Here is a 72,089-nt window from a genome sequence, read left to right on the forward strand (position 1 = left end):
ACTTCTCAAACAAAAAAAATTGGGTTACGAGATTCATTGTGAATTTGTGATTTCTTTCTCCCAATCGGTCAAATAATGTTGATGCCCTAGTTTTCTGTAATGAAATGAAATTTAACTGGTATTGGTATTGGAATCATTATGGCTAATCTATTATTTTCACCTCATGTAATGCAATTGATATTGTTATTGAATGAAATTAGTATTTGTATTAAATGTAGTTGATGTTGTACTATAACAGTTACTAATATCAAAAGTACAACGTTATTAATGACACATGATTCCACTACCTAGGCGAGCCACATACGAAAACACATCATTAATGATTGTCCGGATGTCACATAAGTAAAACATGAAGAAATCGGTTATAAGGATTGAATGTGTACAAAAACAACAATGACTTATTTTGCAAAGAAAAAAATATTAAAAACTAAATATATATATACAAATTGAAAACTTAACATGGAGTAGTTGGTTGTAAGAAATGAATTTACATAGAAACAACAAGTTCAAGAGATTATTTTATAAGAAAAAACAATTATGATTAAATGTGTGCAAAATGATAATTATATTACCCTTTTAGGTCGTTTTCCTTAATAAAATTAAAAAAAATTTAAAAAAAAATAAAAAAAATTAAAAAAATTAAAAAAAAAAAAAAACTTAATCTTCTACATGTCATATTACACATTTCAGCTAGCTAATCAACTAGTTTTATCAAACGTCATTTTTTTTATCGGTTAACAGCTAAATTTTCAACTATTATTTAACTTTTAACTATTTACAAAACAAAACCTAAAGATCTAATTTAATAAAATATATAAAATTATTTTGCTTGATACATGTATCCAAACATACATGTGATTAGTTTCATGAAAGAACTAAAAAACAATGAACCAATGGTCATTATTGTATTCAAAATATCAATGGTCATTATTGTATTCAAAATAGACTAATCGGTCAATGACACTAATAAGAATAGTGTCTAACCCTTTATTTTAGTTAAAAGAGTTTAATTTTTTTAACAAATAACTAGAGGTACACAAATAGGAAATTTGATATGATTCAATTTGGATGACGTCATATTAAATTTTATCCGGATCCTATCCAATTTCGAGTGGATTTAGGTAGATTGTTGGCTTTTAGTTCAAAATTAGTTTCATAAAACTCATAAATATGGCAAACAAGAGTCTTTAAATTTCGAACTTAATCAGCTAGTTACAACCTAACAAGGATCATCTTGCAAGATATAGAAAGTTAAACATCAACCAAAGAAGAAAATGAATAAATAACAACCTTTTGTAATTCTTTGGGTCCTCTTGGGAGGCTTGGAAGTTGATGAAGAATGATGAACTTTATAGACACTAACAATAACTCAACTTGTCGTACAATGTTAGTTCTTTTGCATAAAACTTTTAAGCTTTGAACCAAACCCAATTATGGTTCAAAGAGAGCGTAGGCAAGTGGTAATTCTTCAAGTGCTCAAAGCAAAAGAAGATAGGCGAGGAGTGAAGAGATGCTCTCGACCTAATACCAGAAGAAGCATCACAAATGAAAGCCTTCTCACTAGTTAAAGCAAAAACTTAGTCTAAAGGTCCTTAACCATTAAGACCTTTAGACAACCTTATCCCCATGCATGCACCCATGCTTAATACTCTACATTAAACAAATTAGAAACCCATTCTCCTCCTACACCAAACTTTCAACCTTATGATGAAAGAAGAAAAGAATTGTTTATATTTATTAAACTCTAAGTTTATAAAATACAAACTTTGTTTTTAGGTAAAAGACAAAAGGATTTAACTAGTCCAATATGTTGTATATGATTTATTAATACATACCATATGAAATAATATGTTACTTGTAATTGTAAAATAATTATTTTTATGAAATAAATATTTTCTCAATTAGTTATAAGAGTTTATTGAATATTTATTAAAATGAATTTCTAATAAATAATCAATTATATCAAGTTGTTGTTAGTATGACTCAATAATATCATATGTTAATTAGCAATATCACTTTAATATGATTCTTGAGCATACTATTTCATAGATTTTGATTTAAATTTAGGCAAAATCTAGTTGTTTATCATGGGTAAATCCAATTCAGGGATCAGGACTCGGTGTGGTCCAGTTTTTGTGCACCCCTGCATATAACTGAAGGACGCCACTCAAAAAAAGAGGTTTACACTATGACACCACAAAAATTAAGTTGAAGCGTGTTTAACGAAGACAAAAGTTAACTGACACACATTTACTTTTTATGTTTATCCAAATGTTATCTTTCATTGTTTCCTTCATATAAAGCTAGCTGTAGGAATCCATATTTCCACCTTAATGCAATTTAGGAATATTTTGTTCATTTATTGTGACATTTGGTACTAATTATGGAAAGAACCAATCCAACATATGTACCAAAATGGTTAAAAATACTATAGGCTTTAACACATCTCACCAATCATCTTAATTACATCAATGATAATATTTATATCCATCTTCAATTTTAAACAAGATTGTCTTAAGATATCAAATTAATGATACTTTTCTTAATGGAGATGAACAAGGTGATCAAAAATCATGAGAAATAAGTCATTAGAGAATGATTTAGGATGTGCATTACATTCAAATTAAACAACTTCTACTTATGTAAGAGTTATTCTATTATCAGTTATCTATCTCTTTCAATATCTTATAATAATCTGGTCAATGTAGTTGTGCTATGAATTGAGACAAGTACATTGTAATTGTTGGTGACAATGGTAACAATATTGATATTTAATTATTTTCAGTTTTTTTTCCTTCTTTTTATACAATTTGGTGTTTTTGTTTTAGACAGTGTGTAATATATGGTTCTTATATCATCTTATTGAGTCATTGTATGTTAAGAAAACTTAAAAAGACTCAAATTACCTTCATGTATGGTGCTTAGAACGACCCTTAAACGTATTGTATATGCGTGTATGTATATGTATATATGTATAACATTACATTAAAGTTTTGCAGTGTTATTTTAAATCATGAATTGGATGTGACTATTTATGTTATATATATATATATATATATATATATATATATATATATATATATATATATATATATATATATATATATATATGTGTGTGTGTGTGTGTTAAAATAATATCTTCTTCTCATACAAAAACTATAAGACCAACTTATATAAAGAATTGAAGCTTATAGTATAAAAAACAGGTTCTCAAATAATTCAATTGTAAAAGCTTTAATATATATATATATATATATATATATATATATATATATATATATATATATATAATGGTTTTTATGAAAAAATGATAACTTTTAAAATAAAAGATTGAAAACATAATGGCATGAAAATTTTCCAATATTTAAAAAGTAACAATATAATTTATATAAAAATAGATAAAATTACGCTAATCGTCCATGTGGTTTGACTCAATCTATGCATTTTGTCCCTATGTTTTATTTTCACACTCATTGTTCCTTGCTATTTTGAAATACACATTATTCATCTATGTTTGACATGAAATGACTATATCATCCTTACTTGTTATTATTTTGATTTATTTATTATTATTTTATAGTTTATAATTAAAAAATAGACTCATTTATAAATTCACGATTAAAACACCCTTCGCTATGCTTGTTTTTAAAAAAGATTATAAAATCATTGATTTTATATCAAAAAAAATTGATCTCAACTTATGCAGAAAAAATGATCTCATTATGTTTTAAAATATTTTTATGCGGAATTAAGTCCCAAAGTACAAACAAATATAGAGTTTTGGTTATAAATGCAAGCTAGTAATCAATTTAAAAATCACCACAAGTTCAAATGCAACCTCAAAAAGCGAGGCCTTCAAAATATTCTTAATAATTCATAAACAACTCTTAAGTCTGTAATATAAATATTCTTAATAATTCATAAACAACCCTTAAGTCTCTAATATGAGCACACTTCAAAACTAGTTTGACAATGAAATGCTTAATGAAAACACGTTGATTCATTTTTATTAAGATGATATTGTTATAACTTACTCGAATCAAACCCCCCAAAATCAACATAAAATCATCAAATACCATAAATATTAATAAACCAAAAGGATAGAGTACTAAGATTCAAATGACCAAGGACAAAAGGGTATGTGTACCCGTATTTGAATCTTAGGATATAAATCCTAAATCAAATCAAGAGTTTAATAACTTAAAAATTATATCAAAAGAAAGAAAGTAATAACCAAATTAAGTTATTAGGGGCTTACTAACCCATATTCTATAACAATGGAAATGATATTTCATAATCCAAAACAAAAGGGATTAAATAATAAGTATCCCATACCAAATCAAACTAGAGTTCCAAAGACCCAACTAAACTAAAAACTTATTATATGGCGCATAGTTCCAAACATATCAAAAAGGTTAATCATTAATTAGAGCAATGGTTTGACTACACAACTAGGGGCTTCCTTGGTGGGTGTAAGTCTAAACATCATTTATACGTCTCAGTTTAAAAACTTACGCAAGATTACAATCCTTGTAATCAACTTCAAATACTAACCATGATTAACACAAACACACATTGTAACGTCCCAAATTTCAAACCAAAATTTTCATTTAAAAATAGAAGCATTTGTTCAATTTACAACTTCAAAGATCTAGATAAAACCATTTGATTCAAAAACATTTATCAGAGTGTCATCAAAAGTTATTATGTGCGGAAATCTCCAATGGATGAGATGTAATCGAGTCACACCCTTCCTTTAATATAAGAAAACCTGAAAAAATTTAAACCACAAACCGTAAACACAAAGCTTAGTGAGTTCCCCAAAATACCACATACCATACATATCAATAAAGAACATGTGAATGTTATGGTCCTCCCACAGCCTTACAGTCACCCGTTGTTGCAGTCCTCCTGCAATCTTATTTGTTATAGTCTTTCCATAGTCTTTTATACAGTTGTCATGGTCCTCCCGATCTTTTATACAAGTGTCATGATCCTCCCATGGTCTTTCATACAAATGCCATGGTCCTCCAATGGTCTTCCATTCAAGAGTCACAAAGACATCTATCATCCTACATAATAAGTGAGAAAACTCACCTCACTCCCACAATTGAACAACCATAGCTCAAAGACTCTAGAACCCGGTGCTACAACCCACCTATCAAATTATCCAATATCAAACTTTCACCCACACTTAAATACTAGCAATTTCCCAAAAGTCAACAATGTCAAAAGTCAACGGTCAAGGTCAAAGTCAACAGTCAAAAATATCATCGGCTGACTTCCACGTCGTGGCCAATCCATGGTCACATCATGGCTAACAAACTCAATCCCCATCTATATATGGCAAAAAAACCCATACCCAATGGACACCCGAAACCCTAACCTAAGTTGACCGGGTAAATCACCGATTTAATCAGGGATGGGGATAGGGATGGTTCTACATGTCAGGTACCTATACCCGTACCCAAAACCGACTCCGATGGGTACCCGATATATATATATATATATATATATATATATATATATATATATATATATATATATATATATATATAGTATTATTTGTGTTTTTTAGTCAATCCATAAATCACAATGCATAAGCGAAAGTAAGTTGGTAGTCATAGTAAGGTTTTTCAACAATCAACCATGTAATTTTCGGAAAACTTTTTTTTTGCAAAAAAATGATTTAGTTTGTAAACTTGAATGTTATTGTTCATGCTTGAATAGATTTGGTGACTATAGTGTTTTATATTATTTCTATTAGTTTTTGTTTTGTTGGTTAATATATGACTATGCGTTATTTTTCATAAAAGTTCAAAACTTTGTAATGGGGAAAAATACATGATTACCCATTGGGGATCTCCGTTCCCCGTTGAGGACGAGGATATGTATAGATTTGTAATCCCCGATGGGGAAAGGGTCGGGTATGGGTATGGGGATGGGGAACACGAAACCCGGTATACCCGTACCCGTTGCCATCCTTATCCTCATCCAAAACTCCAATCGAGAACAACTCAGACACAACAAATATATCATGACATTGTGATGGTCATGTCACCACATCGTGATAGAGTCCATCCAAAACAGTCGGGCAACCCCCCCCCCCCCTAATCGCCACATCGTGGTGAGCAGACTACCACGTCGTGTAAGCCATGCTTTCTTAACTTAATGGGTTCAACTCTCAATCCATTAAGCCCTCCACCAATTCCTTCCAGAAGGCTTCCTGTCATCCAATACCATATAAAGATTGATGTTTTTCATTCATGCATGTCCAATGCAAGTCTAGAGCACAAGCTAGGTCAAAAATGGTGAAATAACACCAAAATCTTATGCTTGGGGCTCAAAACACCAACAAACTTCAGATCTGAAACTTATGTTCATCAAGGGACCATAAGGACGCATAAAGTTGCTAACTTTATGGAATTCCACCATTCCAACTAGTTCATCCTTAAAGAAAAGGGACAAAAAACTAGATCTAGAGACATAGAACAATAAAGCTTGGATCTCGAACACTTACAAAGGTCCAGAATATAAGATCAACGATTGATGATAAGTCTTGCAAGCTAGATCTATACACCAAGTGTGCTTCATTCTCTTTTAAAACACCAAAACACCAACAAAGCTCAAGATATTCAAGAATAGATGTTAGAGTTTCCTTAACTCGACATTTACCCGCCAAAGTTTCTAATATTGCAAATTAACATCATGTTGATTTGGAAGCTAACTAACACATTAATATTTCCCTAATAACCATTCCTAATATAATTCATGACATTCAATTCTTATATGGTCAATAATAGTCAAATCTCAACTTTCATAAATTGACAATTTTGTTCCCTCTAACGTAATTTCCTCAATTTTACTCTATTAAACTTTTGCTATACTTCTATCCAAGGTTCTAAAAGGCGTGAGGCGTGGCGTGGCGGCAAGGCCAAGCCTCAAGCTTAACGAGTTATGGCGAGCCATGACGTTTTTCAAGGCGTGATGTAAGGCGACGATTTTGTATTAATTTATAATTATATTACCACATAAATATAAAATTATATCAAATATACCTAGTTTTTAGAAGTGTTATATCAACAACTAATTACAGAAAGTTAATAAAAAACACAATACTTGTATTTTCGATTAGAAAAGGTATAAAAAAGAGCAAAAAAACGTGTCTCAAACGAAAAAACACGCGCCATAACACGCCATATCACGTCTTGCCACGCGCCACGCCTAACAGCAACATTATGAAGCTTTTCGTAACGGTGACGTCACGCCTCACGCCATGGTGCGCCTTTTAGAACACTGCTTCTATCAATATTTATATCATATACTTTTTTATTAACTTTTAATTATTTACATTATTTTTCTTTTTATTTAATTTTACTTTCACTAAAAACCTCAAAAGCTTTTAGGCTCATTTTGAAGATGTTACAACCATCACCCTGACAATATTCTTCCTTTTTCGTTCAAATATATACTCTAATAACTCTCAGCTTCATCCAACACCACCATATCCACGATTTAAGTTTCCCCATTGATCACCACCACCACCACCTACATCAATTCATTTACCACCACCACAACCACCACTATACATATTTCCGTCCACCACTCATATCCCTCCCCCCCTCCTCCCCCCCCCCCCCCCCCCTTAAAAAAACTTGCATCAATCTAAAATCAAACCTATAACATTCAAATTAAACCTACATCTGATAAAAACACAAACCTATTGAAATCAAATCTAAAAAAAAACGTGGAATCCATATTGTGAAAACACATCACCACTCCAATTTGCTTCACCATAAGCTTTTCAAACTAAAATCATTGTTGCTCCTATTTCTTTTACCACAAGCTTAATGAACTGAAATCAATCATATGGTGAAGTAGAGAGAGAGATGGTGAAATTTACTTTCGTGAACCAAATCCAAATATGGTGGGGAAGAAGAAAGGTGGTGCGGGTAGCGGGTGTTGGATTGGGTTCCAATAACAACATGAAGGAGGGTCATCGTAGACAATGTCGACGAAGGAGTTGTTAGGATGGTGTATTCTCAGGATGCATGGATGACAAATATTGAGATGGGGAGCGTCAAGCCGTCAACAACCATCCGGTGGTTTCCGATGTGAATTTAGAAGTGTCTATAGAGTGATGGATGCCTAACCTTTCAAAGTGGTGGGTAGGTTCGATGAGGTGGAATGTAGATGGTGGGGCAATATATATATATATATATATATATATATATATATATATATATATATATATATATATATATATACCGATAAAAATAATGTAGTCATTCGTCAAGAATTAATCATACAAGTTTCAAAATCTCCATCTCCATATACTAATAAAAGAATAGTTCTTTTGTCATGTGTCACCATGTTAGACATTGTAATAAATATCATGACACTTGTCAACCTATTGACACTTATAATTAATATCATGACACTTATCAATCTATTAATTCTCCATTTCAAATTTCAAAATTTAAATCACATTTTAATTAAATTAATTTAATAATATTAGAATAAAAATAAAATAAAATTTATACAAATTATAATAAAATAAAAAATTTATACAAATTATAAGATGATATATTTTATGTATTTATTTGAATCATCGATTATAATTTTATATATAACTAAAAAATATCTTTTAATTAATAAGTAATTTAAAATTATTAATTAATAGTTTTGAGTTTTTACTTAGGAAGTTTAATTAATTTTCTAGCCGTGATTCCCACGGGTAATAAACTAGTAACTAGGAATAATCTAAACACAAAATAAAACATATGAATAAAAAAGTGAATATTGAATTAAGATTGTAAGTAAATCGAACGATCATCGAATTGTTCGTGAACCATTTGGTGAAAAATTCGTTTATATTTATTTATTTAATAAATGAACAAACAAAACATAAATTTTTGTTCATTTAACTAGTAACCGAAAAATAACCGAAAAGTAGAAGAATATTTAATTTCTCTTCATGAAATTTGCCTAAAAAAATTTAGGGAAAAAAAAAAATTAGACATACATTATGATAAGGAAATTTAATGGGGGAGTGGAAAGCTAACATGCACATACGTTCGGAAAATAAGTAATGATTACAATACGTGGGGACCAGTTGGAGGCGCGTTTACTGTGCCGGTGATGCCTTTACTTCCCATACTTCGTTCGTGAGCATTGCCAAGTGCCAACGTCACAAACCCAAAAAAGACTATCCATTTGTTAAATACCATAACATCAAATAAAACATTCCTAAATACATTGAAAATCATCTAAATATATTTAAACCTCAACAAATTTTAACGTCTTTATAAAAATAGCTGGTAATTGAAAAATAAAAATTAAAAGGTAGTTTTTATTTGTGAATAATATTTTGATAAAGATAATTATAAACTTTTGAAATTTATAAGATTACATAGAGCATAAAAGATAGAAGCTAAAATCTTCTAAAATCTCTCAAAATTTATTTGAAATATTTTTGAATTATGAGTTTTTTTTTTTTTTTTTTTTTTAATTTTAAAATAAAAACTTTAAATTCATATTTTTAAACAAAGTTTTTATTTAAAAAAATGCAAGTTTTGTTGTTTTGTAAATATGATTCAATCGTTAATTATTATGTTTGTATATATGATTGAGAGAAAAGGTGACGACAGATATCTCTTTTTAGTGTTTTGTTTTTTTCTCCAATTTCTTTTACAACAATGGATTGATTGTGTTGATTTTCGAGATGTAAGTTTGTTGACATAATATACGCCCAAAAGGAAACAAACATGGAGAAAAAGTCAAAAAACAAGGTTTGTCGATATATCTTGCGAATATGTAAACACAACACGATGGATGAAGCTCAATAGATGGACACATGTGGTATGTTGTGTATACACATACATATTCTAGAAAAGATATAATGTGATTTATGCACAAAAAAATATTTAGCAAGTCTTAATGTCAACATTTGAATGATTACATAGATCTACACTATTATTCATATGCTAGTTCTAACTAATATTATGTATCAACTTATTATATGTATTTTTTATTTTGGAAAAGAAACTTCTCCAACAAAGGTTTCAGGACATTTTGCGCATAGGTCATGTTTCATATGCTAGAGTCACTATATACGAACCTCCATGACCACAATGACAACTTATTATATGTCCTTGACAATTGGACCTAATAAAAAATGGTTTCAAAGAAGGTGAACAAGCACGCTCACGATGAAGGTGGATAGACACATGTCCGACTAGGGATGTCAACGGGGGCAAAATGGATGGGGGTTACATCCCTTGACCTTACCCCCAGAATTTTCTGATTCCCTCGCTCCCGCCCTACCCCCAAATTCTTAGATTACCCCCGCCCCTAATTCATTTTATGCTATCTTTTGATTGGGCTGAAAGAAGTTTTTTTGGACTTAAAAAAACTATTTTTGGGTTAAAAATAGTTATTTATAACATAATTTTATATGTTAAAAACAAAAATGTTATCACATCTCAAAAAACATTATACTAACAACTTAAAAACATGATTTTTTTATTGAATTTCGGAAGCTCAAAATCATTGCTATTATTATCATTAGTATTATATATATATATATATATATATATATATATATATATATATATATATATATACACACACACACACACACATATATATATAGGGTGCAAACGAGCCAAGCTACTCGTGAGCTACTCGGGATCGGATCGTTAAAAGTTCGACTCGAAACCAATTTTAAACGAGCCCAAGCCGAGCTCGAGTCTGTATCACTAAGCTTGATTAGGCTCACGAGCCTAAACGAGCCTTTTTATAAAGTAATTTATTATTATTTTTATATATTAAAATAAAAACATATTTGGGGATTACAAATTTAGGGTATTAGTAAACGAGTTTTTTAACGAGCTCGAGCCAAGATTAATCTTATTTAGGCATGTCAGACAAGAAACGAGCCGAGCCCGAGCTCAGTACAAGAAGCTTGAATCGAGCCGAGCTCGAACTCGAGCTTCATATAACTAAAACGAGCCGTTGCCGAGCCTGACCAGGCTCGGGCTCGGCTTGGCTCGTTTGCACCCCTATATATATATATATATATATATATATATATATATATATATATATATATATATATATATATATATATACACACTAGGTTAAAACCCGTGTGATACACGGATTGACAAATTAAAATAGCAAAATTAATACATAATAAGTAGATCGCAATAATAAAAGAGCAACAATATTCAAATCTATTTGGATGACATGCTATAATTTGGTAATTTTTCAAAATACAATGTTGCAATAGGAATAAATAAAAGTGTGATGCTATAATAAATAAACCAACAAAAATACGTTGCCATTTCTTGTCAATTTTATATATATATATATATATATATATATATATATATATATATATATATATATATATATATATATATATATATATATATATATATATATATACGAGGGCCCCATGAGGGATTCGAGACGGGACTGGTCGTCCTCGTCCCCACCCCCAAAATTAAAACGAGCGTTAACCTTACCCCGACCCCGAACTTGTCCTCAATTTTTTTTAAGAAATATCTCCCATACGTAATCAAGGTCCCACATGACTTTTTGATATCCATATGTGTGACATCCCCATTTTCAAGACCAGAAAAGACCGATTTTCTTTATGTTTTATGAAAATCAGAATACCTTTTTTTAATAAAAATGTTGCGGAATTTGTTCCCAGAAAAACACGATAAATACGTTATTAAAGAATTTCCGAAGAAACGTATTTTATTCATTTTTAAACATTTGGGATGTCATCGTCAATACAAAAACATAAGCATAAACAGAACTTACATTCATTTACAGTAGTGATCTATATCTCCTTAATCTCTCAGTGCAATGTAACTTCATATCGACACCTGTGATAGAAATAAACTGAGTGGGTCAGGTTGGGAAACCAGGTGAGTACATAGGGTTTTCAACCCACAATAATATAATTATTATGTTTAATCGTAAAACAGTTAACCCAATTACCCATCCCCATTATCTTCTTTACTCTTAAGGGTCTACCCTAAGAATCAGCTACTCCTCGTTAATTCATTCCTAAGGATCATCCTAAGGAATCAGCACGAAATCCATCGTTGCCAGGGTTTACTCAACAGGCACTAAATCCATAGCTTCCAGGGCTATTTCGTTTATCGACAATATCCACTCGCAATACATGTCAATGGGTTTTTAGAGTATACCGGTGAACACATCGTTCACAACACCTACAGGTTGCGAGCCTGCTAGTGTTCCATTGGACTGTCTAGAATAGTCCGTGGTTGTCATCCATACTCTGTTGAATGACGGGGCCATCATTTGGGAAAAAGGCTTCTCACATCGTCCACCTCTCACCCTCCCCTCACGGTCTATTTCACCTCTCAACGCATCATCCAACTCATACTCCATCTATTACATCTACCCATGTTTTACCCCAACATTATCGTAGATATAAAATACATATACAGTTTAAATCATTTAAAACATGTATAAAATCGTTCATCCAACATAGATAGCAATTATACAGATAATATTCACACATAGCACGTAGTTTATATAAAATACTTCATATCTATGTGTAAGATGAAAGTAACTATGCACTCACTTGATACGGTGGTGATTCCAAACTTAAACAGCGCTTCGTTATCTCAAAACAATTTTTCTCGACAAAACAACGAGTTTTTATTAAAAACCGGGTTTCGCTGGAGCAGCGTTTCCGAGCTGAAAGCTTTTCTTCTCGGAGCCGTCGGGCGCTTCGGGGCTTTATTCTCGTGCTAAGGAGGTTCCCTAGACTTGGAAGGGGTTTAGGGAGACTAGAGAGAGGTTAGAGAGAGAAAGAGATGCTTATGGTGTGAAGAAATTATGAAGAGTTCATCTCTTATTTATAGGAATTTTATAGTAAAGTAGTCTCCAAGCATCGTCCGTATCCTTCGCGTACGAGCTCCGTTTTCTACGTTCTTTATATACACGCATTGGTATTTACAAGTACTACAACTTTTATTTAGATCCCGTCGGCTAATTCTCCTTTTATCTCATATTTACAAAAACTGTATCGAATTCGCCGCGCTCAAAAAGTAGAGACTAAGCTTCATCCATAACTTTCGCATACGATCTCCGTTTTTGTCAATATTTATATCCACGTGTTGGTATTTACGAGTACTACAACTTTCATTTAGACCTTGTTGGCTAATTTTCAATCTATCTTGGATCTACAAAACTGTATCGAATTTGCCGCGCTCGAAAAGTAGTGACTAAGCTTCGTCCATAACTTTCACATACGAGCTTCGTTTTTGACGTTACTTATATCCACGCATAGGTAAAAATAAAATCTACAACATTCCTTTTTACTCCGTCGGCAAATTCTCGACCGATCTTAAATTTAACAGTAGGAAGAGATTAGACTGTTAAATAACCGCGAAGAATTCGTAACTCCTTCATACGAACTCCGTTTTCGTCTGTCATTTTACCGTTGAGTTCCTATTAATGAGATATTCAACTCTCAATTAGGTCGTGTAAGCCAAAAACCGCTCGAACTAAAATTCGAGTTTCGGGTCGTGCACTGTTTTGCCAAATCTTAGAAAAATCATAACTTCCTCATACGAAGCCAGATTTGGGCGTTCTTTTTATGGACACTTTCGGTTTAACATTTTCTACGACTTTTTTTTAGATTGATAAGGCTAAAAGTCGCTCTATCGTAAATTCACTATTTACACTTCCCGGTGCCGTGTCTGTTCCGTCGCGAAACTTCGACTAATCATAACTTCTTCGTTATAACTCGGATTTCGGCGCTCTTTATATGTACAGAAACCTTGTAACATATACTACAACTTCATTAAGATTGTTTATTCTAAATAATCTTTCGCCAAAAAGTCATTTTCGACCCCTATTATCTCTAAATTGAATAGCCCGGATCTACGGGCGTTACAATATGTCTGGCGGAAAAATCGCCATGGTTACAAGAACATTACTTCATCCTATGTTTCAAATATACAAAGTGAAATGTTGAACGAGGCATTCAAAGACTTTGGAAGGCCGGTGGGTATATACATCCTTGGCGGGAACGATAAAGGAGGATCCTATTTTGCATTCATCAAGTATAAGGGAGTCAATAATGCGAAGAAGATGGAAAGGTCTCTTAACGATGTAAGATGTCCGACATTGTGTCATGAAAGTAAACATGGTCTTGTACAAGAAAAAACCAAAGCTTAAAGAAACAACATATTTTCAGAGAAATAGCGAGGCATATGCATGTAGACACATCATCCATCTGGCTAAAGAAAACCTAGGATTCATAAACAATATCAGAGATAGAAGATCTTTGTGCTGAGGCGGTCACCGGAAAGCGAGTCGATGCAACCAAACCCAACAATACGTTGAAGGCCCCGGTGGTTCAATTAAAAAAGGCAAGTGTAACGCCCGTAGATCAGGGCTAGTCAATTTAGAGACGATAAGCGTCAAAAATGACTTTTTATAGAAGATTATTTAGGATGAATAATCTTAACTGAGTTGTAGTATATGTTACAAGGATTCCATACATATAAAGAACGCCGAAATCCGAGTTATAACGAAGAAGTTATTACCTGTCGAAGTTTCGCGACAGAACCGGCACGACACAGCACGACGTAAAACGGTGAATTTACGTTAGAGCGATATTTAGCCTTAGCGATCCAAACGAAAGTCGTAGAGTTCGTTAAACCATGAGCGTGCATAAAAAGAACGTCCAAATCTGACTTCGTATGTGGAAGTAGGGATGTTATTCGGGTCGGAACCGAACCGAACCGAACTGACCCGAATAAACCGAAAACCGAATAAGGGTAATTGTATGAACCGAAAACCAAACCAAATAAGCAATACGAGTTCGGTTCGATTCGGGTATTATTCGGTTCGGTTCGGTTCCGGCCCGAATAACCCGAATAACATGTAAAAGATGATTAAGGAGTCGAATAACCCGAATATTTTGTATTACTTTTGTAGCTTATGATTTCATAACAAATCTTTTAAAGAAACAAATTAAACACTAAAAATCAAGGTTCTAAAAGGCGTGAGGCGTGGCGTGGCGGCAAGGCCAAGCCTCAAGCTTAACGAGTTATGGCGAGCCATGGCGTTTTTCAAGGCGTGATGTAAGGCGGCGATTTTGTATTAATTTATAATCATATTACCACATAAATATAAATTTATATCAAATATACCTAGTTTTTAGAAGTTTTATATCAACAACTAATAATAGAAAGTTAATAACAAACATAATACTTGTATGTCCGATTAGAAAATGTATAAAAAAGAGCAAAAAAACCTGTCTCAAACGAAAAAACACGCGCCATAACACGCCATAACGCGCCATAACACGTCATATCACGCATTGCCACGCGCCACGCCTAACAGCAACGTTATGAAGCTTTTCGTAACGGCGACGCCGCGCCTCACGCCATGGCGCGCCTTTAGAACATTGCTAAAAATTAAACATCCAAAACACCCAAAAAATCTATCTATAAGTATATAACCCGAATAACTTCATCAATATGGAATGAAACAAGTAAAAGAGCATATATGGTTGTTTTCATTAAATTCTCTTATTCAAGGTCAAAGTTCCCATTGCTTGGACTTATAGAAAAAAAAGTTAACTCTTAACATAGCACATTTAAATTTCAATTGATAACATACATAATAACACATTTAAAGATTGAGTAGTAGATTAACACATCCAATTTTCAATGAGTAACATACATAATAACACATTGAAAGATTGAGTAGTAGATTAAGATACAAATTCTTACTTGTGTTTCTTGATTTGGAACCCAATTTTCCATTAATTGAATGGAGTAGAGACTAGAAAACAAGATGAGGAGATGATTCACAGAAGTTTGAAGTATGGAAGTCGATCAAAAACTAATTCCGATCAAAGAATAATGTCGCAAGGAGCAATTGTCGATCAAAACAAATTGTCGGAAGAAGCAATTCGCAATCAGCAACTGTCGATCAAACAAAATTGTCGCAATCATCAATATGGAAGTAATCGACTCGATTTGGTGTAATAGGATATTTGATTTGGTGTATTAAGTGGGTAATGATCTTCGATTGGTTTTTTTGGGATCGATTGTGATGATCACAGAACCGAATACATAAATTGTGCAAGGAAAAAAAACGACTCTTCATATCCGGTTCGGTTCTTTGGACCGAATAAGCCCTTATTCGGGTAACCCGGACCGAATAACCCGAAAACCGAATAAGCCTTATATAGATACCCGAAAACCGAATCAAATTGCTTATTCGGGTCTAATTCGGTTCGGTTCGGTTTGGTTCTCGGTTCGGTTCGGGTTTTCGGGCCAAATTCTCATCCCTATGTGGAAGTTATGATTTTTCTAATTTTCGACTTAGCGGTGTACAACCCGAATACTCGATTTGAGACCGAGCGGTTTTTAGCCGAAACAATCTAAATGAGAATCAAAGATCTCATTAATTGTAGTAAAACGATAAAAAGATAGGCGAAAACGGACGTCGGATGAAGAAGTTATGATTTTATAACGGAGTTTTACTGTCCCGACCTACTAAAAATGAATAATAAAAATAAAGTCAAAATTAGCCGACGGAGTCTAAACGAAAGTTGTAGAGCGTAGTCTCACCTATGTGGGGATATAAAGAACGTCGAAAACGGAGTTCGTATGAGGAAGATATGAATTTTTGAAATTTATTAAATATTTTCGATATTTAATTTAATTATAAAATAACCGATATTATCCATGGGGGGAGTCAGCGAGCTGATCCACATTACGCCCAATGTAATGTAAATTTACGCCCAGTGTAATTGGGTTTCCAACCCCCTATAAAAGGGTGTCAAGGGCAGCCGAGTTCTTTGCTCATTTCTTCCCTTTCTCTCGCGATTTTGCATCGTTTTTCGTGCAAGAATTATCCCGAAGCCCCGGTATCATTCCCGAGCCCCGAGGACCCGAAGATCCCGAGAAGTGCAATTCCCGAGCCGAAGCTCTGCCCGCGAGGAATCCGGTTTTTGTGAAGATCTCCCAAATCTACCGAATAATACTACTTCTACAAGCCGTAGTGCTGTCCGATTATCTTCTGATCAAGTGAGTGTGTAGTTACTTTCTTCTAACACATAAATATTAAGTATTTGCTATGAAATACGTACTATGTGTATAATATAAAGTTATTTATATGTGTGGGTGTATAGTCCCTTTCATAAACACGGGTATAATACAAGTATTGTTTGAATGTATTAAGTATATGTTTGGGTGAGTGTGTAGTTACTTTCTTCTAACACATAAATATGAAGTATTTGTTATAAAATATGTGCTATGTGTTTATATATTGTTGTTTATTTGAGATGAGTGTGGAATGGATGTTTTATATAGTTTTTAAATGAGTTAAACTGTATATGTATTTTATATCTACAAATATGTTGGGTAGAACATGGGTAGATGAGATAGATGGTATGTGATAATATGATGAGGTATGAAAGATGATTAAGAATGATATTGGCAGATGCACCAATTAGAGAATGTCATAATACTAGCAGATGCGCTTAAGAATAATATCGGTAGATGCACCAAGCAGTGAATGTCGTAATCCTGGCAGATGCGCTTATAGGATAATCCTAGCAGATGCGCTTATAGGATAATGTCGGCAGATGCGCCTAAAAGAGAATGTCATAAACATGGAAGTCGCGCCTCATAGTGTATGACGTAATCCTGGCAGAGGCGCTTAAAGGATGATGTTGGTAGATGCGCCTTATGTAGCAATAGATTTTGTGCTAATTCCTTAGGTCAATCCTTAGGAATGAATAAATGGCGGGTAGTTGAATTCTTAGGGTAAAATCCTAAGAAATAAAGAAGATAATAGGGATGGGTAATTGGGTTGATTGTTTGATGGTTGAATATAATAATTATATTATTGTGGATTGAAAACTCTATATGTTCACCAGGCTCCCAAGCCTGACCCACTCAGTTTTCTTTGTATCACAGGTATCGATACGAAGATATATTTCACGGAGAGATTAAAGGAGATGTAAAATCTTTAGTGTAAATAAAGTAAGTTCTGTATATGCTTATGTGTCTGTATCGGAACATGACATCCCGAGATTTTGTTATATAATGAAAATACATTTCTTTAAAGAAATGCTTTGATAAATCTTTATCATATTTTGGGAACAAATTCCGCAACTGTTTTTTTAAAAGATTACTCTGATTTTATAAAACAAAGCATAAACAAATCGGTCTTTTCTGGCCGTGAAATTGGGGATGTCACAGCAAGTGTCATGGACTCCTGTGACAGATGTTCTCTCAGTGGTGAGGTTTCTTGCTTTGAATGCCTAAAAGGCCTACCAAAACTATTACATCCCGACAGGAATGTTCCATGTTCCATGCTCTTCGCTAGTGGTATGAAGGTGGTTTTGAAATTCTTTGATTTACAAGCGGCGAAAACATTCCTTAATGCCCAACACAACTGAAACAAAAGGTTTCAATGGTTAAACCAGGGTATCACTGAAGATTATGGTTTGAAAGATTGACATGGGTTAGGATACATGACCTTCCAATATAATCGTTCCGATGAAAACATTATTGCAATTATCAATATTTTTGGGAAAGTATTGGTGGTGGATGGTCAAAATTAAAGGTACACATATTTTACGAATGCAAATGCATGTATTTTGACGTCGAAAAAAGGCTTATTGATGAACATGAGGACTAAGGTAGTTTGGTTGTATTCGATGCCGACAGGTCTAGAAAATCACAACGCACCAACTAATTCGGAAGATGAAAGGTCGCACGGGGAGGAACAAGCAATTAATTCGACTACTCCCAATATTGATGATTCCCAAATAGTTGATTCTATACCTAACGTTGACATTTTGACTAGCATGTTGACTGTGGACCCAACAATTAATCTGCTACTTCCATGTTCTCTGAAACCTAGCCCATCCCTATTGTCACTTAATTGGAGCCCAAACCAATTTCCATAGCTCGCAACACTTGTCTGATTGCTATCGCTCCATCGATCGTTATCTCACCATAAAATCTTGAACTTCCACAATTCGATCTTGGTGAATCCAATTTCCAAACGGAGGAAATTAGAAAAATTTGTTTCGCTACCGCCCACCGCTTTTCTTATTCCACGTCAGCTGAATGATGATTTTGACCTAAACATCGCTATACCCTACCCTAGTATCATTTCCAATCGTGATGATTGTTCCTCGACCTCAAATGAAGTTAATTTCATCGCAAAAGTTAGAGGTGAATTGGGTTTTCAGGTCGATTTTGAAAATATTCATTCCATGGAAAATATTATTGGAAACGAAATTTAAGGTGACGGAGCTATCGATGGGTGTCAATGAATACTCTAAGTCTAAACATAAGGGGTGTAGGTGAATCTCACAAGGTGTAATGGATTAGAAAGATCAAGAAGATACATACAATTGACTTTATAAGGTTACACGAAACTCGTGTGGTTGACTTCAATCATATCGACATCGTTGGATGTTCGAGCTCAAATAATTATGCTTTTGAAGCAGTGAACCCAACCGGTAGATTGGGTGGTTTAATCTTCATCTGGAATCCGACCTTATTCGCCAACATCAACTCTATAACTTCCATGTATTATATTGCAATCGTAGGTCATTGGAAGGGGTTCCCTGGGATCACAATTGTTGTAAATGTTTATGCTCCAAAGTCAATAACAAGTAAAAGGGCCTTTTGGGCAGAATTGCACTCTTTAAAGAACGTGACTTTTGGAATTTGAATGTTTTTCACAGACTTCAATACTGTCAGGAAACCAGAATATAGATTAATTACTCAAGGTTTTACAAGTATTCGACATCTGATTTCAATAGTTTTATCGCAAATGTTGGCCTGCATGATTTTCAAATTGATGGACGAAAAATCACTTTTTTTAGAGAAAACAAATTCAAACTAATCAAAATTGACAGATTCCTTGTTTGTTCCAACTTTATTGGGATATAACCATTCTCCATTGTTCTCGCGCTCCCAAGAGAACACTCTGAACACTCCCCAATGATTCTTAAGCTTTCCAATGTGAATTTTTGTCCTCATCCCTTTCGATTTTTTGTTCGTGGAGTCTCCATTCTCCATGGAAGAAATAAAATCAGCATTGTGGTGTTATAGTGGAGAAAAAGCACCTGGCCCTGGCAGTTTCTCATTCAAACTCATCAAAACCAAATGGGAGCTAATGAAAGGGGACATCTTTATATTTATAAATCACTTTGAGAGATCTGGTTCAATCCCTAACGGTTGCAACTCTTTCTTCATTACCCTAATCCCGAAAGTATCTGATCCACTCAACTTGGGTGATGATAGATTATTTTATTTCCTTATTTTTATTAGTTTATTTTAGTATTTTTAGCTCTTTTTATTAGTATTGCATTGTATATTCTTTATTTTCTTTATCATGGATCGTGTCGGGTACTTTCTATTTTGCATGAGATATTTTGCAGGGTTTTGGAGCTCGTTGTGGTTGCGGTTTGATTGCATTTGGTCTTGGTGGGCTTCTCGATGCATTATTGGGCTTTACGGATCCATCAAAGGAGATTTGGGCTTAAAAAGTTGAAGATTTGGATGAAGTAGGCTTGTGAAGATGGGTCATGGATTCCTATTTTGGGCTTGGACTATCCATATTTGAAGCTTGAAGATGATTGGCCAAATTTGAATCATGTGAGGTGTGGAGGGGACCAAGGGAATCTTGGGTAGTGTAGTGGTGTAGTGGAGAAAAATGGATCAATAACATGCTAACAACACTTGCGAGGGTGGAGGCTCAGTCGCGCAACACTTGCGCGGGTACCCGCGAAACTGCACACTTTGGGGCATTTTGGTCATTTTGTTCACCATTTACCTTGGGGGGTTGGATCTTTCTGTCACACCCCAAAACCGGAACGGCGGAAACGTTCTGGGGTGGATGACGTCATGTCAAGTATCACAACATATGCAGTATAATAATCAAAGTACAACAACCATTGCATTAATAGTAATAATTTTACATCGGTTACATGTTATAGTAATATCAAAGTAATTACAGAACATAACATAGATGCAGCTCGGTGCTAGGCTGTCTTCCCAAAAGCTCCTGGGATGTACCTGTCTATCGCTGACCTGAGAATACAAGTTATTTTGAAAGCGAGTATCAGCATTTTATAATGCTGGTGAGTCCATAAGTATTTAGTGTCATTTGTATAAATACGCATTTTTATTCAAAATAACTTTATGTAAAGTAGTAGTTTAGAATCTACGGTGTATTAGCGTCCTTTCCAGAAAATCCTATATTTTCTAAATAAAAACTGTCTTCTACCAAGACCTGACTGATTTATGTTTTAAGGAGTAGTTTTCCCCAAATTACTATCATTTCCAAATACAGAATTAACTTTAAAAGAGTAATGAGAAAATCAAAAGTGAAGATACTAAGGGAAAAATAACATATGCCTCAGCAGTTATACTGCTGACTAAGGCAAAAGAAATCATAGACTCCAGGAGAGTATCGAATGAATGATACGCCTGGATCAGTTTAACAAAAGGAAACACAGACCCCAGACGGTATCAAATGAACGATACGGCTAGCAAGGTCTAAAACAAAGAAACACAGACCCCAGACAGTATCAAATGAACGATACGTCTAGCAAGGTCTAAAACAAAGAAACACAGACCCCATACAGTATCAAATGAACGATATAGCTAGCAAGGTCTAAAATAAAGGGTGAATGTGAACTCGTATGTAACCATGCTGATCGACGATAGAGTATCCGATGACCCTCCAGGTCACGCGTAGAGGTAGTGGTAGTAGAGGTAGTGGCATTATGTCACCCATGGGCCTTACCGGCGCGGACTGTAGCTACTAGTCAGGGTGTGGGAGTGTCAGTCCCGTATAGATCTATACACATGATGTTCGCTCTCCTTCCCAGAGACTCTGGTTACACATCTTTGGCGCAATGAAGCGTCGTAGAGGGAAATAGTGTGTCACATTCTAAAGTAAAAGAGAGAGGTAGAGATAGAGATAGAGATAGAGACAGAGATAGAGATAGAGATAGAGACAGAGACAGAGACAGAGATAGAGATAGAGATAGAGATAGAGATAGAGTCTCCTAACTATTCCTATAATAGTTACTAGGATTCCAGAAACATGAATAATAGAGGGAGGCCTTTACTACCCAAGGCGATGCACTGGCTGAGAGAGAGAGAGAGAGAGAGAGAGCTTTTATGTCCATATATGTATACATGATATATAACTAATGTTTAAATGACCTTCGGACGGATAACCGATACCCACCATACCACATCCCAACGAGGAAAAGGAAATAGGGCGAACTAGCCTTCCTAAGTCTTTTAAACATTATTTATATAACTATACAAATACATGCATGAATTTAACGAAAGATCTATGAATGATGAATGGAAGGATGCCCTTGCTACCCAAGGGAAATGAACTGGTCGATGGAAACTTTTATGTCTATATATGTATACATGATATAACTAATGTTTAAACGACCTTCAGACGGATAACCGATACCCACCAGACCACATCCCAACGAGGAAAAGGAAATAGGGCGAACTAGCCTTCCTAAGTCCTTTAAACATTATTTATATAACTATACAAATACAGACATGCATTTAACGAAGTAAAAGCATAGAAGAAAACTTTGGAAAAACTTTACACATAAGAAATTTACGACTTGATGTCAGTTTGTAAAACAAGTTTGAAAATCTTTGGAATCCTTTGAAAAACCTTTCATAACAACTTTGAAAATGATTTGTATAAAACAGATTAAGTGAAGAAAAACCTTTGTAAAACCTTTAACAAGAGTTGAAAGCGAGATTGGAAAATCTTAAGCTGGATAAAACAGTATAACATGCGAAAATCCATTTTGCTATACAGTTATCAATCACATGTGATTTATATAATAATTGTATAGATCAACTTGTATTCCCCCCTATAAAAGCAGTTAAAATCATTTAAAAGGTTAATTCAGAGGTATGAACTCACCTGTTGTAAGTGGATCGGATGGAGGTGTCGGTTGGGTGCTCGGTGTCAAGTGAAGACTTGAACACACTTAGTGACCTAGTAACATATGAAGGCATATGTTTACATACAATTAGTGTTTATAATACTAATTAATCACGTATAAGCATCCTAGTGTGCGGAAAACACTTTGGTCAAGTGCTAGGAGGTTATTGGGTTGCAATAAGGGAGTGTATGGCCTAGTTAGGGAGTTTACTCTTCAAGAGTAAACTCTTTATAGAGTTTTCAGCCCTAATACCATATCCCCATGAGTTTACGGCCGTAAACTCATGGGTGGTGTGCTCTTGGATGTTTTAAGGTCTTATATCACTCGTAGAATTAGGCTAGGTTCAAATCTAGGGCATAGGAAAGGGTTAAGGCTCCAAATGGACCATTTTAGGGAGTTCACGACTGTAAACCTAGATTTTACGGTCGTAAACTCTCACTTGGTCATTCCCTTCATGAATTAAGGTCTTAAATGAAAGGGTATTATGGGAGTTTACAGCCCATGGACCAATCCTTGGGGGGTTTACGGTCGTAAACTCCTAGGTCCTTGGTTTCTTTGATGTTTAAATCCCCTTCTTCATTTGTGGTTGATTCTAGACATTTTCCCAAGCCATAGGAGGTGTTTAAGGGCAAGTTTAACACCTTAAAAGGTGTTCACGGCCCATGAAGAGGGGTTTACGGTCCAAGAGTGTTCTTGGGCCGTAAACTCATGTTTACTCCTCAAAATGTAAGGTTTTGGTGTTCTAAGCTCGTATGTGTAAGTCCACAAGTCATATCTAAGCCCGAGGAGTAATTTAGAAGGGTTTTGGGGCTTCAAAACCCCACTTATGGGTGTTTACGGTCCAAGAGAGTTCTTGGGCCGTAAACACATGATTTGGCCCCTATTGGATGTCTTAAACACGAATTTTCATGTTAAATGAGCTAAACAACAAGTTAGGGTAGATCACTTACTAGTTTGGGGCTCGAAATGGGCGGTTTTTGGATCGAAAACAACTTGTAGAGAGAGAGAGAGAGAGTGAAAAGGGTGTAAATGAGGTTTACTCACCCTTATATAAGGGTTTGAGTTTGTGGCTCGGTGGAAATCTACCCGATACTGACGTTAAACAGGGCTTTTGGTCGCACCCGATTAAATGGTCGTAATTTGACTTGGTTGTAACTAATACTTTTTCAAGGGAATATTGAGGGTGTTTCTAATTTGTTCCAACCCTTACGAAGTCATAATAAAGTCCCTATTTAATTAACCTAGTCCAAAAGGTTAACGGACAATTTAATAAAACGAGTTTTATTAATGGAAAAAGAGGTTAAAATGACGGAATAAATTTTGGGTTGTCACACTTTCAGACACACTTCGATTTTCTATCATTGGAGACCATTAGAGGCGATTTTTGGATCTTGATACTCATTCTTCTCGTCTTTCTAAGTAATTGGTAGTTTCTTGATGCAATTATACTTTTGTGATTGTTATTTTGTTGCCATGAGTGACTAATTTCTCTATTGGTTAACTTTGGCTAAAACCCTTGGATATTTGTGGGTTTTTGAAGGAGTCATGCTTAATTGTCATTTATCTTATGTTTATGATTCTAGTTCATATTTCTTATGGTTGTTTAGTACTTTGATCGTGAGCTTGGTACTTGAATGAGCAATTGTTGGTTTATTTCTTTGGTTTAGCATTGAATCAATGAATTTACTTAGAACAAGGGTTTTATGATGGTAGAAATCATCTAAAGCTTATGAATCATGACTCCTTTATGGATATGTAAGCATTGACATCCTCTAGGAATTGGGGATTCCTTCATTCTTAAGGCTAATCAACTTTTTGGGTTCAATTGCTTCAATTAAATCCTTGATTTTGATTAAGAAGGTGTGTTGTGGGCTTCCCCAACCTCCATACTACCTATGAGGAATCTTGGCATATCATGTTTCATGATTGCTATAACCAATTTGGGATGAATGATAAGCTTCATATTGAATCCTAATGATAAACACACAAATGTTCATTGTGTCGAATCGATTTGGTTAACCAATTCTCTCCAATATTTGAGCATCTCACCATCTTGCTTAATTGCAAGTTTTTTAGTTATTCAAGTCTTTTAGTTTTCAATCAATCACAACACCCTTTTTAGTTTAATTGTAGTTAGTTAGTTTATTTACATTAGTTCTAATGGATTGCATTGGTGATTGAATACAACCATTTCCCCGAGGATCGATACCCTTTTTTACCATTATATTATGTTTTATTTGCAAACAAAGGGTGTAATTTGCTGGGTGGACTTGACATCCCACCAGGTGAATATTGTCCCATCAGCCTCATTGTCTGTATGTACAAAATTATTGCTAAATTGCTTGCAATGCGGTTAAAGCAAGAGGTTGGTTCAATGGTGGATGAAGTACAATCAACATACACTGAAGGAAGCAACATCCTTGATGGTCCGCTGATAATGAATGAAATCTATTCTTGGTTTAGGAAATACAAAAAATATATTCTTATTCAAAGCGGACTTTGAAAAGGCATTTGATTCCATAAATTGGAATTATCTTGATTCCATTATGAACCAAATGAATATTGGGATTAAATGGTGATGGTGGATTATGGTGTGTCTCTCATCTTCAAGGGCTTTCGTTCTAGTCAATAGATCGTCCATTGAATAATTCTCAATATCTAAAGGAGTTTGTTAGGGATATATACTCTCCCCATTTGTATTCATCATTAAGATGGAAGGATTGGATCTTCAATCAAAAGTGCCTGTGAAAAATCTTTAATCCATGGTTTGAAGATGTCAATGAACAAAAAATGCTTGTCTCATTTGTTTTATCCCGAAGACATGATATTTGTTGGTAAATGAGATAGGGATAATATTAAGAATCTTTCAACAATATTGAAGTGTTTCCATATCGCTTCAAGATTAAAATTTAACTTCATGAAATCCCGACTATTTGGTGTTAGCATCTCAACACCCGATTAATAGGATATGGCTAGAGTCCTGGGATGTGTGGTGGGTGCATTCTAATTCACATATTTGGGAGTCCAGTTGGTGCAAATATGGAGATAAAAAGGCCTTGGAAACCAATTGTAGACAAATTTAGATCCAAATTATTGGATTGGAAAACTAAGTCACTCTTGTTTGGAGGTCGAATCACGTTAATCAAATATGTCGTAACATCTTTCTTACATACTATATGTCACCTTTTAAAGCTCCACAAGGTGTACTTGACACTTTGGAAAAGATCATACGCAATTTCCTTTGGGGAGGCTGTGAGTTGAAAAACAGGATGCATTGGGTACATTGGTCAAAGATCAATGCCTCAATTGTTGATGGAGGTTTTGGAGTTTCGACCCTAAAGGTACAAAATTTGGCATTATTGGTCAAATGGTCGTGGCGATTGATGAATGAAAAATGGAGTCTTTGGAAAAAAAATTCGCTTGCATACATAACCTAATTAAGAAACCCGCAACATATATTGCAAGAAAGACCCCAAACAGAGTGTGGTGTAATATCCATAAGTCTGTTAAAGCCTTGGAAAATTTTGGAGTTAACAATCAACAACTTTTTCAGCTTATTCCTGGATCCGAAGAGAAGATACTATTTTGGAAAGACACATGGTGTGGCTCAAATTCATCTCAACAAAATTTTCCTAATTTGTACCGGCTTGATTCGACTAAATGTTGTCTCCTAACTACCCGATTGTCTGCAAACGGCTTATCATGGAGGTGGAACCACGCGCCATCTACTCCGATTGAGTTTCATAAATTATTACAACTATATAAGGATTTTGGTGAATTGGATATCTTAAAAGCTTCATCCCCATATGGTATATGTTTTAGTTTGACAACAAATGGTAGCTATTTCATTGGCAGGAAGAGGTGCTTGTAACTCTAACCAGTTGTGCCCACTTTGTAATAAAAATTTAGAAACAACTTAACATCTCCTGATACATTGTGAGTTTGTCCAAACCATCCATAATTGGATTTTCAGTTGGTGTGAACTGCCAGCTAGAAGCTTCACGAACATCCCAAACTTCCTTGATTTGGCGACTTTGGGGATTACTTGTAATAGAAAAAAGTCGATCACGAGCACCATATTATTTTGTCTTATTTGGAATATATGGTTGACATGAAATGACAAAGTTTTCAAGAACACATTCATAAGTCCAACAAAAGTGGCTGATAATATCATTTCCTTTTCCTACACTTGGTGTAAACACATGAGTTCTTAGGGGTGCAAGAGTTGAGCTGAGTGGAGTTGCTTGCCTTTTAGACACATTCACAGTTAATTTTCATGTTCTTTCGTTTTCTATTCTCATTGTATGACACTTTAGCCATATTTTAGTTAGGTTCTAATCGTGACCCTTTATATTTATATTTTAATGATATTTGTCGTTTTCAAAAAGTTTGTAGGCTAATTCTAAATGTATTCCCAAATTGTTTTTGTATCCCCTATGTACTTCATGTTTGATTTTTTTTTTTTTTTTTTTTTTTGGAGTAAATATAGTAAGACATTTTATTTATTATACAATATATACCTCTTGATTTGACAAAAAATGTATATTAAGAGTACAACAATTAGGGGGCGTTTGTTTAGTAAAAATAAATATAAAAAAATTATACAAAGAATTACATTTAGTAGCGAGAATATATGAATAGAATCACCACGTACATAATAATTGAGGAATTTCAACTTACAAAAGTAATATTAAATCAAAATTGTAAACACAAATGTAAATTGTGGTATTAATATAATTTATTCATCAATTTGATAAAAGTATAACATATGTATCGAATTAAAATTATTTTGTTAATTAATCAAACCCATTCAACTTTATCATAAACTAAAATAACTCCTTTCCAACACATTTACATAATATGTACTACAACAAGAAAATGCATTTAAGACAAACAAAAGTTATTTAATAGCGTGTCATATTAAGTGTTTTGTGGTCTCATGTGCAACTAACTATGTGAACATGTTATAATAGATTGGACATTATGCATGTGGCATGTTATGTCTCCATGTACATCAAATCAATCCACATTGGAATTTAATTAAAACAAGTATAATTAATACATCTTTCTCAAAAGAAAAAAAAAAAAGAAAAGAAAAAGGAGTTAAAAAGTAGGGAAAATGGGCAGCAAGTTGTCTAGTCATAAGAAATAGATAGATTCCATGACTCCATTATTATGTTTTTTTTCTATTTTTGTTATAATTTAAAGAAGTAACAAATTGTTATTTATATATTTGTTTTGAGATTTGGAATTTACTTGAGATGTTTGTATTTTTAAGGGTTTTGAATTAAGATAAACTGTAAACAAATAAACCCAAAAATAATAAAAATGTAGCAACATTATACGATGAAAGCTTGATAAAAACTAATAACAATCGAGTATATTTAGAAACATGAATTTAATCCTATCTGAATATCTGATTCTCTCTTCATTTTTTAACTCATAAATTATATTTCACATTCCATTTCCCATTTGTATTGACAGAAAATGTCCAATTATTTTCCATCACCTTTACATACGGAATCTGCAAAAAAAAATATGAGAAATAAGATAACTTAACGTATCAAAGGAATTGAATTCCGCCATTTTGGCAACTATAGAATGGAATCTCCAATTCCAATTACCTTGTCAGAGATTTCATAGCCTACTTTAACCGTTACATCTTGATCTTTCTGAAAATCAAGAATGTTCCAAACCAATTCAGCTGCTCCACTTGGTGTGGGCTGTAAAAAAGTAAAAAGTAAGTAAAATAACTAAATTATAATTTAGTTTTTTTTTATAATAATGATAATAATAATAATAATAATAATAATAATAATAATAAAGTCATACTTGTTTAAATTCTTTGTCAAGATCACAACGCCCTTTCACAACAAAATTGACAGCTCCATCAGGTGTTAGAGGGAATGACTTTTTTCCATGCATGGTGTAATGGAGTTTTTCACGTCTATCATATTGTAATCCTGCTCCTATTTTTGCTGAAAGCTATATATAATATATGGGGGATAAAAAAGAGAGAATATTATTTATTAATTAATTATTACAATTAGTTGTGAAACTTGAACATAAAGAAAAGGTAGCTTACTTCTGGAGGAAAGTATCTAAGGATTGCACTGAAAAAAGTTGGAGCTCCAATTCTTGTATCAAGTTCTCCATGAAGCTGCAAATGTCAACAAGTATTATACAATATACAAAGTCATCAAATGATTCAACTATGATACTTAAATAATCTGGTTTTATCTCTTGTGGCATGTTTTAATCATCTGATTGTGGTTATTAACTATCAAAACAATCACTTTCTAGAAGCTATCTTAAAAATGATACACTGAGGGGAAATACAAACGCTAATGGATTTGGGGCAAAAAGCTGGTTCGGGACCTTTAATTGAGTTGCTAAATTCGAAACCCAATCATAAAGTAACTAGACTTAAAGCCTTTCTCCCAAATGAACTGAATGTAGCACAATTCAAGAGCTAATTCGATTCACATTAGCGTGAATTCTCAAAACATGACATAGTAAAACTAAAAATTAATTCACTACTTAAAAAAAATGAAGAACATATGAATCCCCAACGAAAAACATAAAATCATCTAGGGTTCAGACCGATAACTCATTTTTGAAGCAAAAGATACTGAAATTGGAACAAGATTAGAGTTGTAGTGCGTTTGATGTGGAGTACCTGAAGTCGAGTGTTGGAATCGATACGGAACTTCTGCTTAGCATGGATTTTGAGGGCGCTGGTGTCACCGACGTACCTGACTGTAGGAGGTTTCTTATTCGTATTGACTCTGAGAGCAGTGGAATCTCCGCCGTATCTGAGCGAAGTCTCCATTTTTTCTCTCTGAAGTTGGGTTGATTAAATTTTGCCGATAGAAGAAAAGATGAGTAGGTGGTAAAACCCTAAAATAGATACGCCCAAGAGTTTTATTATGTTTTTTCACAAATAAATGACGCCTTTAAGGGGTAATATAGAGATTATATTATCACAAATTTACAATGATAATATATTAAGAAAAGTACTAAAATAGTTATTTTTCTAATTTTTTTTTTAATTAAAATTTAATTATCATCGTACAACAAAGTGAGATGGCAAACGGGTAACAAGCTGCGCTGCTAATTATTTATTAAAAAGTGCCTAAATTTTTTACTTATTACTACAATATTCACATATTTATAATGCACTATTTATTTCTGTTCTATATTTTTTTCCCCATTTTTTCTAATTTTTATACAATTTTTTTTATAAAATCTATGTCAATTTAAAACTTCATTTTTGGCAAATATGAAGCTCCATTTTTGTATGTGTAAATGACTTTTGAGAAACTCATAACAAAAGAAAACTTTAAAAAAAATATTTTCTAAATGAAGCTTCATGATTTTTCTAAAAATATGAACAATTCTCCTATGTTTCATTTTACGATGGCCCATTTTGCAGTATAGGCCTTAGGCCTAGTTTGCAACGCCTAAGTTCGCAATGATTCATTTTGCATTTTAGGGGATAAACATCCTTAAGTATAATACTAGTACTTCGGAGTGCCCACTACGAAACGTAGTGGTTAAATTTTGGCTATTATTTAACAAATGATTAAAAAAATATAGTCTATAATATAAAGGGTTATTGTCAGAAAAGTCTATTCATTTTGGCTCATTTTATAACGAAACCATCATTTTTTAATCAGAAAAAGAAAAAAATACATGCTATATTTTATAGTGGGGTTTTACCCATGACCACATCCATTATGTAGATGAGAAGTTGATGACCAACAAGTTTACAATATGATTTGGCCTCCATATACGTAGATGAGAAGCTGACATGGCTAGAGGGGTTATATATAATAATATAAACCAATTGCATGTCTTTCCTCGTATTTTTACTACCCAAACCTTCCTCTTTCCTTACGACCTAAAGGCTAAATCTTAGAGTAGGTTCAAAATGTCATCATCTTCTTCAATTAGAAACTCAGGTTTACATACTGAAAACCGAGTTGCTTGTCAAGGGTTAAGGGAAAGGTTCGGTTATGGTGATGAATATGACATGTTCACTTCTTGAACTTTACACGATTTAGATTTGTAGGATGCCTTACCTTCATGGACCATGTTATGGTTTAGGTTTTATATATTTTAATTTGATAACTTGCATAATGAAACAATGGATTGTAAATATGTTATCTAGATCGATACAAGTAATAATTGTAGTTTGATGTATTGCATTGCAATTTGCAAATGATGAATCTGTGTGTTTCGAATGTAATAATGTTTACCACTATAAAGACAGCAAATTAAGTGCAATGGACCGAAGGAAGTGATGTAATGAATTAAGTGCAATGTTTACAATGGAATAAAATGGACCAACAATCAGATTTTAACTTAACAATTCTTGCATCAATAGCAACATAACTAAAGTCTAAAATGCTTAGGTCTATCCAGTATAAAAATCAAGTTTTTCTACAAAAGTTTAATAAAAAAAAACCTCAATACATATCAAAGTCGCCTTCACAGTATTATCCAAAACAACACAAACTCTAAGTCCCTTAAACTACTCACGTAACCTCATTAATCTGAAAAAAAAAAAAAACATATCTGATTAAATATCTTCAACAAACTCAACAAGATCATCAACTTCCTGCTTCAAAACTGTAATCTTCTGTTGAATTGCAGCCACACGATTCTCAAAATCTTTTCCCCCTGATTTCTTCTCATATGAATCCACCACCATTGTGTGTTTCAACATAATCTTCTCTTGCAAATCTCTCTCTTTCACAACCAACTCCTCCACCTACAAAACAAAAACCATTTTCAATAAAAAAAAATGAGGCTGAAATTATAAAACTGATGTATAGAGAAAAAAAAAACCTTGGGAAAAATATGTGCAGCTTGTGGGGAAGACTGTAGGAGGGACAAAAGGGGCTTTGATTCTTTAGAAACATCTTTCAATAAAGTATCCGCTGCTTTGCGGACCGCTTTACAAGCCTGGACATCACCTGTTCTAGAAAGTTCTCTTAAAGAAGCTTCCAGTTTTTCATGTATCAATAAACATCTGTTTATCATATCTTGAAGCTGCTGAATCGTTCCCAAAACCTAAACAAAAAAAAAAAAAGGATTTTGGTTTATTAAATGAAATGAGAAATATTTAATCAAGTGTTTTCATGTATTACCTCATCCCATTGCAATTTTGCAAGATATGAAGGTGAAGACTTTGAGATTGTGAAGTCAGCATGCATGTAGATGATGCAAGCAATGAAGAGAGAGAAAAATCCCAATATCAACATTAATGGCTCTGTAAGTAGTGAAATGTTGCTGAATTTGTAGTGGACCTGAAAAGTCAAACGTATAAATTTAATTACCAAAATAACCTTAATATAAATGAATGAATGAATGAATACCTGGAAATACTGGTTATGCTCTGGGACAACATTAATTTTTTCTAAAACAATCGTGGGCCTACCCGCAATATCCAAGTGAGAAAATTTTGTCTGAAAAAAAAAAACATAATCCATTAAAGTAAATTACAAAAACAGTCCCTGTACTTTCTAACATGTTTAGTTTCAGTTTTGGTCCTTATTTCAAGATTCCATGAACATTGAAATAAGGACCAAAACTGAAAAAAGTTTCTATTTTAGACTAAACATCGTGAAAATCAGAAAGATCAGGGACCATTTTGGTAATTTATTCAAAGTATTAAAAGGAAGGAGTTTTGCAGACCTCTTGTGATTGTTTTACAGGGAATGGAACTGAAACAGATATATCTTTTGATCCCTCAGGCAGAACAACCTGCATTCATGAAAAGAAAAGGATTACAAAAAAAAATATTTTTACAAAATACCCATTTTGCCCATCTTTCTTTTACCTTCACAGTAAGGTTTTCAACAAGAATGTCATTCATGGGTGAACCAAAAGTAATATTAAGAAACCGAGTTTCTTCTGATTGAAACAAGAAATCTTGAAGTGGCAAACCGTATCCAATTGTGAATGAAGTTTTCCAACCTCCAAACATTGGATACCGAGGTTCAATTTCCAATAATGTCTGCAATTTTTTATAAAAAAAAAAAACTCATTAGAAAAATAAAAAAGTAGAACTCAATTCATTATATGATATAATGATATAATCTCTCACCTTGCTTGAATCACCATATATATTAGATGTTGAAATATTCCCAATGGCATCCCTGTAATAAATGGAATGTGCTCTTGGTGGCAACATGGCAAGAAGATTCCGGAAAGCTGATGCACCTCGTATATGTGGCCTTGTCTGGAAGTCCAGCCTGGCATCATAATGATGACATCAGCAATGTCAAGTCAAAATCAAAGAAGATAAAGTTATAAGCTACAAAATGTGATGTGATATTACCTTGAAAATTCACCAGTGCTTTGAGCACCACCATGAATGAGGGTATAATGTTCAGTGACTTGTACATTGCCCCAATGAGAAATCTCTATTTCTTTAACTAATTCGTGTGCAACTGCAAATGGTTTATTACTTGGAAAGTGGATGATTACTGGAGAGTATGAAAAAGGAGGGAGGTTTTCATAAGGACCATATTTGATCTCTGAGTTTGAGAATTTTGTGGTTTCGAGTTTTGTATAAGATTCAACGTTTTCAGATGGAAGTTTGACTGTCATTGACTGGGATTTGACTTTGTAAGGTGAGGGAAAGTGTGCAGATTCCTGGAACAGGAAGAGTTGAGATTCTGATTGTGTGATTTTTTCTGGGAATGGGCGTAAGGTGTGGGTGAATACTGCTAAAACATCCATGGTCAAACTTTCTCCTTTGACCAATTCTTTTGGGAGAGATGCAGCATACCAGATTAGTGATGGTGGTGAGTCAGCAGGTTGGTTGGTTTTGATTGGGAGATTGGTGGTGGGACCTCTTGTTTTCCCTTTCCCTTCTGTACTGACTGCTACTAAAACTGCTAGATTGTTTGCTTGGTGTTCTGGGAAGGTTAAAGATACCTTGGAAACTGGATCTGGACCTGTGTTTTCTACCTGCAAGGTAGGAAACATTCCAAATTCTTGGAATGGATTAAAAATGGTGAAGAAATGAAGAGGTGAAACGTGAAATAGGTTTTTGAATGATTATGCACCTTGAAGGACATGGTCATTCGTACAATCTGTGAAGTCAGATCAATCTGCAATAGAAAATGAGATTCTATAAGGTTCAATGAAGACAATCAAAAAGTCGAACATTCGGTTGTAATGGTTTAGTTGAAGCCATTTGCCAATTGTTTATAGCTGCATTCGAGTTTGGCATCAAAAGTAAAGTCGAGTTCGAACTTGATACCTATCTTAAGCTTTACAACAACAAATTATTAACTACGCTAGACTTCATAACACTTCAGACAGGATTAAAAACGTTAGCATTATCAAATCTAAGCTTTTGTTGGAACGAATTGTGTAACAATCACCTACGAGTATGATAAGTTGATAACTCTACTTACTAAGAAATGAAATCAAACTGAGCTCGATTTGTTCAATAACAATACAACCAACCATATTAACCAAAACTTCGGATCCGATCAATAATTAGCTGAGAATATTAGAAATGAAATCAATATATACAGAAGAACGATTACCCGTCGATCAAGCTTGGAGATGACTAGATCGGAAAGCGCGGGGCCCCAATGTACAGCAAGTAGTAACAGTAGCAGATCAAATCGAAACCTACCCATGATTTTATCTTCTTTCTTCTAATGTATTGAATTAGGGTTTATGATATCGGAGTGAGAAAAATAGAGAGGTTCCTCGCCAAATTAAGGACACAGAAGTTTTATGCACGACCAAGAAGTCATGACTTTTTAAAATGCGCCGATAGATGCGTTATTTAGCTCAGAACTGGTATAATGCGCTAGTAACCAATTTTTTTAAAGAGGCTAACGAATTTTAGGTTTTATTAAAACTAAAGGTGATAAAAACTTATACGACACCAAATCGATACGAAATAAATGGGTCTGAGTAAGATATTTCAACCAGTTTAATTAAACGTGTTAACACAACAACACGACACGAAAAATAAACAAGTAAGGTTAGGATTGAGAATTTCAACCAAAATATGACTCGGAAATGACCATTTATATGTAAGTTTCTTAATGTTTTAAACAAAGCAAAAAGACCAAAAACCAAAACAATACGTAAAAGAAAACCTTTGGATTGACTCGTTTTGTAACATGGAATACACTTAGTGGTCTTAGTTAAGACTTTTATTTTCAGTTTTTTTGTTATCGCCCAAATTACACAATCCTCTCAACCATTCCCTCCTCCTCATGATCTCTCCCTTCTCCTTCCAACTCATATTCATTCTATTTTGCTTTCTATACTTACTATAAATTTAGCCATTTCGCCTCCTAACTATTACATTTCCTTTCCACCTATCCAAAACTATTACATTTCCTTTCCACCTATCCAAATCATACTCTTTCGACATGTTTAATATTTCAAACTCACATGCCACGACACATTTTAAGGTATACCCCTAATCCGAAACCTGACACGAACTCGACAGAAAAATAAACAGGTTGACACGACACGACACGTTAATTAAACGGGTTGGGTTAGGATCAAACTCTCTCAACCTGTTTACCGTTTTAACACGACACGTTTGTCAGGTCTAATTAAAACCAATTTATTTACATGATTTATCAATAGTTTGTTAATTTTGTTTAGAAAATTCCATTGAGTTTTTTTGGTACATTTACCCGGTTATTATTTGACGAGTCATATCATGTAGCTGATGACCTACAATTATGACATTTTTTATACTCATTTTACCACAAACATTTTCATACATATTATACAACTTAACTATTATTGTATGTACCAAAGGGTTAACTGCCTAGCGGTAATTCAGATCTCGGCGGGGACATATGTGATTATTTAGGAATAGGTTGGTTGACGTTTCAAAAAAAAAACTATTTTTGTATGTACTATACCAATAATCTTACAAATTTATTAAAAAGAGAATAAATAATGATGCTGGGTTTCAAAGCGGTGACCTCATGGAAAAGAGGAACCGACTCTACTAAGCCAAAAGAGAAGGAAGAAGAAAGAAGTAAGTGAAGAGGAACATTAATACATTATATGGATCAAGGATTCAAGGTAACGAGAATATGCTATCAGACAAGACAATTATCTATTGACATTGAGCTTATGATGAAATTAGTTGTTTAAACAAGATAAACATATATTCGTTTTTGAGTGAGTTGTGTCATGATGCAAAATCACAACCAGTTGAAGAATATGAAACATTTGATCAGATGATGCTAATTTAGATGAAGAATGTGGGAGAGATCCTTAGTTTGATATTTATTCGATTTTCAATCTTACCCAACGTTGTAAAAATCTAGGGATGAGATTTTAAAATACCTAATAGATGAAATTTATGTTATGAAATTATGTTGTTGCAATTGCGTTTCAACTTTTTAAAAGAATAACCATAAGAGATTTTTAGTGAATTATTGTTGTAGAGAATGTACCTTAAGACTTTCAGCTTCATGGATGGGGGATGTATAATATTTCCAAATAAATAATTAAAACTTAACCCCAACCGTACAATGAGCTTCAAGTTGGTTTCCACTGTAACCTTTGCTTGGATTAGAGGTCACTACACTAAGGAAATCTTGCAAAATAAAAAATAAGTATTGAAGAACGTAGATTAGAAATTATAAAGAAGTTTGGTATTGAGATTAGTGTTGGGAGACAATTTAATGTATTTAGTCTCATTGAAGGTAACTTAGAAGAACATTATGCAAGAATTTAATCATATGCTAAAAACCCTAGAAGAACAACCCCAAGTTATAATGTTAAGATGAATGTCTTAACAATGTTAGATGGTAAAAAATACTTTACTAAGTTTTATATGTACTTTCAAGGAGTTAATTTGGTGTGAATAAAGTGTTGTCAAATGGTAATTGAGCTACATGGTTAATTCTAAAAAGGAATATGCATCAAGGAATTCATATAAGATGTGGGTAGGGATGTCAATAACTATATTTTTTTAGTTTTGTAGATAGTGATATGTGTTGAAAATAACTAATACTCGAAGCGGTTGTTAGACTAGTATTTAATGATCTTCTCATGATTATGGAAATGATCTACCATTAATTTCTGAACAACACAAGGTACAAGTTTAAATCAACTTATTGTTAACATTCATTCAAGACTAACAATGCAACCACTTTCATTATTAATACAGGCTTGTTGCAGTTATAAGAGACTTATTGCCAAATACAAAGCATAATGCAAGACACATATATGCATATTTTATAAAAACGACTCAATGATGTGCAATTTAGAAACCTAATATTGGAATTAACTAAGTCCACCATATAGTCATCTTTTAAAGTTACAGTAAAGGGAATTGAGAAGTTTAACCCACCAACTCACATCCACTCGATAAGAACTTCGAAAGAGACTTAGTGTAACACCCATTTTACAATGCTTTTTATATTCTGTGGTTTAAAATGTTTTATTACATCACACTTTACCAAAATGTGGTCCAATAAACTTTTTGAGCATTTGTTTAAGTACTAATAAAATTAAATGTTACTAAATTCATATTAACAACAACCATAACAAATAAATAAGAATCAACAACATATTATAACAATATCCTATTTACAAGCTTCACTCCATCTAATATTCAAAAGTGCTTCTAATATGACACCAAACTTCTTCTAGTCTCTAAATACTAACCTCAAATACATCCATAATATAACATAGTAAAACAAAAACGCCTCGTGAGATACATGAGTTTAGACACAAACATTTATATATTATTTTATACATTTTTATTGAAACTTCCAAAATATACCCTTGTGCAAATTCTCTTTCAAAACTTTATATAAACTTTCATATAGTATAAACTATTCTTGAAAAACATAACATAATTATACTCTAAAACATAACCCTTTCTTTCATACCATAAGTTATTTTTCGAAAACATATTATATCCTTTCTTAGGAAATCATAGACTTTTCTTTCACACTATAAAGTACAAACTATTCTTGAAATCATGGTTTACCTACACTTTGAATTCATAAAATTTTCCTTTATATTTTAAGTTACCAATAGAATAGTTATAATAAAAAAAACATGCTTGAAATCATATATCTTTCATTTATACTTCCATACAATTATCGTACTAATGTGCAACATAATGTCATGAAATGTATGAGAATAAGAACACCATTTATATTTTAATTATCTTCAACATACATAATAGAAAACATGCTTGAAATCATATATCTTTCTTTTATCTCGAACCCTTAAAGTTTAAGCAAGAGGCAAACTGGTCAAAAAGTCAATGGTCAAAGTCAACAAAAGCACATCGTGACCAAGACCATGCGCTTTGCACCCACTATAAGAAAAAATAGTTGTGAAAACCCCTAAAGTGTGCCACGACACCCAAAATTCGCGTCGTGTCATATAACTTTTAACCTCCTTCTATTAAGCACTTATTCCCTTAAGTCATAAGCTCAAAACTTCAGATCTGGATCTTTTAAGTGACTTAATGGATAAAGCTATCCATTTTCATCGCTTAATCTCTTCTAAACTCTAACCATAACTCTAAAAAAACCAAAAACTCATGCATGACACAAGGGAATGCATGCATACTCATTTTTCTATCTTTTAACAAGTCTAGAAATCATTTAAGTCATTCATATGCTTCTGAAGTTCTCCAAAAACTCCAATAAAGGGACCAAAGATACAAAAAATACTCACAAAACTAGATCTAAAGGAAAAAGCATCAAGGTTGGAACTCTTCTGTTAACGATTGTTTCAAAAGTGATTACATGGGAATCTCTATCTAAAAATATTTATAACCGTACAACCCTAGCAACTATAGGTATGAGCTCATATACAAGGAAATTTGGAATAACAAAAAAATGTTCATACCGCGGGAGTCCCCCACCCCCATGGGTTAAGTGTTTGTCGTGTATGGCTTAAGGCCTATCGGTCCTAAGCCTACTCGAAACACTTATCTCGTCAATATATGACGTCATGTTTTTTCACTTCCTTTCGGGTCTAGGTCACCAAATTTCAAGGCGGCACACATTTAACAAGATATTCTAATCATACATATTTAACATATAGTTAATTTGTAAAAAGAATAAGAGAGGAAATGTTGTGGATCAAACTAATATATACTACAAATTATATGGTCTACTTAACCTATTACTAGACACCAATTGTGCCACATCTAATTAGATAGGAATGAAGAAGATAACAAAATGCACAAATAATAAGACATGAAACCGAAATATGTAAATTACAAATAAGGAACCAATTGAGTGGGAACAATATATGTACCTTCTAAACATAATCACATATACTTGTATGCCATTCTTTGATGTTCTCATCATCATGAATATATCTTCTAGTATATATTAGGTTCATATATATATTAATTAATTTAATCAACAACAAACACAAAATGAGCTAGAAGATCAAAGCAAGTTAGGGGTAGATCAATCATGAGGCGTTCTTTTTATCTTGGGGAATGTCTACGCTGGCCACAATGTGAGCCGATTGGCCCGAGGAAGCGTGACCCCCGTCAGCAGAGTCTGGAGTAGCACTTTGTGCTGCAGCATTTCCAGACGTCGGAAGATGACCAGATTGCCCCTTGGCATCCTTCTTTTTCACTGCATGTTTATGCCAATGCTTGAGGGCTTTCGAGGTCTGATCATCGAAAATTGTTCTCTTCATCTTCGAACCCATCTGCACAAAAAAAAAAAACATCATATTAAAGATTATCCATTTTGACCCTTAATTTACCCTAGTTATTAGTGGGAATAGTAGTTAGAGGTACCTGAGAAAGAAGGGCATAGAGTGGAAGGATGCCATAAGCGCATAAGACTTGAACTATTATTCTGTTAAATTAATAAAGCAACCATATCAAAATCTTCGAATTTGCATGCCCAATAATAACTCTCATACTTAACATGTGAATATGTGATGCAATTAGAGCCACCATGGAATTTTTTTTGTATTGGATAAAGATTAAAAGTACAAACTTTTGATCCAACACAAAGAATGAATACAACAAAAAGGTCTCACTTTTGTTTTTCTTTTAAATAAAAAAACAACTACCAAACTCACCCAATTAAAACTCTAACAAGTTGAAGAAGAGGCTTTTGATGAAAGCAAGAGAAGAGTCCGAACTCATACTGTAGCAATCGATATCACATCATGTACGTAGTCAATCATATTTATAAATTAGCATATATATAACTAGTTTTTGTAAGAAAAAAGATAAAGAAAACTTAATACCCATATCCAGAAGAAGTGTGTTAACTCAAACGCGTTCTGGACATACAAAAATTCACAACTCACAAGTTAGCAAACTATTAAATTAAGTTGCAATAATTTATAACACAGCAAAATGGTATATATATACTGAAAATGTTTGTTACAATAATTATATTGTAGTATATAACTAATATATATCTCCCAAGTCTTGATAGTTAACTAATGAGAGATCGACGAGAAAGATACGTACCATGAAGAGCGTGAGCTGAATTAATGAAAGAATTAGCGAAGGATCCTTTAACCAAAAATGATTATCCGTGACTTGAACAAGAGGTACGCCTTCTACAACAGCATGTCTTTCTTGGATTTCAATAGCCATTCGTGCTATAATGGCTTGAAGCTTTGTTCCAACTGCTAAGATTATCTTTATCCCAAAATCAACATTATAAGTTACTAATTAACAGTAAAGAATTAATCAAGATTCTCTCTCTTGATCACATAATTAGGAAATCGTTAACTTTTCTTGATTAAATGCATGAGAAAATCCTTACAACAACAGGGAATAGAGATAGCCAAATCATAGCATGAGTTCCTGTGTACATGCATAAATCATGAATGTATTATTATTATTATTATTATTATTATGTAATAATATGTATGCATGGATATTTATACTTAAAAACACAAGGACTTTGGATAAATTAAGATTCACCTTCAACATTGGCAAACAGATAGATAACCGCAACAGTCCATAACAACGGACTGAAAGTGTCGCCAAATTTATTAAAATTCATACAGCTGAAATAACTGATTCATATAATGCATGTAGTTATAATTAAGAGTGTATGAAACTAATTACCCTACTCCCACAAGTATTTTAAAATCGTCTTCAAGTGACCTCTTTATGTATTTTTGAAAGTTAAATTGACTTCCAGGAGCTAAATGAACCTGTATATATATATGTCAATAGAAGAAAGTCATGAATATTATATATTAAATAACTATTAGTATTTTTATAAATGAGAAAAGAAATTGGGGTTGTAGAATGTAGAACTCACAGAAATGAACCCATGGCGCATCGCCATGTAATCTGATCTACCAACAGAGGTAAAGAATTGCCGGAAAAAACAGATCTGAAATTCAATGAATTATTTGTTTGTTAATTACTTTATTAATTAACAAACAGTTATCTAATAATTTAGAATAAGAACATGAGAACTAAAGCTAGTGATATAATAGTCTTACAATGTAGAAGAATGCTGAGGATCCGGTCTTGGTGGCATGCCCTTTAACAAAAGATATTTCTTTTGTAAGCCGATACCTTGAAGGATCTACATAAATAATTAAACATCATCACAAAAATCATCAAAAATATGAAGAAAAAAAAATTAACACAATAAAACTTTGGTAATAAACGAAAAAAAAAAGTAATTAATAATTAAACACCGTGTCCGGATTGTTGTTGCTGCAAGATATCTTTTTCCCAGTGTTTCCACTCACGGATCTGCATCGAAAGAAAGGCTTTAAGATGAGCAAAATAGATCAAAAGAAAATTCATAGATTTTGTTAAAAAAAAAATTATTTATAAATTAATGTCACCTTTGCTCTTCCACAAATCATAGTGAGGGCACTATAAATAACATGAAAAACTGCCAAAAAGAAAATGAATATGTGGAGTTGATGCAATCCTGTAACTGTTATAAGCTGTTCGTATCCCTGATTAATTGATTAAAACATAATTTAATTAATTAATTAACTCCATTGTTAAATGATTTTAAACGAATATAACATAAATAAGCTAATTAATTGTAGAAATTAAATTCTTACGGGTTTGCATTCTACGGGTTCGCCGCCTCCTAATTTTCGATGAGTATCATACATTAAAAGCCTGCGACGAGCATCTTCAGCATCGTCTTCGTCATCTTCTGGTTCTTTACCATCGGGTTTTCTTTTGCATGGCAAGAAATCTTTCGTAAGTATTTTAGAAACACAAATGGAAGCAATCGAGTTCTGACAAAATGTCAACGACAGAGATATAAATCCAAGAATCATAAGCTCTGCATGCAACCATAATACACACATATTATATATCAATCATCAAATACAATATATACACAAAAAGAAACATTCATATAATGATAATATTCTTGCCTGCTTTGATCTTTTCCAGTGCTTCAAGCAGTCCCTCTTTATTTCTATGTTTCAAATGCTGAAATATTGTAAATGCATGTATCGTTTAGTTATATTGTAACAATGTAACGTTATATATATAAAGGATTAGATGATTATAAAAGGTTGAGCTAGGATTATATATATATATCTATTTACATGTCCAACATGATGAATAGCTTTTTCCATCAAGATCGATATTATAACGATGATTGCACAAACCAGGGCTACAGACCATGTTGCGGTTTCATCTAGACCCCTACCTCCTCCTCCCATTTTAACCTAAAAGCAAACAAACACCACCAAAATCGAATTATCTTCTCAAAACTGTAGCTTTTTCTTAAACATCACATCAATGTTCGTTTTCTTTGTCATCAACGTAATCACCCATAGAGATATTCAAATGGCTTCAAGATGATGATGAGGATGGATTCTTTTTTGTGGCTCTTTGGATATTGATATGAAAAAGCGGATTGAGAAAAGGAGAAAAGGTTTCTTGTATTTGCTGGTCCTGACAGAAATGGACCAGGTTGTGTACGGATGGATGAAAAACTGTGTATTTTGGGAGTCAAATTAACTAAAAAAAACATATTTCCCCATTTTGATAAAAAAAAATTACTTTGAAAAATGCTGACCTTGAAAAACCAATTAACGAGAGTGTTAATAGGGAATTCAGTTACATGACCACAAATCTTGGCCACAAGATATGTTTACATCACAATGACAACCCTCACATTTATGCAAATCACAATGGCACCCCTTTTGTACCCAACATAGTTAGATGGATTCAATATGCTTTGATAATGTATTTAATTTTATGTTTGCTATATAATGTCTATCAAATTAAGAGCTGTTTACGATGGGTTCTTAAGTTGATTATCATTACTTGTTTAAAGTGTTTGCCAAAAAGAGGCCAACTCTACACAAAAAATGGTGTCTCACCCTTAAGACACAAAGGTTGAGTGTGTTGAAGACAGAGGTATGCATGCAATAGGTCAAGAAACACAACAAAATTTGCTGATAAATATTCAAGAAACAAATCTACACAAGTCCAATAACCAAATTAGATAAACAATCTCATTATAATCTAGGAGTCTGATTTTGCTCATTTGGCACAAACACCGGTAGCTGCCCTCCTCTCTGCGCTCTACCTTGCTGATAATAACTCAACGCGCCCGACCCCCTCTGACCACCACCCGCTACCCCACCTGGCGGCCCGGTCCCGCCCCGACCACCACCAACTAGCGGCCCACCAAAAAATATCGACTGTCCCGTATACGTAAGCTCCGACCCCGAAGCCTGAGAGGAAGAGCCACCACCCATGCTTCTTGTAGTTGAAGCAGAAACAAATCTCCCCGCTTCTTGATCCCAATACACCGAGGACAATCTCGTACTTTCACCAACACCCAAGTTGTTATTGTTATTGTTTCTCCTAGGAGGAAGAGGAGGAGGAGGTGCCACGTGTGACACCACCATTGGCTCATTTTTCCCTGACCATGGGGACTGATTCGCTGAAGACTGGTACACAGGGTTAAAATGGTCTCTACCAGGAGCCGGACTGCTTAAATTACTAACACTATGATTACATGTATCCACGTCATCATCCCTGCTGGCACGACTAGGCGGATAAGAGCTTTTTGAGTGGCTCCTTTCATGAAATTTGTAATGTGAAGGGCTGCTTCTCCCACTCACATTGCTACTTGATAAACGGTCAGGATCGTATTTAGATCCTATAGGGCGCAAAACAGAGGATGAGGCCCTCGCTTTTGCCCCTGCTTTGATTGCTTCATTTGAATCCAGTTTTGCAAGCTTCCATGCGCTGATTCTCACAGGGCGTTTTGGTAAATTCTTACCCTTGTCAACTGCATCCGGATCCACCGTTGATGGTAGGCGCCCTGGTTCTAGATGCGGGACCACTTCGTCCTGAATAATTTTAGAATCCGATATAATCAATCACATGGTAAAGAAGGTTGTAGAACATTCTAGAAGATTATGAAAGACTCTAAAAGGGTAACAACTAACAACCTGTTGATCCATAAAGATTCTTGGCGGTGTACACCAAGCACCCTTGTGTTGTAAGCTTAAGCCATGGGAGCTTCTTCCACTAATGGCAGTGATTGCAGAGCTTGTGGGAGATGATTGCAGGCTTTGTTGATCCATTCCATCTATCGATGCTCCTGGAGGCTCACTTTGAGTCCTCATTGCAACTACATATTCGTATGTTGTGATCCCCTGTGTATTAATAATTGTAAGAAATTGTTATTTCTAATATATATAAATTTAGAGATTGAGGTATAGAAAGAGAGAAAAGAGAGGAACCTTTTGGATGAGGATTATGTGAAAAAAGAAGAGTTCGCATAGTGGAATAGTGGCAAGAAAAGAAACAGCAGTACATATAGCCTGAAGAAAGGGTAAAATAAAAAAATGAAGTTGAAATTACGAATTCGTCCTTGTACATGACTAGAAAGAGTGAAGATACCACAACAGTTGCAAATGGAGGTCTACTAAACCCATCTCCAAGGCGATCTGCAATCTGGTTTTCTGTAGATTTTTTATCAGCAAAACATCGAACAAGAACAGCAATCCCGACCCCACATTCAAAAGTCAACTGACATTAAAACACAATAAAATATTTAGAATTACTTTTGATAGATTAAATATCAAATGACAAATTTTTTTCGATTATCAACTTACCCAAACAACACTTACAGCCATTAGGCACACGAATGTGAAGTAATTTTTCCTCCCTACACAATTATTCAACCACTGCACAACAAATAATTTAGAATAAAAATTAATTTTTCCTCCCTACACAATCATTCAATCATTTTGGAATTTGGATCTTACCCTACAATGATGATCAAACCCATCAACACATTTATCACAACTTCTGCAGTGTTTGCTATACTTTCGCACCTATAACAAATTAAACTCAAGATTTTAAATAACTTTTCCAGAAAATCAACAATCATATATATCATAAGAAGTTGCGTATACAAAATACAACTTCAGAAATCGAATAAATAAAATAGATACCTCAGCATTGCATAGTGTACAAAACAAAGCTTCTTCCTCCCCTCCTTGTTGCATATCTTCATCTTTTCTACAATCCTCTATAACAATACAACCACAAAAAAATCCCCAAATTTTTGAACAGCAACCTGAGCTACCATTTTCATATATTCCAACATTCTGAAACCCAATCTTGCTAGCTTCTCCAACAGATGATCCATTTCCTGATACACAATTCAAAAATAAACAATTACTTCAAAGATTACAAAATGGGCGGGTGGGTCAAAACAATTTGGATCACTAACCGGGTACTTCGGTTCCATTATGGGATCTATAAGGTGATGCAATTGCCCTGTTTGGGTCAATTAAAATGCCAGGATCAGCAGGATCTATAGCTGTGCATCTTACATAAAGGATAAATACACAGAGAGCCTGAAAGATTGTAGTGATAACAATGGTTATCATGAAGAACATGGAGATAGCTGATTGAAGGGTTAAAAGGTCATTTACCAAGAAGGAGTAGACACCGATTGCCACATGTTCGTAGATGTCCTTTCCGAGAAAAGGTGAGAAAAATGCATAGAAGGCAACTGATAGTAAGAAGTATACTGTAATAGCCACAACCTGCAAATTGATTAGATAGATTTGGATTTATCAACCTCAAACATGGTAGTGTGTGTTTTTGTAAGAATGACAGTTGATTCATATGGTAAATCTCATAGATTTATTCTCATACGAACCACAATCTCTAACAATTAAGCATGATTAGACAGAACTTTTACTTAAAATACTTAGAATCCAACCCACATTGCAAAAAATAGGGAAAACACAAACACGTAGCAGATCGAAGTAGCAATTTAAGCACAAAATCGAACCTGAAAAGTGTGAGCAGGAAGTTCCCATCCATGCCGCCTAGCCATGATCAATAAACGAAGTCAAAACTCAAAACCCCTCAAATCAAGAGCGTATTTACAGTCAAGATCGTCATAGGAACTCGTAAAGTAAACCCAGGAAACAACACAAAGCACCAACTACTGTGTGCTCCTGTATATCCAGTTCAACGGTAATAATGGGGAAGATTGAAAGTCAAGGATAAGGTAGTTGATTGTGATCAGATGTTAAAACCCCAATAGAACCCGACCCCACTTGGATTCCAGAAATTCTAGGGTTTGTGGGTGGGTGGGGGTTTGAGGAATGGATCAATGAGGCGTGGAAGAAGAAAGGAAAGTTGGGGGTTATTTTGTATGATAAACTAAAACTGTATCTGTATGATCCACAACTGCTTCATGTGCATTTGATTCCATAGAATAGGTTCTCTTGTGAAGTCATGCTGCTAGTGCTTCCATTGGGTTAAAGGCTTAAAAGCACAAATATTTTAGTGGCAACTGCTGTGGACCAAGTCTCTAGACAGTAGACACACATGAGTCCTCTTGGCCTATGTGTATGATTTAACAATTAACGGTGCGCCATTGAAAGATGTTTAGTTAAATTACAAAAATGGTGTCCATATCCTTTTATTATTATTTTTATTTTATTGGTATTATTCTATTAGTTTTTGAAAGACCAGAATCTATATAAAACTTTGAAATAAATACCAAGCAACAAACATACAACTTTAAAGTAAGAACCAAAATCATATGACCAAATATGAAAAGTTTTAGATAAACACCAAAATTAAGAAGTTTTGGAAACAACAATGAAAATTATTCTAATTTTGGACTAAACATGGAAAAAATCATAAAGTTTGGGTTTCTTTGTTCAAACAATTTTTATCTTGTGAATGTAGTTTTTTTTTTAAAATTAGTTTTGTAATCAATCAAAAAGTAGATATGCAGTTTGTTATCTATTTATCTTTCATCTAGTTGTAATTTACTTTGCTTCCAAATTCCAACTATAAACATGCAACTAGAGTTCCAATAAACATGTTTGGTTTACTTATCTAATTAATTTAAATCGTTCATATGTGATGCTCTTTTTTTGTAATATGAGGCATCATATAAGGTTGGATCAGAAGAATATTGAAATCTTTTGTACAGATTGATAATTCTATTTTATTTACTTTGTTTATAGTTTGTTTTAGTATATTTCATTCATTTAGCTAATCATCATGCATATTTTATTTTTTTGTTATTTTATGACTATTTTAGGTACTTTCTAGTTTTTTTTAGCATAATTGCATATTTCAATGAGACTAACGAAGCGGGAATGTTCATGAGCTTTGGGAAGCAATTAGACTCGGAGGACAACAAGGATTATGGACTTGATAACTAGTGGAGATGATGCATAGAGTGGGCTAGTAATTGATGAATCATCAAATAAGATGAGCTTGTGTTTATAAGAAAATGGAGGAACATTTGTGCATCCGGGATTAAAATGATCGACACGGGTACACGAGTTATGGATGACATGGAGAATGTGAAATGGGCTAAAACTAAAGAAATCTTGAAAAACAGTGGACTAGAAACGGACTGGACTCGTTTTGGGCCAGTAGGCTAAGTCATTGGAAGCCTAAATCACAAAGGAGCCTAAATTAGCACCACCCACGGGGGCTACTTGCGCAACAGCACGTGGACGCACACAACCTCTATAGGGGCATTTCTAGGAATTATTGTTTTGAGCTATAAGGGGAAGGTTGGCGTGCCACTTTTTCTGCACTTCTATACATCTGATTTTTAGAGCTTTTTCTCTGCATTTTGAAGCCTTAAGAACACCAAGAACATTTGAAGAACATCATCATTTTGCTCTTGATTCTTGCTATATGTTTGGTACTCCTAACTTTTATTTTACTTTCTTGAGTTTAGCCATGATAGGCTAAACTTTCTTTGGTTGATTTTGGTGAAATCCATGGATGCTTAGTTATATGAATATATGTTAGTTTTCACTACTAACAATCATAAAAACACTTTTTCCAACATGGTAATGAAAACATTTGACTCCTTTTGGATTTGGTGACTTTTTAGTTTTTAATGCGAATTAACTTCCACTAATTGCATGTTTAATAGAAATTGTGATTTTAACTAAAGAAATATGTTATGAGCTTCTCTAACTATTTTACTAATTAAGAAAAGTCTATGTGACCTCAAGCTTCTTGGGTTGCTCTAGCTAAATTAAATTGAATCATAAGTCTTGCACCGTAATATCTAATGATAATTAGTTAAATGTCCATGTAATTGAAGTCAAAGTCAACCATTCATCTTCTATTGATTCTATATCAAACCTTGCTTTTCTTGAATTGTGTTTTTAAATTTTAGTATAATTCTAGTTTTCTTTTAAATATTTAAAAATATCAAAATCCCCCAATTTTATTTTATTTTAGTTTTACAAGTATTTTTACAATAAAATTATCATAGAGTAATTAATTGAACAATTCCCGTAATTTCGATCTCTTTACCACTATACACTATTTTAGTATGTGATATTGAGAATACTTATTTTTGTTGACCTCAACAACCACCACAAACTAATATTGATATTGATTCAATGTTTCATTTTCGTTTTGTCTCGTTGACACCACTTAAGTGCATGTCAAATTCAAATCTTATCATATAGTATAACAAAAAAGTTCATAACGAATTTTGTTAAAGAAATCGAAGATATGCTATTTGTTGTGTTATTTTTGTTAGCTTTATTCTATTTTGTTGCTATGTTTTTTGTTATATTTCTATAACATTTCCTTTACATGTGAGAATGTCTGTCAAAAATAATCTAACATGGAGTAGGTTACCGATGAAATGGATATATGATAAATAAATGAGGAGACAGCAAGGAGAGACCAAATTTATAAGTAGGTACGCTATATATGAGTGGTATGGATGAATAGTGGCAACTCATATCCTTCTTGTTGACATGCGTAAGCCACAATAATAACAGAAATATATAAGCCACATAAAATATAAGTAGGAAACCATCAAACACAATACAAAGAATTTTAATTAATTATACAAACATCAAAAAGAAACAACCAAACGCGATTCATGATTATATGAAACACGAAAAACATGAAGACTGTATAAAAGGGACACGTCTCATGAATCTCACATGACAAGAAATATATATATGAATATGATCACCTAACTATAACCAATACATCCATATTTGTGACCTTGTAACACAATCCAAGAAATAAGGAGTTAGAAATAAAAAAAAAAAAAAAAGACAGTATACATTATCTAACAAATATATCAGTTTAGTTACTCATGATGATCAGTGGTGGGTCCAGAACAAATGTCGGGGATAACATGTCGGAAAAACTATATTATACCGAAAAAATTCTCAAAAAATTTTCACCGTGCCAAAAAGATTTGAAGGTTGACATAGGTCTGCCCATGATGACAATATACCTCACGAGATGACAATTGGAGATATATTATGGGCATGATTCAAATGAGATTGAGACGTCATCTTAATGTACCGAGTGTGAAAGTATGAAAAGGAAATATGTGACCCATTGTTATTGACCAGGTGGTTTAGTAGCCAATATGAGAAGATAAATCATAATGTCCCTTAAAAAATGATGTTAAAGCTTGAAGTTAACATTTTTTATAGATTGTCATCTCCTTACTCCTCGGTGAAAATGATACAAATAAATAAATAAATAAAGTTTGCAGTAAAAACAAGGAAAAAGACGACTAGGAAATGATTGTTCGTTTAACAATTCTTTTCTAAAGGGGTTAAATTGCCAATGTACCAAAGTGAAATGTAAGAAATGTGAGGGTTTAATTTGTCAAATCAAAAACTTTTGAAATTGAAGCAAAATAAGCAAAGGACTTAGGAAGGTCATCTCACCACCATAGATGGTGTGTTGGTGTCTACTGTCTAGGGGCCAAAGTGAACGCCATCACTACTGGCAACCTATTATTGATCGGCCGATGATGGACTACAACCACCGAATTGTGTTGTCATATTTTAGTCATGAATCAAAAAAGTAAGATGGAGAAATATCTTTATTTTGTGCATAAAAAGTAATACCCTACAAACTTTGTAACCAATAGTGGGTTTCAAAGCAAGGTCAATTGTGGGTCAGATCTGCAGGCTCTTATTTTGTAAATGTTGTAACATTCCAAACAAATGTAAATGTTAGTGGGCTTCTAATTATTTATATTAGTGGACAACGAACACGGGGCTAAATACAATAGGTAACCCACATTGTTCATTGGGCTAAGTTAAATTAAAACCCCAAATATTTATCTAGTGGAAAAGAATACAAAATTGGAATTCTAGTTAGTATTTTTTGAGCTAGGTGTGAAACCCGTGTATTACACGGGTTGATTTAAAAAAGATTAAATATTAAATTAAAATATAAACAAAAAATAATTTTTAATGTACAACTTTAAAATAAAAAAAGAAGAAACATATGTATTGCAATTTAATATCATATATATATGATATCTAATACTTTACATATTTAAATATGACTTTAATTTTAAAAATTGAAACAAATCAAAAATTGACAAGTGGATAATATTTATTTTAAAAATACCAACAAGTATCAAAACTAATGAGAGATTGACATGTGGCAAAAAAAACTTTCATTTATTAAGGAAGATTAGATGCAAAGGAGAAAGAAAAACGGAAAATGAAATAATTATATTAAATGACTTTTGAATAAAATAAAAAGGCAAAAATTTATTTTCTTACATGCTATTGGTTAATATCGATAGAAAGATAAAGAAATCAACAAGTGTATATGTGTGTTGGTGTACTCTCCTTTATTATAAGAACAAGATCCCTTTACTTTTACAAAATCAAATATATCTACATTCCCTTTAGCGACACAACTTGTTGCCCGTTTGTCATCTCACTCATTGTACGATGACAATTAAAATTTTATTTGATTAATAAAAAAAAATTAGTCTATGATTAATTTTGTTATATATCTACATTCACACTTTCTCTCAAACTTACCAAAAAAAATCTCACTACATCTTTCATAATCTATAGTCATCTGTAAACCAAGTTGATTTAGAGATCTAAACCTAAGTGAGAATAAGCAAGAACGAGATGAGCGAGTTAGTGAGAATAAGCAAGAACGAGATGAGCGAGTTAGGGGTTAGATGATGAAAGAATACAACAACTCTATCAGAGAGAGACGCATATTAAAAACCCAAAAAATTACTCAAAAAAATAATGAATCAATAACATCATATAGGTTTCGGTATTTTAGTGTTGGCCCTTTGAGGTTTCCATATTTGTTTCGTTGCCCTTCTATATACAACAATTTTTCACTTTGAGCCATTCAATAATTCATAGTAGCAAGTCTTTCCATTTTCCATTGCTGTTAAGTAACTTCTACAAATCAATAAAACCAATATATCCATAGTTTTCCATGACAAGATTGGAACAAATATTACTCTCGTATTTTCAACAATATGCAATCGTGAAAAAAGAAACAAAGACAAGGATATGGGTTGAGATCAAGAGAAAAGTGAGCAGCAAGACACTATCTTAATATGCAATCGTGAAAAAGGAACAAAGACAAGGATATAGGCTGAGATCAAGAGAAAAATGAGCAGCAAGACATTGTCTCATTAATAGTATTAATATTTATTGGCTTAATCGAAATATTATAATGGCGCCAAAGAAGAAGGTGTAACATCCCCCTCTGACACATATCACAATATTGTCCGCTTTGAGCTACCGATACAAAAACTTCCTAGAGGGTCACCTATCCTTGAATTGCTCTCATTAAGGCACACTTAACTGCAGAGTTCTTATGGGATTTGCTACCCTCACAACTTTAAAACATGTTGTGATAGGTAAGGTATCCACACCCCTTATAAGGAATGCTTAGTTCTCATTTCCAATCAATGCAGGATCAGATACAACCCACCTTCACCCCCATTATAGGGTTCGATGTCCCCGTCAAACATATCGACCCGTGCCCCAACTCTGATATCATTTATAACATCCCCCTCTGACACATACCACAATATTGTCCGTTTCGGGTTCCCAGCATGAAAACTACCCAGGGGATCACCCATCCCTGAATTGTTCTCGTCCGGGCACACTTAACTACAAAGTTCTTATGGGATGTGATGCCCTCATTGATTTAAAATACGTTGTGATAGGGAAGGTATCCACACCCCTTATAAGGAATCTTTAGTTCTCCTTCCCAGTCAATGTAAGATCAGGTACGACCCACCTTAAAGGTGGAAGGTGGGTCGCACTTGATCTTACATTGATTGGGAAGGAAGGTGGGTCGCACCTGATCTTACAATGATTGGGAAGGAGAACTAAGCATTCCTTATAAGAGGTGTGGATACCTTCCCTATCACAACGTGTTTTAAAACCGTGAGGGCAACACATCTCATAAGAACTCTACAGTTAAGCGTGCCCGGGCGAGAGCAATCCAAGGATGGGTGACCCCCTGAGAAGTTTTTGTGTTGGGAGCCCAAAGCGGACAATATTATGATACGTGTCAAGGGGGATGATACAAATGGTATCAGAGTTGGGGCACGAGTCGATGTGTTTGGCGGGGACGTCGAACCCTATAGTTTGGGGGGGGGGGGGGGTGAAGGTGGGTTGAACCTAATCCTACATTGACTGGGAAGGAGAACTAAGCATTCCTTATAAAGGGTGTGGATACCTTCCCTATCACAACGCGTTTTGAAGTCGTAAGGGCAGCAGATCCCATAAGAACTTTGCAGTTAAGCATGCCCGGGAGAGAGAAATCTAGGGATGGGTGACCCCTTGGGAAGTTTTCATGTCTGGAGCCCAAAGCGAACAATATTGTAATACGTGTCAGAGGGGTGTTACATAAGGGATGGTTCGTGTAACGACCCAAAAATCACGACTAAAAATTTCTTTTAAAACATTACTAAACCATATTTACAAAACTGTATCATAAATCATAACATAATTTTTAGAGTATTAATTCAAAACATAATCTCATTATCAGAGTCAAACATCCCCAGGCTAACTGACTATGGTGTGTGCACTGCAATCTTCCCGAGCTCCTCTTTTGAAAATCGAGTACCTGAAACCAAAACTGAAAACCGTAAGCACGAAGCTTAGTGAGCTCCCCCAATCTACCACATACCACACAATAACATAAAAAACACATACGAGGCCTTGCCCCCTCCATCGAACCGAAGTCCGAAGCTAACTGACTAGGACCTTGTCCCCTACATCGGACCGAAGTCCAAAGCTGACTGACTGGGACCTTGTCCCCTACATCGGACCGAAGTCCGAAGCTGGCTGACTGGGACCTTGTCCCCTACATCGGGCCGAAGCCCGAAGCTGACTGACTGGGACCTTGTCCCCTACATCGGACCGAAGTCCGAAGCTGGCTGACTGGGACCTTGTCCCCTACATCGGGCCGAAGCCCGAAGCTGACTGACTGGGACCTTGTCCCCTACATCAGACCGAAGTCCGAAGCTGACTGACTGAACACAACACAACATAAACACATAAATCCTGTCTGAGCCACGGAGGCGTCAAACATACTAACTACTGCATTGGACCGAAGTCCTAAAACTACAACTGACTGAACGGGCCGGCATTGTGGCCTTAGACCCGTTCCTACTAGAAGGAAACTCACTTGAGACTGCTGAACTGATGTTGTTAGTCCCTGATTGCTACTTGACCTCTAACTCCGAACTGTTGCTCCACTAGCTCCTCGAGCTACCAATGCCAAACTAACACTTAGTCCAACTGACCTCCAAAGGTCAACTAGGTCAACTCTAGCCAAGGTCAAAATCCTGGTCAAAGTCAACCTTCCAAGTCAACCCTACTCGCCGAGTCCGCCTAATAACTCGCCGAGTTCATATACTCAGGGTCCTTCTATTCGCGACCCGACTCGCCGAGTCAGTCCATGACTTGCCGAGTCAACTATTCCCAAGTCCTGACCTGTCCAACTCACTGAGTCCTTGCTCGACTCGCCGACTCGAGTCTTAACTCGAAGGGTTTGGGACTACGCGACCTGACTCGTCGAGTCTAAGAACAGACTCGCCGAGCACAAGGCAATCTTCAACCAACTCGCCGAGTTGTTCATCCAACTCGTCGAGTTCATGCCCATATTCAACCGACTCGACGAGCTGTTCATCCCACTCGTCGAGTTCCTCCTCATCTTCAAGCTACTCGCCGAGTCCACTCGAAGGACTCGCCGAGTCTATTCGGATCTTCATACATGCAGAGGACTTTTGAGTCGTGCATGGACTCCATACTGCAGATCTACTATTCTAAAGCCTATTCCTTACGTAAAGTGGCAAACTTTACGTGTAGCTAACGAGATCTAGGCTCAAAACACTATAAACTAGGGTTTGAGACAAAGGGGTTCAACAATCAACCCATAGACTGATGCTTTATGATTCTCTAGGCCAAGATACACATAGATCTGAAGTAGCAACTTCAGATCTGGGCTTCTAACTCAAAATGGTTCATGAACTTGTCCTAAAAGCCCCAAATCCCATGATAAAGGTTGATCTATATGGAAAAGAGGGAAGGTAACGTCTCATTACCTTCAAATGCTCTGGAAGACCTCACAAACTCTGGATCTACTGCCAATTCTTGAATCCCCAATGTGTGCCTTCTTCCTTCTTCCTTCAAATCACCCAAATTGGCAAGAAAGCTTGAATGAGCAACAATGGAGGCTTAGGGTTTCTGGTTCTGGACTATAGGGCCACAACTGAGCCCTAGGGAAGAGAATAAGATGCTTAAATAGGGTACCAAGTCCCGAAATTAGGGTTTCCAAACCCAGACCTGACTCGCCGAGTCGGTCACTTGCTTTACACCCGGATCCCGCTCCGACTCGCCGAGTTCCTCCCTGGACTCGACGAGTCAACTCTCTTCAACTTAGGGTTTCTCCTTTCCTTTCTTGACATTTCTGATTTCGGGTGTTACAACTTTCCCCCACTTAAACTAAACTTCGTCCTCGAAGTTTACTATGGCCAACTGAACTGCGAACTGCCTCCAATTCTCTGTCTGGGAAAACTAACACCCTTTTGTCCATCACTCTAGCCACTCACAGTGCTGGTCACTACCGCTGGTACATACTGAATCCTTCTCTTTTCCATAATTTCCTCAACGTTACTTCCTCCGACTGAAAATCCTGTTGCCCCTCATTCGCATACCGGATGCATTGAGACCACGCTGGTCCAACTATTCTGCCAAAATCTGAGTTCCCGGACTCCCACCGGTCACTACACTCCATCGCAATCTCCTAGTCGCTCTCAGCGACTCTGGAAGATACTTCGACCATCTATAACTGAATCGATGCGGCTGGAACCAGCCTGCTTATCTCTCACCTGATTACTCAACTCCTACTAACTCGAGCCTTTCATTCTGAAAGAAAAGATACCTGCCTAGCTATCCTTACATATCACTTATACTTGGCAGAAGGGCTCAACTGATCCTGCTGAGAGGGATTTGTCGTTTCCAAACCAACCAACTATACCGTCAGCACTTGCATTCCAACACAAATACTAACACTGTCCAAAACTCTGAAACTATCCAAACATTGAACTGCCTGCAATACTGAACATGCCTGAAACTCTAAACTGCCTGGAACACTGAGCTACCCGAAACACTGAATTGACTGAAACACTGAGTTCCAACTCAACCGTGGAGTCAAAGGACTCCTTACTTAGTCGCTCCCACGACTTCTGTTTGAAATCTTGCTTTAGAACTAGTTTCCACTAGTTATCCTGTCACTGTGGCTCTAACAACCTTCCGATCCAACCAATCGGGTCCATACGTCACATCCTGACATCACCAATTCCACGACTAACAACATGATGGCTCCCAAACTGACGATAGCCCTTAACATACCCGAACCCCAACGGTCCACTGCTACTTTGATCTCATAACTGATGTGACGATTTATAGCCAAATTGCTGACTTAGCCATAACTGAACCATTTAAGAAATCCGAAATCTAACCCGTGGATTCCCATATCCTCACTGCTGCCCCCGAATGGGTGGGAACTACTGCTTTCCCGCATCCAACAACGCGCTCATGCTGCCTACCAATCTGATAAAGGCCACGGATACACCCGCGGACTTACAACTCTCTAACACTATCTGGCTGCTAGTGAATGCTACGGCTACCCCCGCAGACTTACAACACCACTACTACTATCTGACTACTAGTGAATGCTACGGCTACCCCCGCAGACTTACAACACTACTACTACTATCTCGAGGACATCCTGACTATCCCTAGTCTTGCTAGTGATTCCTCATCCTGATTTCTCAAAACCAGCCCTCAGTCTTTGAATACTACATCATCCTCGACATCTTATATCCTTGATATGCTTAGCGCTTCATCGAGGAACTCTTCGGCTTGGTTCCCAAACCAACCGTCTACTAATCCGGATACAAGAAGCTATTGTTGGGAAGTTTCCAAACTCCCAACTCCTGAATCTACACAATCCTGCATGCTGGCTTTGACACTGGCTACTAATACGAAAACATCTCTTGCTAACCGTTCTCCGATTCACTTGATCCCCTTCAGGTGGTCCTCCAATCCTGGATTCTCAACCAGTTTCTAACCATCTCGATTATATGAACTAACTGCTGGGAAGGTCCTCGAACTCCCAGTTTTGAACTCCTCGATCCATCGATCACTGTGCTACTATCATTTCCTCTCAGAGGCCGTGCACTCATTCTGAGTCTACGTGGCTCTTATCCTTGTGTACTCGGAGGGTTCTCCCCCACTTGGATTCGGCTAGATCCTTACTGCTCACTGGTCGAAAGGATTTCCAACCTTCCTTCCATTAAAAGGGGCGATATGCTGTCCGCCGACGTTTACCCTTCCATTATGGTTGAAGGTGATTTCATCATTGTATGATTATTTGAGAGGTGATATCTGTAGTAACTATAAAGTAATTACTTCGTGGGGTGTGGTCTCATATTATTGGTTCCATAAATATTATGCATGATAGTGGTGTTATTCTTTATTCATGGATCAGAAAAAGAATAAGGAATGACAGACGTACTCAGTTTTGGCTAGACACATGGGTAGGTGATATGCCTTTAAAATATCAGCACAAACAAGAGAGTACCATTGTGGACAGATGGGTTGATGAGCGGTGGTCTTGGTCTTGGATTCGTCAATTTGATGGTGGTGCTTTACAAATGCAATTTGAGGATCTTTTATTGCACCTTCGGCCCTTCCAACAAAACTTTGCGGAAGACGATTTGGCGATGCCAGAGGGGGAAATTGTGGCCCAGAGAGTTACCCTTGGTTATCACTTTGTCGGGTTAGTGAACCCGCAAGTCTCTCCCCCTATCTCTCTCCATTGATTGGTCAAAGAGAAATAAATATTTAATTACTTATTTATTGACTTTTACCTATATAACTATACCTCAACTATTAAAACAAACCATATCCGATTCTATTTTATCTCCAATTCCATTTTATCTTAAATATCATTCCACACCTCTCCAACTCACTCTTTGAATTTTTGTAGCAAATCTAAACAAGGTGGTTCTATCCAAAGAATCTAGTGACAAACCTACTCTCGACGGAAATCAACAAGCAAGCAAGGCGTATGAACCCGTTTATGATAACTAACACGAGTACACAAAATGTTAAGAGTCAAAGAAATGGTTGGAAATGGAACAAGTGGCTTTGGCTAAGGTGTATGACGATGTTTATGAAGATAAGGCACACATAAATTAACAAAGGTCCAATGCATTTTGGTGCGGGTTCGAGAACATTTTAATGTTCAATTGGGAGGTTTGAATTGGACAAGGCACCAAGTAAGTTCAAAATGGAAATATATTTAAAAGAAATTTAAAGATTTTAATAGCATCTACAATCGTAAAATGAATAGTCTAACTAGCGGGAGATCTGAGGTCTGTGTTTTTAAAGATTTACAAAGTGAGTATCGGAGGCTTAGTAATCAGAAAACTTTTCACCATGAATAAAAATTGTGAGTACATTCCATGTCAAACTTGTGATATTTTGAAACACCAAGTGAAATGGTTGCATGTAAAAAAGTCGGTGAAGACTCCCTGCCTCCTTCATCAGAATGAACCAAAACATCTTCATCCAATGCCTATACAACATCTTCCGATTCACAATTTTACATGGATTCAGCCAACAACCAGATATGTTTCATGTTGAAGAATCATAGCCTCAAAGACAACAAAAATTAAAGAAAGCGACATGGGCATCCTAAAATGAAATAGTTGACATCGTCAATGAAATTGTCAGCATCCACACTATAAAACATATTGAAGGTGGGAAGAGAGAATACGATACCAAAATGAAAAATTACGTCTTATATGAGAAACTGGGAGATAGAGGCCCAATATATACAATTTTTTTTCTCAATCCACATTATCATTTGACCGAAAGTGTTAATTTGCATAGTGCTTGAAGGGAACAAAGTTGTAACATGTGACACCATAAAAACCAGTAGTATCAAATTTTTTTAACTATGACCAAACCTAGGGCTGGCAAAGTTTTCAATACCACGGTAATACGGTACCAACGTTTTCAATATATACTAGTCGTTTACCCGCGCCAAGCGCCAGGTGCGGATATTTTATTCAAAAATTAAATTGTAGAGACGATTAATTCTTTTGCACAAATAGTTTACTACATATAAACAATTATCGGTATAATTAAAATAATAATATATAAATGTACACTCCTGATTACAAACCCGATTATGTCAAACTGTGCAAATGTTAAAATAATAATATATAAATGTACACTCTTGATTACAAACCCGATTAAATATTTGTTTTTTTTTTTCAGTATAATTATGATTTATGTTGTTTTTTTGTCACAACAGACAGGTAACAGATCAATCGACACTTAGGTAACAGATAAATTGACACTTAGGTAGCCAATATATAACTCATAAGAGCTCCATCCACTCCAAATTTCCCATCTTTTCCACCTTTTCACTTTCTCTCACCTTTGACTTTGACTCTGAATCATTAACAACCCCTAAAATCCCCCGTTGTCTCAAACTCTCCCAAGAAACAACTGATTTTCGTTTCATCTTATGCCCCCACACAACACTATCCTTATCCCACCTTTTTACCTCATTAAGCAACAGAGTTTCATTCTCTTTCACATCATCTTTCATTCTTGGAACAAAAAATTCTGGTTTTGCCCCTGCCACCACCATTCTCGGAACACCCAACATGTTCACAAACGAATAAGGAGCATCATGTCTTTTTTCCCATTTGAAGATGAAAAAGCAGAAAAGAAAACATCCTTAACATTTCTCATGTGGGTCCCCGTTTGACTTTGACTTTGACTACTCAAGGTCCTACTAACTTTTGAAAGTCCAACCACTACATGATCTGTTTTAGGCCTTAAAGATTCCACCTTTTGTCTTCTAACATTTCGGGAATTGAAGAGAATGAAAACTGACCTTTGATGGAGATGGAGGGTAGGATCTTGGGGGTGGGGTGAAGTTTTTTTGGAGGGAGTTGACTTTTTCGGGCGGTCAACGGCTGCCCCTTCGACCCATCTGACCACTGCGATCTGTGAAGTGCGAATTGGGTCATATTTAATTCGTTCAACTACACCTATTGATGAAGTGTTGCGTTTTAGGTCAATTGTTCTTTGTGACCGTTTTGCCCCTCCCCCTATGTGGAAAATTGTGATACGACCCTTTGAATTTCTACCTGCTGACTTGTCTTTACCTGTAACGAATTGCCACTTAGCTGACTTGTCTTTACCTGTAACGAATTGCCTAAGAGGCCTTTCAGAGCTCACATTTTGAGCACCTGTAGGAATATGATAAAGTCAGTAAAACTGTTTTTGTTTGGATAAATCATAGATGAATTTCAGATAACAATATAATCAGTAATGTTCAAATCCTAAGCACCACATCTTTACAATCAAATTAAGAAAGCTGGAAATGACATCTCTCTGGTACTGATTATCCATATTGAATTGAAAATATGCAGCTTTAAATACCAATTTCTTTTTACTTTATGTGACATCCCCATTTTCACGGCCAGAAAAGACCAATTTTGTTTATGCTTTATAAAAATCAGAGTACCTCTTTTAATAAAATTGTTGCGAAATTTGTCCCCAGAATAACATGATAAGTACGTTATCAAAGCATTTCCGAAGAAATGTATTTTTTATTCATTTTAAAACATTAGGATGTCATCGTCAATACAGGAACATAAGCATAAACAGAACTTACATTTATTTACACTAGTGATCTACATCTCTTTTAAATCTCTCAGTGTAAAGTAGCTTCGTATCGACACCTGTGATACAAATAAGCTGGAGTGGGTCAGGTTGGGAAACCTGGTGAGTACATAGGGTTTTCAACCCACAATAATATAATTATTATATTTAAACATCAAACATTCAACCCAATTACCCATTCTCATTATCTTATTAAGGATTTACCCTAAGGATCGGCTAATCCTTGTTCATTCATTCCTAAGGAAACAACATGAAGTCCATTGTTTCCAGTGACACAGTGGTCAAGCGTAGCTGCTAATATTATCACTTAGGCACAATTGCTAGAATTGGGACATTTTCTATGAGGCGCTTTTGCCGATATTGATCTTTAAACGCTACTATCGTGGTCATAAGGCTCCCTATTAGGCGCAACTGTCGATATTGACCTTTAAACGCTACTGTCATGGTCATAAGGCTCCCTATTAGGCGCAACTGTCGATACTGTCCTTAGAGCGCAACTGCTAGGATGTTTACCGTAGATCTAAAACATCTACGGGTTGTGGCGCAGCTGCCAGTGCTCATTTATAGGGTACTAGGTCCATTGCTGCCAATGCTTACCTATAGGGCACTAGGTCCATACTACTAATGTTCCTCTATTTCAGCTTTTACCCCTCATCATTCATTTACCCATGTTTTACCCAACATATTTTGTAGACATAAAATACTTTATACAATTTACATCATTTAAAGCATGTATAAAAATCTTTCACCAGCATAGACAACAAGTATTCAGACAATATGCACACATAACACGTAATTTATATTAAAATACTTCATATCTATGTGTAAGATGAAAGGGACTATGCACTCACTTGGGAAGGTGGTGACTCGGCACTTGAACAGCACTTCGTTACTCTCAACACAATTTTCCTCGGAAAAAACCTAGTATCATTACCACTATAGTTTAGTCTAATATTCGTCGAGACTAATTAATAGTCTGACTATTATTATTATTATATAAGCGTTAAACAATACTTATATAACCCATAATAATAGCCCAAATACTCCTTATAAGGTCGTAATAACATTACTATATTGAAACATAAGCTATACTAAAGATAGGGTAGGCATAGCACACTTACAGCGGGTTTTCTCGAAAATTAGGCTTTGCTGGAGCAGCATTTCCAAGCCGAAAGGCTCTTTTCTAGGGACTCTAGGAGCCTCGGGGCTTCCTTCGGGTTCTAGGGAGGTTCCCTAGGCTTTTTTTGGGGGTTTGGGGGGTTAGAGAGAGAGTTTAGAGAGAGAAAGTGAAGTTGGGAAGGTGTGAAGAATGAGGGAGCCCGACACCTGTATTTATAGGCTAGAAAACAACTCTACTCGTCGAGTCCATGCCAGGTGTCACCCTCTGGTGGCTTGCCTTGGGGAGAAAGCCTTAGCCCTTATTCAGCCACGTCACCCGATTTCGCACAGCACCCTGCCGACTTCTAAACCCCGTAAATTTCGCATACGAGCTCCGTTTTCGACGTTATTTATATCCACGCATAGGCAAAAACAAGATCTACAACTTTCATTTAGACTTCATCGGCTAATTCTTGACCGGTCTTAAATTTAATAGTAGGATGTGATTAAACTGTTAAATGACCGCAAAAAATTCATAACTCCTTAATGCAGACTCCGTTTTCGTCTGTCTTTTTACCGTTGAGTTCCTATTAGTGAGATCTTTAAATCTCATTTAGGTCGCGTAACCAAAAAACCACTCGAAATAAAATTCGAGTTTCGGGTTGTGCACTATTATGCCAAATCTTAGAAAATTCATAACTTCCTTATACGAAGTCAGATTTGGGCGTTCTTTTTTGTATGTTATCGTTTTAACATATACTACAACTTTTGTTTAGATGAATAAGGCTAAAAGGTCCTCTATTGTAAATTTACTGTTTACCTCTCCCGGTGTCGTGCCGGTTTTGCTGTAAAACTTCGACGGACCATAACTTCTTCGTTATAACTCGGATTTCGGCGTTCTTTATATGTGCGGAACCCTTGAGACATATTGTACAATTTAGTTAAGATTATTTATTCTAAATAATCTTTTGTCAAAAATTCGTTTTCAACCCCTATTATCTCTAAATTGACTAGCCCGGATCTACGAGCGTTACACTTTATCAGCATATGATTCATTCTTTCAATATATTTGCATTTTTACATGTACAAATAAGTGTTTACTGAAATGTACATGAACAAAATCAACTCTTTTTATTTAAAAGAGTATACCAGGGTCTAGGAATGCCAAAGAAAGTTTCGCTTTTGATGTCAAAAACGTTTTTTCTTATTGTAAAATTGAAGTTAGGGTTCAACAAGAAGAGCAACAAGCAAACAAATTCAAAAAGTCACCTGTTTCATCAGCAATTCATAAAACGCGTGTTTTTGGCATTACTATTACCAAATTAACACTCTGAGAGAACCAATATCCCAACAAAGCTGAAACCTCAAAAACAAAGCTTTGCCTTGGGTGACTACCGATACCCTTAAGCATTTTGACCTTATACAGACGTGGTTTTGAGGCTAGAGACACACAAACGACACTCGAACATCTAATAATTTGAAAGATCTAGGTTTGACATCAAAACTGGAACAAAGAATCTGTATTTGCACATTAATTCCGACATCAAATTCAATCTTCATTGAGCCCCTTTTTCATATTCATTTCTCTTGAACATGACAATTTCAACTTCGAATTTGCATTTAAAAAAAAACTTACGGCTGATAGAGTGCTTGGATCTCATCTGAAAGCTGCTAATCCTCGAAGTAATATCAAGCGAGTGGTGCGAGTGTAGAGGACAGAGGGGATAATGAGAGAGCATGGTGGCTTCCTGTCACCGAAAAAGTGTTGCGAGAGCACAATAGGTGGCAGCGATGGCGATCAGATACATATACAGTGGGTGGTGCGAGGTTGGAGAGTGGGTGGTGATTCACTACCGATGGTGATGATGACGATGAGTTAGGTGGATGAGGTGCGATGTCGGCTTTTTCAAAATAGGGTTTTTGCTATTTGTTTGAGGGAAAATGAGAGTGTAGAGGACAGAGGAGAAAAATAGTATGTTTACGTTTTTGATTCAATTTATGAAACGTCAATGTTAATGTCATTAATTTGTCAAACGAAAATGTGAATATTTAATGCAATTAACTTGTAAAATGGAAATGTGATAGGAGTATTAAAATGTATGAATAAATTGATTATATATTATGCAGTAGGTGTAGTACCTCTTAAATTTCAAGAAATGAGCAATATCCTTAATAATATAGTAAATATATATATATATATATATATATATATATATATATATATATATATATATATATATATATATATATATATATATATAGTATTTAAGATTTTAAGAGCTTTGATTTTGCGTTTACCGTATTAGTAAAGTTTAAATTTTAATTTCATGTTTGCATGTTCCATTTTCGTCCACACTCATGTTAGAAATTAATAAAATCCTTTTGGATCAATTTTTCAGCCGTAACAATTACAAAACTCTTATTCACAAAACCTTCATTTACGTTTCACAATGCTCAAGAAAATATAACTGCTCATTTAAAAAACCTTCATACATGTTGGTATATACCATTACCAACATGTATCAATCAAACTTATTGGTAGCCAAACAAGTTTGTACAAACTATACTTGGTACAACAGTGGTAAAAAAAATTTGTATATCAATATGGTATACAATTTATAAAATAATGGTCGGTATTGTACTAATTCCACCCTTAACAAGACCTATAAAAAGATGTAGTAGTGTCAATTTTTCTTAAACTATGGGGTGGGGCTATGTATGTAGAAAGGGATCAGTCTCTATCGATCCGGATACTAAAAGCGTACTAAAGACTTACTTATGTTAAGCCCCGAAACCTATTCAGCAGTTGAAAAAACCAATTCATTCCAAGGCAAACAAAGAGGTCTTTCCTTTTGTCGTTCAGTCCTTCTCTCCTTCCATCTTTCCTTCCTTCCATGTAGGCCTCTTGCTATCCATATTGAAAAACAAGAAGAAAGGGAAATGAAGACTAGCCTTTAGACCTAAAATATATATAAAAAAAAGATCTAACTACTATATGGAAGTAGTAAAGCATAGTTCTAATCCTAGGATTACATATCGCTCATCGGCCCAGAACTCGCAACTACGAAGCTCTTTTCTCGAGCGAGGCAACAATTTGTGGATCCATGGTTTGGATTAAGCTATGTACCCGGGCGGAGATGATTTGTCTCAAAGATGTTCCGCTCATCCAAGAATCTAATTGATCGGTAATTCGACCGACGACTCTAAGGGCATTAGCGCGGGCCTTCCATCTTACCGTGGCTATCTAGTCATTGACCCATTTGCTTGCGAAGCATATCATCGCTTCGTGTTGTTCCCTTATGCGTTGATGATTACTGATTCAAATTGCTACAATAAGCCGCCTCAAATAAACTACCCACCTCGCAGTGTCCTCCCCCCCCCCCCCCCGAATGATCGGTGTGGCGGTTAGGCATCCTTAGACGAAAGAGTGGTCTTTCAGGATTGGTCGTTGTGTGTCACCACCTCCCACCTATCCTACACATTCGATCAAGGTTGTCTGTAACACCCAAAGTTTTGAAGGCCAAGAAAGGAAAGAAAACCCTAATTTTTAGGGGCGACTCGGCGAGTCCGAGCGGGATCTGGGTCGAGGTGTAAGTGAACAACTCGGCGAGTCGGCCAAGTGGACTCGGCGAGTCTGGTCTGTGCGAGGAAAACCCTAAATTTGGGACTTGGAGCCTATTTAAGCGCCTCATTCTCTCCCCTAGGGTTCCTTTGCTGCCTCATTCACCCAGAACATTAAACCCTAGCTGCCATATCCTTAATTTGAGACATTTGTTGCCTTGGAAGGTGCATTAAAGCTTGGAGAAGGAAGAAGGAACTTGGAGGAGCAAGAAGGGACTATAGATCTGGGATTGCGAATTCATTTTGAGCATTTGGAGGTAATAAACTAGTTCATGGACCCTTTTTACACCTAGATCTATGTGTGGTTGTTGGGGCTTTTTGCCATAATGTTATTATTTTGAGTTAGAAGCCAGATCTGAAGTTGCTACTTCAGATCTAAGCATATTATGGTCTTGAGAAGCATAAAGTAGTAGCCCTTGAGTTGATTGTGGAGCCTCCTTGCCTTAAACCCTAGTTTGTGGTGTATTTTGCCTAGATCTCCTTCTCTATACGTAAAGTTTTCAACTTTACGTGAGGAATAGGCTTGGGAAGGGTAGATCTACAATTTGCAGTCCATGCATGACTCAAAAGTCCTCTGCATGTATGGAGATCAGAATGGACTCGGCGAGTCCTTTGAGTGGACTCGGCGAGTAGCATGAAGATTTGGAGGAACTCGACGAGTGGGATGAACAGCTCGTCGAGTCAGATGAAGTTGGGCAGGAACTCGGCGAGTTGGAAGAACAACTCGGCGAGTCTGTTGAAGGATGTCTTGGACTCGGCGAGTCAGGTCGCGAAACCCCTAACCCTTCGAGTTTAGACTCGAACCAGTGAGTCGATTAGAGACTCTGTGAGTTGGACAGGTCAGGACTCGGAAATCGGTAGACTCGGCGAGTCATGGACTGACTCGGCAAGTAGAGTCGCGAGTGGAAGGACTCTGAACTTATGAACTCGGCGAGTCAGTAGGGTGAATCGGCGAGTAGGGTTGACCTGGAAGGTTGGCTTTGACCAGGACTTTGACTTTGACTAGAGTTGACTTGGTAGTCTTTCGGGGGTCAGTTTAACTCAGTGTTGCATTGTTATTGGTAGCTCGGGGAGCGGGTAGAGCAGTAGTTCAGAGAGTTGCCAGTCAGCGGCTAGTGGGATCATCAGCAAATTCAGCCAGTGCAGGTGAGTTTCCCTTTGTATGAATGGGTCTACGGCCACAATGCCGACCCATGTAGTTATGAGTAGAAGACCCGGGGGTTAGCCCTAGGCACAATATGCTAGTAAGATATTCGGGATGAGGTCCAATGATAGAGGGCGGGTGCCCAAGGAGTGGTTTATGTGATAGTTTATACTTGTTGTCTGCGTGATACTTGTATGTGCCTGGTAGGGAGGTGAGTATGGGCGAGGTCCTGTGTCTCACCAATTGCACAGTGTGGATGGTTCCACATCTCATTAGCAGAAGATCAGGGGCGAGGCCCAAGTTAGGGAAAGAGTGAGTGTGGGCTGGGCCCGTATCTCACTATCAGTAGGAGCATGGATGGGGTTCCATGACTCATCAGTAGAGTTCGGTTGTTAGGACCGGAGGGTAGTCAGACGCCCCAGAAACGTCTGACAGTATGCGATGATATGTTTATATGCTGGCAAGTTATGTTATATGTGATAGTGGTGTAGGAGGGGAATAGTCCCCAAGTTCGGTCGTTGGGACCGAAGGGTATATCAGACACCCCAGATATGTCTGCTAATATGTTATGTTATGATATATGTGATAGTAGCAGTAGGGGGTGAAATAGTCCCCAAGGATCGGTTGTTAGGACCGATGGGTAGTCAGCACCCCCAGAATGGCTTGACATGGGTAGTCAGCACCCCAGAATGGCCTGACATGGGTAGTGCAGAATGGCTTGACATGGGTAGTCAGCACCCCAGAACGGTCGTACCGGGTAGGTCGGGCACCCTAGAATTGCCCGGTAGTGTGTATGATATGTGATTGTATGATATGTGATTGTATGGTATGTGGTAGGGTGGGGAACTCACTAAGCTTCGTGCTTACGGTTTTCAGTTTTGGTTTCAGGTACTTCCGGTAGCGGAGGGAAGAGCTCAGGGTGATTGCATGGCACACACACCATAGATTAGTCAGCCTGGGAATATTTACTCTGATAATGAACATGTGTTTTGAAAACTTATACTCAGATTATGTTTTGGAATGATGTCTATGCTTAAAGTAATGTTTTATTATAAGAAATTTTTGGTCTTAAATTTTGGGTCGTTACAAGTTGGTATCAGAGCCTTGGTTTGAGGGATTCGGGCATACTCTCGGGTGTGCCTGAACTCAAACTGAGGGATCGGATAAAAAGTTTTCAAAAATGAAAAGACAACTTTGTAAAAAGAAAGTTTTTAGAATAAAACAGTTTTAGAAAAGCAAAAGGATTCAGAAAGAAAAGAGCTTTGAAAAGAGAAGAGGGGTGTGGTGCATGCAATCAGTCGAGCTCAAGTAAGTACCCCAAAATACCCATACAAGTTTAGGTTATGATTATCAATTAATAGAACAGCATGCTAGAATAGGACTAAGGATCTAGGGATGATGCCTTATGTGCCTGTTATTTGTGCTTTTGATCTACATGATAGTGTTGATTAGACAGTAGTAGGATAGCATGTTTAGGTTATGCCTGAGTTTATGAGTTTGTGTTGCATGCTAGTTCAGATTCTTTCTATGTGGATATGATTGCTTGAGTATGTTATGGTTAGATTTTCCCTTGTCTGAATGCTGCTTGCTTTGTGCATTGTGGGATTCTGAGTGATGAGAGTTAGCCATTAGGTGGATACGACACGCCACATGTGATCAGGGTTGAATAATCTCAGAGTGTTGGATTTGGTCCTATTGCACAGCTCTTGTTTGAGTCCAACCGTTGTAGGAACGAGTCTTTTACTTGAAGGATTATCTGAGCCTCGTCGCATGTGACGGTATCCAGGTGATGGCTAGTTAGCATCACAAGGAGACCTTCAGCAGCTGAGGATTGGCTTGGGTTGAGTCAGAGGTTTCCCTAGGGTAAGCCTAGGATGAGATAGTGCTGGGAGCAGTATTAGTGGATAAGGGACCTGGTGGAGTCGAAGCAAATCCTGAGGAAAGTACGGATAGATGTGGAAGGTGGTATAGGCCCGTACTACTGAAAGCAGAGGATCCGTACTCGATTCTGGAAAGGCCGAGACAAGACTGGGAACCTGGTAGGGTGTGTTTGGTCTTGTAGCAGTGATCAGTATTTTGATTGTGGATGTATTATATTTTCAGCATGGTGAAGTTGCGAGAGAGACCAGTGGGCGAATCAGGCGCCGAAGAGGGATGAGGCTCGGGTTCAGGGGTCGAGCAGCTCGAGGAGCGAATGAGGGAGTTGATATCCGCCGAGGTTACGCGCAGTATTCTGGATCAGACTCCTGTGATCTTTGGCACGGTCAAGGAGGGTATATTGGAGATTTTGGATGAGAGGCTGGGATCCTTCCGTACTAAGATGATGGAATTGATGGGAGCGCGTACCCTGACATTTCGAGAGTTGAGGGCTTGCGGAGCACCAGATTATCATGGGGCTAGGGACCCCATCGCTGGCAGCAGATGGTTGGCTGATGTTGCCAACGCATTCCGTACGAGCCGGTGTCCTGAGGGGGAAAAGGTCATACTCGCTTCCTGTCTTCTGAAGGACAGAGCGAGGGATTGGTGGGAGGAGATTGGTCATGCTTTGGGGGATAATGCCGCGTTGGACGCGATGACTTGGAGCGCTTTCTCAGCCAGGTTCAGGGTGGAGTTTTCGCCGATTATTGAGGTGCAACAGTTGGCACGGGAGTTTCAGGATTTGACGCAGACCACTGAGACTGTGGCGGAGATCACCGCCAAGCTCAGGGAGAGGGCTCTTCTTGTACCGCAGTATGTCGCGGATGAGGAGATGAAGAAGGCCCGATACCATGAGATGTTAAGGGTTGACATCAGGGAGTTCGTGAGCAGATCCAGCTGTAAGACGCTGGAAGATATGATTTCTCGGGCTAGAGAGAGGGAAATTGATTTGGAGTAGATCTCGAAGAGGAAGCCGGATGAGGTTCAGGTAGCTGCAGGTTCGGGCAAAAGGCCCAAGGGATCGGATTCGAGATCGAGGGATTATTAGGACCGCAGTCGGTGCGGAAAGTGTGGCAGGGCGCACGGAGGCGCGTGCAGGAGTGGTAGCGGTGGTGAGTCTGGCTGTTTCAAGTGCAGTCGGACTGGTCATTACAGCAGGGATTGTACTATTACCACCGCGCAGGGATCTGACTTGTTATGTTTTCATTGCCATCAGCGGGGCCACAAGAAGGCCCAGTGCCCCAGTTTGTTTTCAGCAGGACGGGTGATGGCACCTGCCCCTGCAACTTTGAGGATCACAGACGGTCGTCAGGGCCGTGCAGAGACGCCTGCGGTAGGAGGTAGAGCTCTTCAGATGACTACCTTAGAGGCGCGATCAGCACCGGACGTTGCAGGTATGCGATTTCTGTCTTCAGTTCTTTTATTTGTGCATGATTATATTGTTATGGTTTTGCATCATTATCGGTATGAGTATTTTATTTTTGAGCGGTTGATTGTGATCGAGTTATATGCCATCTGCATACCTTAGATATCTGAATGGTAGTGAAGGGATGTGCCCTATTGGAGAAGGTTGCATAGGATGCAGTAACTGTACCATGCTTGGGAGGGACTTGGTATGTCTCGCTAGATCGGAGTTGTATAGTGTTAGAGATGGATTGGTTAGATCCCTAGCTATGGTAAGCTTGGGTTCCTCAGCAGATTGATTATGGAATGGTAGCAAGGATTGGGATTTCTTTTTGAGTATTGAGTAACAAGGGGTAAGCAGGATCGAAGTGGGGGAGAATCCTCCGAGTGTGCAAAGGTAGGAGCACGCAGACCCAGGATGAGTGCGCGACCTCCAAGAAGGAAAGGAAGTAGTTCAGCATTTGATGGATTGAGGATTTCAGGGTTGGGAGTTTGAGAAACTCCCCATCAGCTAGTGCGTGTGATGGTAATGGTTAGTGTGTGGTTGGGAATTCAGGTTGTGGATCGCCCGTAGGACTCGAGGGAGTCAAAATGAGGATCTTGAGAGCTAATGGCACATGGGTGCCTTTGTGATAGCAGTCAGTGGTGGAAGTGTTGTAAGACTACGGGGCAGCCGTAGCATTCACTAGCAGTCAGCAATGGATGGTGACGTAAGACTATGGGTAAGACGTAGCATTCCTTAGTAGCTTTGTTAGCGGAGTTGGGGCGAGGCTCGTATGAGATTAGCAGTGTAGATGAGACCTGGGAGCAGGGTTGCTCAGTAGTATGGTTGGGTGAGACCCGTGGGCAAGGCCCGTGAGTTTTAGCGGCACAGGTGGGACCTGGTAGGGACCTTAGTGTCAAGTTAGGGGATTGGGGATCCCAGGGTTGTAGTGCCTGAATGGCAGAATTGATCGAGCAGTTATAGGTGGTCAAAGTTTCTTTGGGAGTCACTGGGAGCGACTAGTGGTGGTGTTGGGACTAGCTACCGGTGGGAGCCGGTAATCCAGATACTGATAGGTTGGTAGGGACCAGGGTGGTCCCAGTTCATCTGGAAGGCAGACAAGGAATAGCAGAATTTTCAGTCAGTAGTACTATGGGTAAGCAGTGTATGGTGGAATTCAGTTAGTTGAATCGAGGGGTGCTCGGCACCAAGTTTTGGCAGAGAAGAGTGTCAGTGGTTACTGACGGTGATGACCCGTGCTGGGAATAGCGGGGGTGATGGAGTTGGTGAAGGATAGGGCCTTCACAGTGACAAAAGGAATAGTTGGATATGTAGCATCGCCTTAGAAAGGCAAGGGAATCGCGTAAGGAAAGAAGGGGTCAACCCCTATGAGTTCAAGTGCAGTACTCGGAGAATACCAGAAAGATTGTCGGTGGAGTAAGTTGTGTTTCTAAGTTGTTCAGGGTCAGGTCTGACCCAAGGTTTTATCCGCGAGGTTTATGTTAGTCAGAATGACTAGGTGGAAGACCAGCGAAGGTAGGCAACTGGTGTTGGGATAATTGGTGGGTTTTGGAAGCCGATCGTAGGCGGTGGACCATGGCAAACTTCGAGGACGAAGTTTACTTTAAGTGGGGGAGAGTTGTAACACCCAAAGTTTTGAAGGCCAAGAAAGGAAAGAAAACCCTAATTTTTAGGGGCGACTCGGCGAGTCCAATGAGGAACTCGACGAGTCCAAGCGGGATCCGGGTCGAGGAGTAAGTGACCAACTCGGCGAGTCGGCCAAGTGGACTCGGCGAGTCTGGTCTGTGCAAGGAAAACCCTAAATTCGGGACTTAGAGCCTATTTAAGCGCCTCATTCTCTCCCCTATGGTTCATTTGCTGCCTCATTCACCCAGAACATTAAACCCTAGCCGCCATATCCTTAATTTGAGCCATTTGTTGCCTTGGAAGGTGCATTAAAGCTTGGAGAAGGAAGAAGGAACTTGGAGGAGCAAGAAGGGACTATAGATCTGGGATTGTGAATTCATTCTGAGCATTTGGAGGTAATAAACTAGTTCCTAGACCCTTTTTGCACCTAGATCTATGTGTGGTTGTTGGGGCTTTTAGTCATAATGTTATTATTTTGAGTTAGAAGCCAGATCTGAAGTTGCTACTTCAGATCTAAGCATATTATGGTCTTGAGAAGCATAAAGTAGCAGCCCTTGAGTTGATTATGGAGCCTCCTTGCCTTAAACCCTAGTTTGTGGTGTATTTTGCCTAGATCTCCTTCTCTATACGTAAAGTTTTCAACTTTACGTGAGGAATAGGCTTGGGAAGGGTAGATCTACAGTTTG

The 72,089-nt window shown here is 36.2% G+C and overlaps 4 protein-coding genes and 1 pseudogene across 4 annotated transcripts; all 5 read right to left on the reverse strand.

Annotated features, from left to right (window-relative positions):
• Positions 1-28,358: 28,358 nt before the first annotated feature.
• LOC145077137 (outer envelope pore protein 21B, chloroplastic-like) lies at positions 28,359-29,939 on the reverse strand. The gene is made up of 5 exons (XM_079022909.1): positions 29,718-29,939; positions 29,124-29,198; positions 28,871-29,023; positions 28,663-28,761; positions 28,359-28,562 (listed from the first exon to the last, which is right to left on the reverse strand). The coding sequence occupies exons 1-5, from the start codon at positions 29,868-29,870 to the stop codon at positions 28,479-28,481; spliced, it is 564 nt and encodes a 187-aa protein (XP_078879035.1). The 5' UTR covers positions 29,871-29,939; the 3' UTR covers positions 28,359-28,478.
• Positions 29,940-31,436: 1,497 nt separating this feature from the next.
• On the reverse strand, positions 31,437-34,806 carry LOC145073246 (Ribophorin I). Its single transcript, XM_079019800.1, has 10 exons — positions 34,609-34,806; positions 34,120-34,164; positions 33,387-34,021; positions 33,153-33,300; positions 32,886-33,062; positions 32,741-32,809; positions 32,422-32,511; positions 32,194-32,352; positions 31,892-32,116; positions 31,437-31,814 (listed from the first exon to the last, which is right to left on the reverse strand). Exons 1-10 carry the CDS (start codon positions 34,702-34,704, stop codon positions 31,623-31,625), a joined length of 1,836 nt encoding a protein of 611 aa, XP_078875926.1. The 5' UTR covers positions 34,705-34,806; the 3' UTR covers positions 31,437-31,622.
• A 4,463-nt stretch (positions 34,807-39,269) lies between these two features.
• LOC145072876 (MLO-like protein 9) lies at positions 39,270-43,015 on the reverse strand. The gene is made up of 15 exons (XM_079019363.1): positions 42,608-43,015; positions 42,431-42,488; positions 42,107-42,336; positions 41,879-41,995; positions 41,726-41,783; positions 41,525-41,610; positions 41,338-41,412; positions 41,139-41,227; positions 40,992-41,041; positions 40,831-40,871; positions 40,530-40,703; positions 40,301-40,336; positions 40,130-40,197; positions 39,840-39,900; positions 39,270-39,748 (listed from the first exon to the last, which is right to left on the reverse strand). Exons 1-15 carry the CDS (start codon positions 42,722-42,724, stop codon positions 39,503-39,505), a joined length of 1,506 nt encoding a protein of 501 aa, XP_078875489.1. The 5' UTR covers positions 42,725-43,015; the 3' UTR covers positions 39,270-39,502.
• Positions 43,016-43,441: 426 nt separating this feature from the next.
• LOC145073123 (protein S-acyltransferase 21-like) lies at positions 43,442-46,890 on the reverse strand. The gene is made up of 10 exons (XM_079019683.1): positions 46,336-46,890; positions 45,971-46,084; positions 45,766-45,892; positions 45,485-45,684; positions 45,296-45,364; positions 45,143-45,214; positions 44,928-45,056; positions 44,768-44,848; positions 44,474-44,680; positions 43,442-44,371 (listed from the first exon to the last, which is right to left on the reverse strand). The coding sequence occupies exons 1-10, from the start codon at positions 46,378-46,380 to the stop codon at positions 43,529-43,531; spliced, it is 1,887 nt and encodes a 628-aa protein (XP_078875809.1). The 5' UTR covers positions 46,381-46,890; the 3' UTR covers positions 43,442-43,528.
• Positions 46,891-59,270: 12,380 nt separating this feature from the next.
• Positions 59,271-63,426, reverse strand: LOC145075689 (large ribosomal subunit protein uL2mz, N-terminal part pseudogene; annotated as a pseudogene).
• Positions 63,427-72,089: the final 8,663 nt, after the last annotated feature.

The sequence above is a fragment of the Lactuca serriola genome, chromosome 9 (genome assembly GCF_051521515.1).
Source record: "Lactuca serriola cultivar US96UC23 chromosome 9, Lser_US96UC23_V15, whole genome shotgun sequence".
NCBI classification, from domain to species: Eukaryota; Viridiplantae; Streptophyta; class Magnoliopsida; order Asterales; family Asteraceae; genus Lactuca; species Lactuca serriola.

What these genes read in the sequence shown, in the direction of transcription:
- LOC145077137 (XM_079022909.1), bottom strand. Translation starts at nt 29,870, where the DNA reads ATGGAGACTTCGCTCAGATACGGCGGAGATTCCACTGCTCTCAGAGTC. An exon ending in TTAGATACTTTCCTCCAGAA is followed by an intron (nt 29,024 to 29,123) that starts GTAAGCTACCTT and finishes TATTATATATAG; the next exon opens with CTTTCAGCAAAAATAGGAGC. An exon ending in TTGACAAAGAATTTAAACAA is followed by an intron (nt 28,762 to 28,870) that starts GTATGACTTTAT and finishes ACTTTTTTACAG; the next exon opens with CCCACACCAAGTGGAGCAGC.
- LOC145073123 (XM_079019683.1), bottom strand. Translation starts at nt 46,380, where the DNA reads ATGGCTAGGCGGCATGGATGGGAACTTCCTGCTCACACTTTTCAG. An exon ending in ACATAATCCTCATCCAAAAG is followed by an intron (nt 44,681 to 44,767) that starts GTTCCTCTCTTT and finishes ATTAATACACAG; the next exon opens with GGGATCACAACATACGAATA. An exon ending in GAATCTTTATGGATCAACAG is followed by an intron (nt 44,372 to 44,473) that starts GTTGTTAGTTGT and finishes AAAATTATTCAG; the next exon opens with GACGAAGTGGTCCCGCATCT.
- LOC145072876 (XM_079019363.1), bottom strand. Translation starts at nt 42,724, where the DNA reads ATGGGAGGAGGAGGTAGGGGTCTAGATGAAACCGCAACATGGTCTGTA. An exon ending in CTATTCATCATGTTGGACAT is followed by an intron (nt 42,489 to 42,607) that starts GTAAATAGATAT and finishes ACAATATTTCAG; the next exon opens with CATTTGAAACATAGAAATAA. An exon ending in TCTGTTTGCCAATGTTGAAG is followed by an intron (nt 40,872 to 40,991) that starts GTGAATCTTAAT and finishes GCATGTACACAG; the next exon opens with GAACTCATGCTATGATTTGG.
- LOC145073246 (XM_079019800.1), bottom strand. Translation starts at nt 34,704, where the DNA reads ATGGGTAGGTTTCGATTTGATCTGCTACTGTTACTACTTGCTGTACAT. An exon ending in GAATGACCATGTCCTTCAAG is followed by an intron (nt 34,022 to 34,119) that starts GTGCATAATCAT and finishes CCTACCTTGCAG; the next exon opens with GTAGAAAACACAGGTCCAGA. An exon ending in CAAAATTGCAATGGGATGAG is followed by an intron (nt 32,117 to 32,193) that starts GTAATACATGAA and finishes TTTTTTGTTTAG; the next exon opens with GTTTTGGGAACGATTCAGCA.